At 42.4% G+C, this 72089-nt stretch overlaps 3 protein-coding genes across 3 annotated transcripts; 1 reads left to right on the forward strand and 2 right to left on the reverse strand.

Moving 5' to 3' along the window:
- Positions 1-956: 956 nt before the first annotated feature.
- On the reverse strand, positions 957-1619 carry LOC138872125 (uncharacterized). Its single transcript, XM_070150171.1, has one exon. The coding sequence runs from the start codon at positions 1617-1619 to the stop codon at positions 957-959; it is 663 nt and encodes a 220-aa protein (XP_070006272.1).
- A 9513-nt stretch (positions 1620-11132) lies between these two features.
- LOC138872126 (uncharacterized) lies at positions 11133-26642 on the forward strand. The gene is made up of 13 exons (XM_070150179.1): positions 11133-11507; positions 11589-11717; positions 12187-12288; positions 12422-12931; positions 13480-13537; positions 13670-13733; positions 22514-22602; positions 22723-22963; positions 23161-23260; positions 23388-23579; positions 23664-23961; positions 25841-26073; positions 26352-26642. The coding sequence occupies exons 1-13, from the start codon at positions 11133-11135 to the stop codon at positions 26640-26642; spliced, it is 2682 nt and encodes an 893-aa protein (XP_070006280.1).
- Positions 26643-43138: 16496 nt separating this feature from the next.
- Positions 43139-43480, reverse strand: LOC138872129 (uncharacterized). Its single transcript, XM_070150183.1, has one exon. It carries the CDS (start codon positions 43478-43480, stop codon positions 43139-43141), a length of 342 nt encoding a protein of 113 aa, XP_070006284.1.
- Positions 43481-72089: the final 28609 nt, after the last annotated feature.

Here is a 72089-nt window from a genome sequence, read left to right on the forward strand (position 1 = left end):
TTGCTCCTCGAGCCTCATGAAAGCAGAATTCATTCAACCCATTTTTAGAGCAAAAAAAGTTGTTTCTTTCATCCATTGATTCGTGTGCCCTCCCCCATGTGAACCAGCCTTGCATACTTATGAAGCACACTGTCCCATATTTCAAATAGGTGTGATGACCAGCCTATCTTTTAAGAATTATGTTCCCAAGCTTTATTCTTGAACGTGACAAAAGTGCATATACAGTAGCAAAATCTGTGTCGACATCCATGTGCAGTTGAACATCGAGCAACAGTACCACTTCATAACTTCTTGTGTTTTGCTGCACGTTAAGTTGAGTTAATTCTCCAAATTCTTTGGCTGCCTGTAACTTAATTTTTCTCCTTGATATGCCAATGCCACCCTTTAGTGTCCTTCTAGTGCATTCAATGCATAACATTGAAACTACCATCTGGAGTTCTTCAGTAAGGTAAGACATTAGCATATACATATTTCCTGTAAAACAAAAAACTGTTTTAGTGAAAACCTGTATTTCCATACTCTCCTCAACATTGATCTGAGTTTGGTAATAGCACTGAAGCTCAATTTTTTTTTCTTGATACCCTTTTTTGCATCCTTTAGCTCCTTGAAACCTTCACTATGATATACGGGCATTGTGATTTATCTTCATTTACTATCTTCCTGCTTTGATTGTCCAGATCTCTAAAATGATACGCTTCAATAGGACCAAAATCCAATGCATAGTTTGCTAGGTGATCTGCCAGCTTGTTCCCTTCTCTAAAAACATGTGATATTCTTAGGTTGCATCACTCCTTCAATCTCATTATTTCCTCCACTTGTTTCACAATGTTCCATGGAGGTTTCCATATGCCATCTATTATATTTTTCAGTAACAACGAGTCAGTATGTAGCCATATGTTAGAGTACTTCAATGACCTGCATATTCTCAATGCCTCCACCATTGCTTCAGCTTCAACTTAATTGTTTGAGCCCTCATTAATTTCCCTGCCTACAGCATACTGAACATCACCATATTCATCTCTCAAGCACACCCCAATCGAACTTCTTCCCGGATTGCCTCTAGATGCACCATCAGTATTAGCTTTAATCCAACCTTCCAATGGAAACTCCCAAAGCACTTTCTCAAATTGCAGCTTAGGAGTATAATTCTCAAGCACCAATAACATGTCCTGCCATTTATGAGGAACGTGCAGTCCTGATTTTCTCAGTTTTATCAGTGATTGTAATGTGTTGGAAACCTGATAAATAACCCGACTAACAGATACAACTTCACCATGTTTTAAGCTATTTCTCCTTTTCCATAATTCCCAACAGATACACAAAGGTAAGGCTTGTAGTATTGGTTTAATTCTTGGAAGTACAGGTGTTGTCCAGCACTTTGTTATTGCCTGATGCAAACTCGGTCCCTCTGTTGCTATTCCTGCCTTGTTTAGGAAAAATTTCCACACTGTCCTTGCTGCATTTGCTGTATAGAATAGGTGTGTTAGTGTTTCTTCATTTGGTTCTGCACAACACCAACACCTAGATGCCATTGAATAGCCTAATCTGCGCATGAAGTCATCAAGAGGTAACTTTGCTCTCCATATTTTCCACATAAAGAAAGCAATTTTAAAAGGCATACCTTTTACCCAAATCAAACAATATGCTCTTCTAGGATCCTCCCTCCTCCTTAAATAATCTCATGCTGACTTTACAGTGAAATTACCCTTTGTTTCTAGCATCCAAAAAGGAACATCTGACTCATTAGATATAACTGGAGGCTTAACCCTCTCAATTATATGTGTTGCAAACTCCTCTGGGAAGACCTCCAATAACCTTTCCACATTCCATCGACCATCCTCACCCACATCACTAACATTGTGTATGTTATCATCAATCGCAAAATCTGCAGGAACAAGAAAGTATTAAGATCGCTCATTCAGGAGTTGCTTTAGGAGATTTTGAGTATGTTTTTACTTTTATATGTCGTCTTTTACTTTTTAGTTTTGTACAGTAGTGTCGAGTTTTTTGTTATTGTACATTCTATTTTGTATTTGAAAAGTGTGGTGTAACTCAAAAATCCAAAAAAAAAAGAAATTTTGCGTTTTATATTTACGTTAAAAATTTTCCTTAGAATACTAACTCTAGAAATAAAAAAAATATTTTTGAGGTGGTTTCTCCTTTAGGAAATTAATATCTAGAACTCAAAATAAAAATTGCTTTTCTATTTCCATTAGTACATCAAGACTAAAAATTCAAAAAAAAGGAATTTTCTTTTAGTGCTTCTTTAAACGTTTTCTTTAAGATATTAATTCCGAAAATCCAAAAAGATTTTCTTTTTAGTTTCTCCTTTGGGAAATTAATGAAAAATGAATATATAAAATAAATTTCTTTTTATTTTCACTAGAATTTAGGATATTGTACATAGAAGAAAAAAACATGCTTTATATGTTGTTTATCTTTAGAGTTTCTTCCTTAGGTAATCAAAAACTAAAATCCAAAAAATATTTTTTTTATCTTGTTCATTTCTCGTTTCGAAAATATTTTTCAGGGATATCAAATGAAAATTCAAAATATTTTTCTTTGGTTTATTAGATTTCCTTCCTAAAGCAAAAAAGAATCAAAAAATATTTTTCTCTTGTAGTGTTTGTTTTCCTTAATAATTTGCATAGAGTATTTGTTTCAAAAAGAAAAAAATATATGCTCGTTAAGCTTGAGTTTAGAATAGGTTATAGAACTTTAAGTCTAGAAAATTAAAAAAAAGGATTTGCTTCCTTTATTTTTCTTTTATCATCGGAGTAGTCATTAAGGTAACCTACATAGGGTTCCCGATCTTCCCGAACTACACACAGATCTGATTCATGCGGCGTCATGATACGTAGGCAACCTACATAGGGTTCGATCGAATCATCATTAAATAAAAAAACATAAAAAAGAGAAGAAAAAAAGGTGAAACTACGGGATGTGAGAAATGAAAGGAAAAAACAGAGTGATAATTAGAAAAAAAGAGGAAGGAAAATGAGCAAGCAAGTGCTAGGAAAAGAAAGAAAAGAGAAGATTGAAGGGAACAAAATTGGGATGATGCCAAGTGACCTTGTGACCCTCGAAGTCATTCTAGAACCGTTAAATATTGCTAGGTGCATTGCACGCAATGTGATATTTTTAGTTGTTAACTGCCCTAACGCTAATGTGATGACCCCATGTTGTTCCTTTTTGTTATATCCATTGAGCATAAGGGTGGTTGGTTTGTGGTTCTTAAGGTAACTCATCCATACAACACAAGGTCAAAGAGCAAGGTAGCCATTACTAGCAAAAACCTGGACGCAAGAGTTATTGTTCCTCCTAAGGAGGTTGTTGGGTCAGAATCTGAGTTGAAAGAAGAGATCTTAAGGTTGAAAGCACAGATGGCCGAAATATACCAAGCTTGGATTAGTGGGCATCCTCCACCATCAGTTCCCACTAACTATACTGAAAGCCTTGTTACCATTCCACCATTATCACAAGTCCAGGATATCTCCCCACAACCTTTTCACACTGTACTCCCGAGAACCACCTCATATCCCGCTCTTTTGACCACTCATGTTTTTGTAGCTCATCCACCTACTACCTTTCCTTGATACTCTAGCGAGATTGTGTTCAAAATCCCCAATGCCCAACACTATGCTCTAGAACCAATTTTTAAGGTCTCGGGTCCATACTCTTACGCTCCTTATTTTGAGCCTCCCGGTGAGACTACAAAGCCTTCTAAGACAGTGGAGCAAAATGAGATATCCAGAAAGCTGAAAGGGTTTAAAATGCCAAAGTTTATTTTGTATGATGGGCTTGGAGATCCAGTAGCCCATCTGAGGGGTTATTGCAGCGAAATGAGAAGTGTTGGCGGGAATGATGAGTTGCTGGTGGCGTATTTCAGCGAGAGCCTGACTGGGGCAGCTTTGGAATGACATACTCGTCAAGATGTCGGTTAGTGGCATACATGGGATGACATGGTGCAAGATTTTGTGCGACACTTTCAATACAATATAGACATTGTCCCATACCGCTTCTCCCTATCTCAGATGGAAAAGAAACCCAAGGAAAGTATTAGAGAATTTTGGTTCAGATGGAACAAACAAGTTGCTCGGGATAGTCCTCCAATTAATGGAAAAGATGTTGCTGAGCCCCGCCAACGACAGGATCCAGTGGACATTCCTACTAAACGCTTTCAGCTTCAATACCGACTCCATGAACATCCCCAAACCCCACATAATCCACCCTAGTATTATCCCTCGAACAACATCCGACCATCTGTCCAACCACTAGGTCACTCCTTAGGGCGAGCACCAGCATCCCAAAATTCTTGTGCGCCTTCACAGCATTTTCGAGCATCCAACAACCCTAGAAAACTGGGGCATTTCTAAAATCCTTCAAGAACCAACTTTCACTATTAGGCACCAAAACACACCCGGTCATCCAAAATCCAATCCGGGCATGCGTCCAAGTCCAAAATCATCATACGAACCTATTGGAACCGTCAAATCTCGATTGTGAGGTCGTTTACTCAAAATGTTGACTCAAGTCAAACTTGGCCTTTTAAGGCAACTTTAAGGAATCAAGTGTTCCGATTTCAACCCAAACTCTTCCAAATCCCGAACCAACCATCCCCCAAGTCATAATTAGTAAAAGCAAGTACGGGATGTTTTATTCAAGGGAACGAGGTTCTAGAAAGCAAAATGACCGATCGGGTCGTTACATTCTCTACCTTTTAAACAAATGTTCATCCTCAAACGAGTTTGGATTCATACTTGAAGTGTTGAATAAGTGTGGATATCTGCTCCGCATGTCATCCTCGAACTCCTAGGTCGCCTTCTCGACTGGTTAACCCCTCCACTAAACCTTTACCACAGAAATCCTCTTGGATCTCAACTGGCGATCATGTCTATCAACAATAGCAATTGGCTCCTTCTCATAACCCAAGCTCTCATTTAGCTGAATAGTACTGAAGTCTAACACATAAGACAAGTCGACGTGATACCTCCAAAGCATAGACACGTGAAAAGTTGGATGAACCCCGTAGGGGCTGGGAGGTAAAGCAAGATCATAAGCAACCTCCCCAACTCGCCTCAACACCTCAAATGGGCCTATAAACCTTGGGCTCAACTTGCCCTTCTTCCTGAACCTCATAATACCCTTCATCGACGAGACTTTCAAGAGAACCTTCTCACCGACCATAAATGATACATCACGCGCCTTCTGATATACGTAACTCTTTTGTCTGGACTGTGCTGTACAATATCACTCCTGAATCACCCTTACCTTTTCCAAGGCATCCTTTACCATATCGGTACCATATAACCTAGCCTTGTGGGCTCAAACCACGCGATGGGAGAACGACACCTTCGATCATATAAAGCCTCAAATGGAGCCATATCGAGGTTGGACTGATAACTTTTGTTGTAAGCAAACTCGGCCAAAGGCAAGAACTGATCCCACTGTCCTCCAAAATCAATCACACATGCTCTTAGCATGTCCTATAGTATCTGAACTGCCCGCTCCGATAGCCCATTTGTCTGATGATGAAATGCTATGTTGACCTCTACACGGGTCCCCAACTCAATCTGTAAAGCCCTCCAGAAATGTGAAGTGAACTGAGGGCCTCTATCTGATATGATGGAAACAGGCACACCGTGCAACCGAACTATCTCCCGAATATAAATCCGGGCCAAATTCTCTAAAGTATATGTAGTCACAATCAGCATGAAATGTGCCGACTTGTCAACCTGTCGACAATGACCCAAACTGCATCAAGCTTCTGCAAAGTCCACGGCAACCCAACTACGAAGTCCATAGTAATGCACACCCATTTCCACTCAGGTATAGTCATTTACTGAAGTAGGCCACCTGGCCTCTAGTGCTTATACTTGACCTGCTAGCAATTTAGGCACCTAGATACATACTCCATTATGTCTTTCTTCATCCGCCTTCACCAATAATGCTGTCTCTGGTCACGATACATATGCATAGCACCTGGATGAATAGAATACCATAAACTGTGTGCCTCCTTTAGAATCCTCTCCCTCAAGCCATCGACATTAGCAACACATAAGCGACCCTGGAGTCATAGAACACCATCCTCGCTAATAGAAACCTCTTTGGCACTACCCTATAGTACTGTCTCTCTGAGAACTTCCAAATGCGGATCATCAAACTACCGAGCCTTGATCTGCCTCAATAATAAAGACTGGGCAACAACACATGCAAGAACTCGGCTAGGCTCTGAAATATCTAACATCACAAGTCTGTTAGCCAAGGACTGATTGTCCAAAGCTAGTGGCCTCTCCTCTACTGAAATGAATGCCAAGCTACCCATACTCTCTGCCTTCTTGCTTAAGGCATCCGCGATAGCATTTGCCTTGCCTGGATGATAAAAATGGTGATATCATAATCCTTCAGTAACTCAAGCCATCTACGCTGCCTCAAATTGAGATCTCTTTGCTTGAACAAATGCCGTAAGCTACGATGATCAGTGTAAACCTCACATAACACCCCATACAGATAATGCCTCCATATCTAAAGAGCATGAACAATCGCGGCTAACTCTAGGTCGTGCACAGGATAATTCTTCTCGTGAATCTTCTGCTGAAGGGAAGAATATGTAATAACTCTCCCCTTATACATCAATACACAACCCAAGCCAACGTGTGAAGCATCACAATAAACCATGTACATCCCCGAACCGGAAGACAACACTAAAACTGGTGTTGTGGTCAAAGGCTCAAAGCTGTCTTGAGCTTTTGAAAGCTCGCCTCACAATCATCGGTCAAATGGAATGGAGCACCCTTCTAGGTAAATCTAGTCAAAGGTGCTGAAATGGATGAAAAGCCCTGCACAAACCGGCGATAATAACATGCTAACACCAGGAAACTTCTAATCTTAGTCACCAAAGTGGGACATGGCCAACTCTGAACTGCCACAATATTCTTGGGATCCACATTAATACCCTCTCGCGATATAACCCCAAGAATGCAACACACTCTAGCCAAAAGTCACACTTGGAGAACTTAGCATATAGCTTCTATTCTCGCAACACCTGAAGCACCACTCTTAAATGCTGCTCGTGCTCCCCCATTATATGTGAGTAAATCAAGATGTCATCAATGAAGAAGATAACAAATGAATCAATATAAGGCCTGAACACCCGGTTTATTAAATCTATAAATGCCGCTAGGGCTTTAGTCAAGCCGAAGGACATCACTAGAAACTCATAATGGCTATATCTAGTACGAAAAGCAGTCTTCGAAACATCTAAGTCCTAAATCTTCAACAGATGGTACCTCAATCTCAAGTCGATCTTAATAAACACCCTAGAACCCTACAACTGGTCAAACAAATTATCGATATGCAGAACTGGGTATTTGTTCTTGATGGTAACTTTGTTCAACTGGTGGTATCAATGCACATCCGCATAGTCACATCTTTCTTCTTCACAAATAACACTGGTGCACCCCAAGGTGATACACTTAGTCTGACAAACCCCTTTGCTAATAACTCCTCAAGTTGCTCCTTTAGCTCTTTCATCTCTTAAGGAGCCATACGATACGGTGGGATTAATATAGGCTGGGTACCGGGAGCCAAATCAATACAAAAATTAATATCACGATTTGGCGGCATGCCCGGAAGGTTAGAAGGAAACACATCAGCGAACTCCCAGACTAATAGCACTAAATCAATCGTCATAGACTCTGTGGTGGTGTCCCGAACATAAGCTAGATAAGCCAAACAACCCTTCTTGACCATATGTCGAGCCTTCAGAAAAGAGATAACTCGACTGGGCGTACTAATGGAGGAACCCTTCCACTCCAATCTCGGCAACTCTGGCATCACTAAAGTAATAGTTTTGGTATGACAATTAAGGATGGCGTGATATGGGGATAACTAGTCCATGCCCAGGATGACCTCAAAGTCGATCATATCAAGTAACAGAAGGTCCGCTCTAGTCTCGTAACCATAGAATGTAACCATACAGGACCGGTAGGTCCGACCCAAAACTATAGAATCGGCCATAGGAGTGGACACATAAACAGGAGTACCCAAACTCATAAAAAATGTCCAGTAAATGAGCAAACAGAGATGACACATATGAATAGGTAGACCCTGGAAAAATAATATTGAAGCATCCCTACCGCAGACAGAAATAATACCAGTGATCACAACATCTGGAGCGCCAGCTGGCTGGCCTCCGCATGACTGAACAATAGCTGGCTGACCTTCCCCTGCCTGACCTCCACCTCTAGGATTGCCCTTACCAGCTTGTCCCGCACCGCTAGGTGACCGGGCGGCTGGTGCTGCAATTTTGGGCTGATGGCCCTGCTGTACTGCCTTGCCCCAAAGTCTAGATCAAGTCCTCTTTTTGTGACCCGGATCTCCACACTCGTAACAAACTCTCTTTACCATAGACTGCTATTCTGAAGTCTGACCCCGATCAAATACCCACTGGAAGAACCCTGAATGGCTGTGGGCGGTATGAACTTTTTGGCATGACATTGAAATAGGCACTAGAAGAACCCTAATAAATTAGTGGGCGGTAAGAACTCTCTGGCATAGTGCTAAAATAAGGTTGCGCTGGAGCACCCCGAGGAGGTGGTGGTGGTGCTGGATATGTGGGCCTGCTAGGCTAAACCCTCCCAAGCCGACCTCTGCTCCTAGCTGGGGTACCTCTAAACTCTCCAAAGAATTGGGTACTCTTGTCCTATTGCATCTGCTCTCTACCCCTCTGGCGATAGCCCTCAATCATCCGAGCAATCTCCTCCACTAGCTGATAGTCAGTACCCATCAAAACCTCTTGGGCCATGCTAGCCCAAATACCGGGGTGCAACCCTGCTACAAATCTCCGCACTCTCTCTGCGTCCGTAAGTGCATGGTGAGACAACTCAAAAATCTTTCCTCATAGTCGGTCACAGACATCGAACCCTGCTCGAGCTACTCAAACTGGCATCACAACTTTTCCCTCTAAGAGGGTGGAATATACCTGTCCAATAGAAGCCGTGTAAACTGATCCCAAGTCACGGGAGTAGAGTCACTGGTCTGCCAAGAAGGTAAGACTGCCACCACCTACTGGCCCTGCCCTCTAGTTGAAAAGCGGTGAAATCTACTCCATGGAACTTTAATATCCTCATGTTATGTAGTCTATCCCTGCACCGATCAATAAAGTCGTGGGGATCCTCATGCCGCTCACCCCCGAATATAGGAGGATGTAGCCTAGTCCATATGTCTAGTAGCTTCTGTGGATCGCCGTCCGCAGCTGGTCTAGGCTTAGGTGCTACTGCAGCAATTGGCTGCGCACCGCCAACAGGTAGTGCACCCGGAGTCTGATTTATGACAGCTGCGTGCCCAGGAGCATGAGAAGTAGGGGTCTGTGCTCCCCCTCCTGCCTGAGATGTGGCTGGGTTTGGAAATAAACCAGCCTAAGTCATAGTGTCCATGAACCATAGCATACCGCCCATAACATCCTAAAAGCCTGGTCCCATCATGAAATCCATCGTGGCTGTCTCTGGAACAGGCACCTCACCCTCTCCTCGATGATGGGATCCTCCACCGGATCCGTTGGTGGTGCTACTAGGGAAGCTTTGGGGCACCCTCGTTCCCTACCTCAGGCTGGTGCCCTCCCCCGGCCTCTGCCTCGGCCTGTAGTAACGGGGGGAGCAGCTCCTCCCAGTTCTGGAACATTCGCCGTATGCTTCTTCACCATCTGCAAGAGAATAGAAGAAGGAAATTTAGTATACCATCAACTGTACGATAGGAGATGAATAAAGAGTAGTTTCCTAACACCCTATAGCCTCTCAAAGATAAGTACATACATTTCTGTACCGATCCACAGGACTCTACCGGGTCTGCCCATAACTTGTGAGACCTACGTGAACCTAGTGCTCTGATACCATGTTGTCACCAAAATTCTATTATAGGCCATGATGGCACCCAACATCGTTGTTAGGCAAGCCAACATTGATCAACCAGTGAATTCTCATTTTAAATAAATTAGTAAGTGATAACTTCTCCTTATTTGAAAAAAAGTTTAAGAATTTGAAATTTAACATAAATAAATGAAAGCAATAAATATAAATCATAATCATGTAAGTAAACTATTTGCCGTGAAAATTGTAATAATAATTAAATTTATAAATGGGACTCTAAAAATACGTGATCTATTTTTATGCTAGTTGTTAGAGTAGTGGATGCTAGATATGTGAATTTTAACGATGAAAAACAAGCTAAGATGGGACAGTAATCGAACCGAGTGGCTTGCTACCCGGGCCTCAGACTGATCGACGAAAGGCTTCGAGGTCGATGCCTGGGCTCGAGCTCGAGCCATCAGGGGTAACCAGGAAGGGGATAACAGTTAGGATATAATTAAAGAAGGCTCTTTATTGCCAATATCAAGCAATAAATGAAGAACAAGAATGAAAGCAATGAATGGAAAGAGTAGCCTCGAGCGAGTAAGTTAGAGAGAAAGAGTTATTATTTATCTTGTGTAGAGTGATTGGAGTAACGACAGCCCTTTACAAAGTGGTGAGGATTCCCTTTATATAGGAGGGGAATCCTGTTATAGTACAACGCACATTGATTGCAAAAGCATGGAGATGGGACGGCTAAATGTGATGCCTCGATACAGGCTCTGGGTAGGCTGGCTCTGTCAGACTTAGCCGTGTGCCTTGGGAATTCCTCATTTTGCTCTATCCTCTATCTTTGTCTTCTTTGAGTCGGTCCTCGAGAGCCCCGAGGGAGGGAACATGGTCGCAATAGCATGTCCTCGGGGTCTCGAGACATTCTTCTGAAGTGACTTGATAGCAAGAAATTAGGCCCTTTGATTTTGCCGCATATAGATAGTCTCCGCGTTTCTCAAAACAAAGCGATGGGAAACAACTCTGACACCCGACTCCTCGGACTTCTCATGACGATGCCATATCGATGACGCAACCTATGGCATGATTTTTTGCGATAACTAGGACATCCCATGGACTTGTGTTTTCGACATCATTCAATGCATTGTCGATTCCTGTTCTCCAAGTTGAAAGTACCACCGTCGATTCAGTTCTTCAAGAACGCAGTAATTGCATCTTCCGATCAGTCTTCCAAAGTCCTCGATGACCGCATCGTTATCTCCTATAAATAGGGGCGTTATGGCGTTGTTTTCTATCCAAGTGTCTTCATCTGCTCATTCACCCTTTTATCCTTACCATCATCCTCTATTGTTGATCACTATGTTTGGAGTCTACGGCCTTAGGGTTGTTTGGCAGCGTTGCAATAGGCCGTGTCGTGGCCCTTTGCCTGAGCTCCTCTTTGTTGAGCATGATTATGCTGTCCTGTCATTGTTGTCGCTGTCCCTATTGGCCCGAGATGATGATATACGGGGGTCAGCCGTTCGTCCATGCCCTTTGTTGTTGATGATGAGGAAGATGGAGATAGAGAGTGGGTCAATCAATTTGTCCGGGTCCGAACGACTGACATTATCCTCGTGGAACTCATGCCACTTCTCAAGGAATGGAATTATGCGCGTGAGTGGAATGTCTCATGCTTTCTTAGATTTGCTTGTAGCAAAAACCAGTTTAGTAATTCTGTTTCCTCCTTTTCTGTAGCAACTTCATGGGTGCCGAGCGAAGTTTTCGATTTGCTCGAATGGGTCCGGAGGTTGGCGACCCATTCGACTTGCGACGAGCATAGGTGGCGAGCTGTGTCCCGGGGAAGATGGGAAGCGAAATACCAAGGTATGTGCGTACTCCACTTTTACCTTGGTCTTCGTATATTTGAGATGATATTTTCCTCTTTCTTTTGTACTTGCCTTGCCGTCGTAAGTATCGGAAGGTCCCTAGGGGCAAGGTTGTGCTCCTCCGGAGAGGGGGAGGAGTTGTAGGCTTCTGAGCTAAGGGACGACGGTGATAAATAAGATTTCCACTCACAGTGCGATGGAGCTTTTAGCAGGGCCAAACGGGTCCGTGTATTCGAGGAGAAAACATCGCCTGAGCTTGCTATTTCTGAATTCTTCAGTTCCTGAACGGTGGTTCCTCCGAGTGATCATGCTTCGACTGAGTTTGGTTCTTCTAGGGCCGAGGGTACTGGACCAACAGGAGTGTGCTCGACTTTCGAGAAGTCCACCACCTTCACTTCATGGTGAGTTTCGACATTGTCCTTCCGCATCTCGTGTCTTGCCTTCCTTATCGTGTTTTCCTTCTGCAGGCCTTTGATAGGCTCAGGTCTGAGCTGCTCCATCATGGGGCTAGGCTTCGGAAAGCTCTAGATGAGGGTAGGTCCCTTAGACTACTCTGCGAGGAGAGGGAGGTTGAGTTGATGCACTGGTGATATGAGGCATACCAGAGCTCGAATTACGAGAGCTATTTGATGGAGGAGGTAACATCTCGTAGTACGTGTTTCATTTTTTAACCTTTAAGGTTAATCGTTTTGCCTATCTTAGTTGCAGAAAAAGACGGAGGCTCTGGAGCACCTTAGGGGTGAAGCCGACCGAGTTAGGAATGATTGTGGCGAACTAAGAGCTCAGGTGCAGGCTCAAGCCTTAGAGGAGAAGGGTGCCTTGGATAAAGTTCCCGCCTTTGAGGCCCAACTCCGCTTGGCTCATGACAACGTTTCAGTTCAACCAGATATGATCACGAAGCTCGAGTTCGAACTTGCGAGGGTGAGGGCTGAAATCGTCGATGCTCGGGCTGAAGCAGCATTGAGTCGGACTAAGGCTGATCACGAGATGGCGATTCATTTGAAGGATGCTACTAATGCCCAAGCCGAGTTGAAGAAGGCCCTCAGTCGTAAAAAGATGATTGAGGAATATGTTTGTTGCAGATCCCGAAGAGAGGTATTCAAAGAAATCGGTGCCAGGGGTTTTATTCTCCCGGAAGAGCTGGCTCGAGCGAGGGCGGACGAGCGCGATGCTCGGTCACTTCTTGCCGATGCCATAGAGAGTGAAGATGAGGCTAGTAGGTCGTAACCTTCTGAAGCAGAGCGTAGACTTTGCCATTCCGTATGTGATATTCGCAGAGCGCATTGTAGATGGAGAATGCACCTTTTTGCATATGTAAATAGAAGAAAACCTGAAGTTTTATCTCTTATGTATCCCTTTTTGCTTTGCTTTTGACCAGACAGGCTGGTTTCGGAGTTGGCGAGAATCCTTAGATTCGTAATATGGTTTCAGAGCTCATCAGGTAGGCCCGGAGGCTCTTTTATGCTCGGTTAATGTGGCTTTTAAAGCAAGCTAGCATTAGAGCTCTTATGCTTTGCTCAGCTATTTTGGGCTTTTAGTCTCCGAGTCAGGTTTTGGCTCGAGCCTACTTAACCTTAAAGCTTTTGTTCCTTCATGGGCGGATGACAATAACTCTTACGCCTTGCCCTTGGGCATTCAGATTTTAACTATTTTGGGCTCAGTCTCCGAGTCGGGTTTCAACTTGAGCTTAATTGAGCCTCAAGTTTTTTTTTGTGCTGGCAACTATGGCTCTTACGCCTTGGGTCGAAGTGACCTTTTAGGTATGTGGCCCTGAGGCTCGTGAAGCTGGTGATGATGGTTCTTACACTGTGCCCTTAGGTATGTATAGTTAACTATTTTGGATCCGGTCTCCAAATTGGGTTACGGCTCGAGCTCATTTTAATCCTCAAGTTTTCAAATTTTAAGCTGGCGACAGTGGCTCTTACGCTTTTGGTAATTGCGACCTTTTAGTGTCTGGCCCTAAGGCTCGTTTGGCTGGCGATAATGGCTCTTACGCTTTTGCCCGTGGGCTTATGTAGGATTTGTTTTCCTCTCGTTAAGGACTTTATAAAATGATTTTGCCTGACCTATTGTCGGTTCGGGAAGAACCTCGATTTGAAGTCATTAGCGGTGATATTGTAGCACTTCGAAAGGTTTAGCTCGTAAGCTGAGTAGCTCGAAGACTTATGATTTGGAGCTGACATTGTCGAAGCTCGTTTGTTTGTTGAGGTAGCCTGTTTTAATCGGTTATTTTCGAAGTAGATTCGAAGTAATGGCCTATGATTTTGTTAGCGACGGTCGGGCGTCCCTAAGTCGCGTTAATCAGGTTGGTTAAGCTGTTTTAACCGTAGTCATTTGTGTTTGGCCGGAGCCATTTGTGATCCCAAGTGTGGCAGTTTAGGCGTCTATATCGAGGGTATGCCCTTTCGGGAGTCTTACAAATGCGACATTTAGCCTGAACTTCGGGATCGAGTTTTATGCTTGTAGTAAGGTCTTACAAAATTTTCATGCTTGTTGAGGTCTTATAGTTTTTTCATGCCTGTTGAGGTCTTATAGTTTTTTCATGCTTGTTGAGGTCTTACAACTTTTTCATGCCTGTTGAGGTTTTACAGTTATTTTTTGTTGTTATGTAAAATAGATCTGGCTAGACCGAGTTTGCTCGCTCGGGGTGTTACGGCCTCTGGTTTTTTAGTGAATGGTGATTGACGACAGTCTTTGAGTTATCGAGTTTGCTTAGGCTCGAAAGCTGTTACTCATGAGCTCGAAATTGCCTCATTGATGTCTTGCGAGCACAGAGTTTCGACCCTGGGATCATGTGGGTATCAAATTGTTGACGCTAATTCTCCGAGTATTTCAGGACGTACTTGATGGAGGATCCTTGCCGTGAGTATGTAGAATTTGTTTTTGGAGTACAAGATGCTTTTAGCGAAAAATATTCTTTGATTGCTTGGCGTAAGTACATGTTGTTTCGTTGTCGTGAGCTCGGCCTGCACGGGCACGACTCTTTTGACCATTTGGCCCGGTATATTATTTCCTATTGGAACTTAGTTTGTCATTCCCCGGCCCTTCAAAGCGGATGGCATCTTAAAGGGGGGTGCCTTCCAGCATTCGGGGTTAATTGCAAAAGAAGCCTACAAGCTTGTCAGATCCTCCTTAGGAGTCATGTCACCCCGCTAAGAACCTTCTTGGTGAGACCCTCTTCGGGACGAAAGCTCGGCCGAGAGGGAAGAGTGCGACGTGTGCCATTAAGGCCATAGGATCTTCGGGTAGGGTTAACACTTCTGAACGCCCTGGCTGGGTGTCTACATACAGGTTAGTGTAAAATAACGAAGGAGGGAGAATGGTCTTACCTTATTGCGGGGTGCGCAGGCGATGTTCCGAGGCCCGATATGTCCCTACTATTTTGGAGCGAGGACTTTGTACAGCCGTCCGCTGTGTTTAATCGGGCTTGGCTGAATATATGGTTTGATTACTCCTTGACTCTTTCGAGAGTGGAGATATTGGTGCTGGCAATACGTTTTGTGATGCGAACACTTCCCTTGCCACGTGTTGTTCCCTGCCGACGGTTTTAATTCCGTCCCTTGAGGGGGATTTCATCCTATGGCGAAGAGGGGATGACACTACCTTCACGTAGTGCGTCCGCAACCGTCTGAATAAGGCGTTCATGCCTAGCGCCTCTTTTGATGGTACAGAACTTGGCGTTTCGGTTTATGCCGACCATGCTAACTGAGAGAATGGTCTTTCTTCTCGTTGTCTCAATCGCTGTGTGGAATCCGCTAAAGATTCAAGAGGAGGACGTGATTTGGTCTGGCGGTCCAAGATGCCCTATCATCCTCGGCCCGACAATGTTGATCGAGCCACCTAAATTCATGAGCACATGTTTTATTTGAATTGGATCGAATGAGGAAGAAGGTTACCAGTGCGTTAGTGTGAGGTTGAGATAAGGTCTCAGTGTCCTCTTTGTTCAATGTGAGGGCGTCCTCGGGAATATATCCCCAGATCCACTTTTCTCTGTTGACAGGGATTTTTACCCTCCTCTTTATAAGTTCCTGGAGAGTGTCGTCGCTCATCCACTATCATGGTAATATGTCGCATCCCATTTGCTTCATTCTTCTTGGCCGCCTTCCTTACTCGGAACTGAACTCGGGCCAGATCGCTTGACAGTTCTCGGCGGTGATTTTTATTGAGTAGCTTGTCTATTTTCCTTTGGAGCTGGCAGCCATCTTCGGTACCATAGACGTACGTATTATATAGTTCACACACCAAGCTGTGATTCCTCTTAGAGGGATTTGACTGAATAGGCCTGGGCCATTTGGCGTCCCTCGTTTTGCTGACGGTGAACACGATGTCTGATACAGCGATGTTGAAATTGTATCATGATGGGTAAGGCACCCTCGCTGGCCTCGTGTCCCTATTGAATCTGGATCTGTTGACGATTACTCGAAGATATTCCTCGGGGCATTCCTCGAGGATATTCCTCGGGGCACTCCTCCTATCTGCGGCGTACGAGCGGTAACTTTCTTTGTTTGGCATCGGTTTCTTTGCTAGGAGCCTCCTTGGGTATACTGAACCCGAGGGGGCTCCCGACTAGTCATCCATGACCCTGATTTGTGACTAGTTCCAGATGTGGGCGTCGGAGCAGGTCTTTGCTGGATACTCAATCAAGTTCTGTTTCAACTGCCTTGAAATCACCGGGCTTTGTTCATTTAGGCTTTGAGTAAAGGCCTGCACCGCCCAGTCGTCTGAGATCAGGGGTAGTTTAGTTCATTCCATCTGCGAACTAGATGCGAATTCTTGCAACATTTCATTCTCCCTTTACTTAATCTCGGATGCGTTGGGCTTTCTCGTCGTTGCTTAGATGGCACCAGCGTGTGCCTTTATGAAGGAATCCGCCAGTATGGGAAGTGAGTTTATGGTGTTGGGAGCTAAGCTTATGATGCCACATCATGGCCCCCTTCGAGAGCATCTCTCCGTACCTCTTTAATAAGACGGACTCGATCTCATCATCTTTTGTGTCATTGCTTTCACCGCGCATGTATAGGCAGTAATGTGTTCGTCGGGCTCTGAGGTCCCATTGTACTTAGGGAGTTCTGACATTCTAAACTTCTTTGGAATGGGTTTCAAAGTCGCTTCATCTAGGAATGGCCGTTGTAAGAACTTTCTCGAATCTACACCCTTCAGGACCGGGGGCGCGCCCGGGATTTGGTCGACTCTGAAGTTATAAGTGAGGTCTAGTATTTTCACGATGGCAGGATTGGTTACTGATTCATTGTAGCTTGACCTTTTCGGTACCTGTTCAGCCGGGGGAGTAGTTTCCGGCGCTACTGTGCTGGGAGTCTTCGGGTGGCTTTGCAACTGAGCGATAGCCAACTATTGTGCCTGCAACATTTCAAAAATAACATGAAGACTAACTTCCTGTTCTTCTTGGGCTAGGATTTTTTGGGCTTCTTATTGGTCATCATGTCGTATTCTCCTGTCGGTGTGTGAGGTTTCGTCGACCTGCTGTGCGTCCTGCGAATTCGCGTCCGCTGAAATCGGTCCAGGCGCGTTATCGGAATTCTACGGTGGCACACTGATGACTGCAACAACCACACGGCTTTCCCCGTGGTTTTCAAGGTTGTCATTCTCGACCCTGTTTATTGAGCCAGACATTTTGTCCTGAAATCAAAAGATCTTGGAGAAGAAAAAGTGTGAAAGATAACTTGCGTTTGTGTAATGAAACCAACAAGAAAATGATCACTATAATTTTTAGCCCTACGGTGGGCGCCAAACAGTTTACCGTGAAAATGGTAATAATAATTAAATTTATAAATAGGACTCTAAAAATACGTGATTTATTTTTATGCTAGTTGTTATAGCAGTACATGCTAGATATGTGAAGTTTAGGGACAAAATACAAGCTAAGACAGGACGGTAATTGAACCGAGGTGCTTGTTGCCGGGCCTCAGACTAATCGATGAAAGGCTTCGAGGTCGATGCCTGCACTCGAGATCGAGCCATCGGGGGTAACCAAGAAGGGGATAACAGTTAGGATATAATTAAAGAAGACTCTTTATGGCCAATATCAAGCAATAAATGAAGAACAAGTATGAAAGCAATGAATGGAAAGAGTAGCCTCGAGCGAGCAAGTTAGAGAGAAAAGAGAGAGAGAGAGAGTTATTATTGATCTTGTGTAGAGTGGTTGGAGTAACGACAGCCCTTTACAAAGTAGTGAGAAATCCCTTTATATAGGAGGGGAATCCAGTTATAGTACAACGTACATTGATTGCAAAAGCATGGACATGGGACGGCTAGATGCGATGCCTCGATACAGGCTCTGGGTAGGCTGGCTCTGTTAGACTTAGCTGTATGCTTGGGAATTCCCCATTTTGCTGTAGCCGTGATCTTCGTCTTCTTTGAGTCGGGCCTCGAGAGCCCCGAGGGATGGAACTCGGTCGCAACAACATATCCTTGGGGTCTCGATACATTCTTCTAAAGTGACTTGATAGCAAGAAATTAGGCCCTCTGATTTTGCCGCATACATAAACCAAAATCATAAGTCTACTAGTGTGTGTGTCAAGACCTGGTGTCACAAGTATGTGGGCAGTCTAGTAGAATATACAAAACAATACTATCCTACTGTCCGAAAAGAAATAGACAGGAAAATAAAGACATAAGAGAGACTTTAACTGCTGCAGAACGGCTCAAAAGGGCAACTCACCGGGAAGTCACAAACTGGGGAGTCAAGTCTACGCACCGGACTGATGGGCAGATGCACTTGCTTAAAATCCTGTACAATCAAGTACAGAAGTGTAGAGTGAGTACATAAAAATACGTACCCAGTAAGCATCTCGTCTAACCTCGAAGAAGTAGTGACGAGGGGTCGACTTCGACACTTGCTAAGGCCAACAATATAATAAATGAAGTTCCAATTTTTAAATCATAATGTATGTAGATAACAACAAGCTCAAACAAGAATAATAACTGGAAAATCCTTCCATTATATTTAAGAAATCAAGGAACTTTCTTTATTTGAAACAAGTGACCTTTCAAGCAACAAATCATACAAACTATAAAGAGTTCCAGTTCTATTATCACATACAAATACAATCGAGGATGTTCGGGCCAATCCAACATAAAAGTAAATTGTGCACTGCTGAGGGTCGAGCGGTGCCAACCATAAATGCATTTATTCACCCTACTCGCGAATCATACATGCAACGCGGCCAAAACATAACCCCACTCGCGAATCATACACGCGACGCGGTCAAACATAATTTATTATTTAAATCATAACCCTTTCTTGTTTCTTTTCAAAAATGAAGACAATTCAACTTGAAGCCCTTAAATCCACAGAAATCCTCAATTTAATTCCTTTCATTACAATTAGCACATATAATCAAATAATTGTGTCCATAAAGCATGGTGTAAACCTAGAACTACCCGTACATAACAGAATAGTAACTACGTACGGACTCTCATCATTTCGTGCGTACGTAGCCTTCACAAATAACCACATATTAATTATGTTCACCTATGGGGAAATTTCCCTCTTACAAGGTTAGAAAAGAGACTTACCTTGCTTCAAAGCCTACTTCCAAACTGAAGAATGCGCTCTAACCCTCAAATCGGATACGAACAATCCGAAACTATCCAAATAGTGTAAAAATCAATCATTATAGGTTCAAAAGTTCATATTCTAACTATCAAAGTGGTTACCCAACCCAAAGGCAAGATTCCTAAAATTCACCCCTAGGCCCACATGCCCGGATTCCGAAAATTTTCGATGAAAGTTGTTACCCATAACTTAAGGAACATAAATATATGATTATCACTAAGTTTCATGGTCAATTTCATGGTAAAAATCTCATTCTTTCCAAACCCTATGTTTTTCTATAAATCCATGATTTTCACAATTTATACATGTTAATCTACCCATAATCTAAGTACTTAACTCATATATTGTAGAAATTACTTACCTCCAAAAGCTAGATGAAAATCCCTCTGAAGAAGCTCCAAAAATCTCCCAACAATGGAGTGAAAATGAGTCAAAATGCCTAAGTCCCGTATTAAATGAAGTGCACTGGCTACAACGTTTTTGCACCTACGATCACTGGGCTACATTTGCACCCCCACTTCTGCAGACAAGGGTCCGATTCTGCGGACAAGGGTTTGCTTCTGCGGAAATGGGTTGGGTTGGCTGGCGTCGCACCTGCGGATGGGCTCCCGCTCATGCTGTCACCTGGGTTGCCCTTCCTTGGCCGCTTCTGTGGTTCTTGGCCTGCACCTGCGGCTGACCCACCGCAGGTGCGGTTATGACATTAGTTGGAGCTTCAGCTCTTGCTCTAACTTTCAACTTGGTCTGGGCCTCGTTTGATTGTTGCTCGGGGTCCCCAAGGCCCCACTAGATCATGGAAACACGTTTGGAATCATAAAACGGACATGCTCGAACTCTCGGAATGTTCGAAACAACATTAAATCTAAGAATCATGACCTAAAAAAAATTGAATCAAACTTTTGAACTTCAAGTTCAATTTACTTCTAATGTGCTGAAACATACTTATATTACTCAGAATGACACCAAATTTTGTGTGCAAGTCTTAAATGATAGTACATATCTATTCCTGGTCTCAGAATTCCGTTTGGACCTCGATATCACCAAAACCTGCTCCAAACTAAATTTAAAGGACTTCTAAAAACCTTCAAGAATCAGCTTTCACTATTAGGCGCCAAAATGCTCCCGAGTCATCCAAAATCCAATCCAGGCATACACCCATGTACGAAATCATCATACAAACCTATTGGAACCTTCAAATCCCGATTCTGAGGACGTTTACTCAAAATTTTGACTCAAGTCAAACTTGGCCTTTCAGTCCAACCTTAAGGAACCAAGTGTTCTGATTTCAACCCAAACTCTTCCAAATCACCCCGCAAGTCATAAATGAGTAAAAAAAAGTATGGGAAGTCTTATTAAGGGGAAAAGGGTTCTAGAAAGATGTTTACCTAAAAAATGGTAATTACAATTAGATTTTATTTTGTGGTTCTAAAAATACGTGATTTTTTATGCTAGTTATTAGGCAGTAGATGCTAATTGTGAGACTAGAAAATAAAATGAGATCTCAAAGGTCGAACTCTGTGCAAGCCGAGTAGCCGAGAATCGGGGTCTCGAGCGAGCTTATACTGGGCCTCGAGGTCAAGCTAAGCGTCAGGTTGTGTGTAGCCGATGAAGGACAAAGAGTTCTAAGAGCTTTAATAAGGGCTCTTTATGATTACTGACGAGTAATAAATGAAGAACAATCAATGAAACATAATAAATGTAAGCAATAAAACAAAGGAAAGACAATAGAGAGTGTTTAAGTTAGAGAACAGAGAATGTTCTTGTTCTTGTATTGAATATCATGTATGCCAAAAATAACAAGGGTCCCCTTTATATAGGAGGGGTGAATCCCAACATAGTACATATGCATTTAATACAAAGATAAATGGCTATTTAATGCCACGGTACGGACTTGTACTATTCTTATAGACTTCGTCAGCTCTAACCATTCACATTGGGAATTTCCCACTCGTTCATCATAGCCTCCAATTTGTACTGCCCTGAGGTTGAGCTGTGCCTCGAGCCTTTTAGTTCATCAAACCTCGAGCTATGCCTGGAGCCTTCTGGCAACGAGCTATAGAATGCCATGATGATCCCAAAATTGGATTCTCCTATTTTAGCCGTATACAGATAGTCCCCACGTTTTTTAGAGTGAAATGATAAGAAACGGTCTTGAATTCTTGCCTCTTCGATATTCCCACCATGACATCAGCCCATTAGAGCATTAAATGCAATGACTCAAAGGCTGCATAGAGGTCGATGTCAGCACGATTATCAAGAAGCCCACAAACTGTCATTGGTTCGACTTTTTCGCTCCTCAAACATCGCCCAAATGGCTTCTATAAATACTTCAATTTGTTTTGCCATTCACACTTTTACAACATCAAGTTTTTAGGGCTAAGCTCACCATCTTCTGCATTCATCTCCTTTTTGTGCTTGCCTCTTCATCCTCTTCCTCATAAACCATTTTTATAGTTATGGCTAGAACCTCCAGAACGGTACCCCAAAAACAGGGAGCTGCTTCTTCATCACGCCCGTCTAGGGGAAAACCAAAAGTACCTCCGAGCATTGAACAATATACCCCTAGACACTTCGACACTGTGTCCGATTTTGCCATAGCAAACCCCCCTTTTACACCGGGACGATGCGAGCCCATGTCTCGGGACGACAACGTGGTGACCGACACAAAGAGGGTAAAGGAGGACTGCCAATGGGGGGAGGTAGTGCAAGTAGAGATCCCCAAACCTGAGGAAAGCATAGTATACCACAATCTAGCTTCCTCAGCGTACATAAATACCCATTCACTCTAGGTCCCATAGATCCTTCTTCCCCGAAGATAGATCCGATGATTCTTGATTTTTGCCATGAGTACCGAGTGATACTTGGTAAAATCTATCCCTCTTTTTGGGGGATCGTTTACATGCTCCGATATTTCTCCAATCGGGTCGAGGGAATGACCTTCACCCTCAATCACTTGGTTAGGTTGTACAACCCTCGTCTCTTTTGAGGTTTGATCAAGCTTCATCCTCGATCCACGAAGATGTTCTTTTCGAGCATCATTGAGGATAAAGACCGGGGGTGGATGAGCCAATTTGTTAGAGTAAGGACATAGGACATCATCCTGGCTGATAGGATGACATTCCTGGAGGAATGGAACATAAAGCGTAAGTGTCCCTACCTTGAGTACGTTTTATTGGCCCTTCTTTCACCTTCTGAAATGATCTTTTTTGACTATGCAGCTACCGTTTGGTACCTGACGGAGTTCAGAACCTTTCGGGGTGGATCAGACAGCTAGACTCTGCCTTTCCTTACGGCGAGCGTGCTTGGAGTGATTTGGCCAAGATGCGGTGGTAGGCTAAGAACCATAGTAAGAACTTCTTACCGTCGTTGCCATATTATTTATGAGTACTCTTTGTGGTGGTGAGTTTAATACACCATGCTTGTGTAGGTCTCGAGGAAGGTGTGTCGATGAGGCCACCTCTTCCTAGTAAAGAAGGAATATCAAAACCTGGCGAGGGTAAGAAGAGGAAGAAGGAGGCTTCAACCGAGTCTCCAACTAAGATCGACACCACGATCCTGACTTCAACTGCCGCAGCAAGTCTTTGTAAGGATGATGATGACGATGATGGGCAAGATGGAGTGTTGATGCTCCATAAGTTGTTGTCCAGAAGGCCGTTGGGTCGGGAAAGGTTGATGCGGGTCAAACTCATACTAGAGAGACCCTCGAGGAGGGTTTGGGCATAGTCCTCGAGCCTCAAGTCGGACATGGTATAGTCTGTACCGATGAAACCTTGGCTGGCGATTTCGGAGGGCCTGAAACCAAAGTTTCTTAGGGTCGAGACGAAACCCTTAAAGAAATTGATGCCCTGGGTGGCTTTAAATTCAGCCCTTTGCTTTCACCGAGGGAAATTATGGATGCCCAGGATACGGGTACTGCCGCTGTGGGGGCCTCTCATAGAGAGGAAGATGTGCTCGAGGATTACTTCGTCAGCATCGATGTGGACACAGACTTTGAGGAGGCTGAGAAGCTTCAACAGTAGGTAATATTCTTGACATACCATTTGCACTTCAAGTTTTTAGCTTGTCTTCTCAACTTTTTTGCGTTTGTTGTAGGTCAAGAAGTTGTATGACCATGCCTTTTCTAAGCTCCATGACGAGCTTTCATGCCGTGAGAAGGAACTTGAGAGGCTCACCTTGGAGCTAAATAAGTCAGAGGCTTCCTCCGCCCGAAAGGAAGAGGAGTTGGGTGAGCTTCGGGCAAGCCTGGAGGGGGTGCACCAGGAAAGGACTAGCTTTGCCGAGCAGGTAACACGACATTCATATGCTCATACTTTTTTCTTATAACTTGATGCTCATGATCTTGTTTCCCGTTTACATATTGGGCAAAAGGATGCCCTGGTGGGGCAACTTTGGGAAGAGGTTGCAGCCAAGTATGCAGAGATCCTCGAGCTGAAAAGACAGAATGGGGTCGTGACCTCGGAAAAAGACCTTCTATGGGGAGAGTTGGCCTTGACCCAGGAACTTCTTGGAAATTCTCAAAAGGAGGTTGGTGCACTATCTGTGGCCAAGGCTGAGGCCGTTGAAGATGCATCCTCATACAAGAGGGATGCCGCTACTGCAAACGCTCGAGCCAGGGAGATATCGAAAAAGGTCGAGCAGAAGTTGGCTCGGACCATTGCTTATGCTCGTCTGCAAGCTCGGAGGTAGGCCTTCGAGGAAGAAGATGCCGAAGGTGTCGATCTCTCTGTTGAGATTGAGAAAGCCAGAATTTTGGAGGAAAGATCGGCACCTTCGACTACTTCAAATGAGGACTCTAGAAGTGATTCAGATGGTAGCGAGGGCGAGGAATAATCTCACATCGTCCTTTGTAATTCTTTATTTCTTCCTTTTGTGTGAGGGCTCCTCGAGGGAGTATGTAAAGATACAATCTGTAAACATATTTTTGGAAATGCAAAGAGACACTTTTGTTTCAAATCCTTTATTTTTCAGTGCTTATGTAGAGCTAGTCTTTTGAATTTTGATGTTCGGCTTTTTAGAGGCTTTACTTGGTATAATAGGGGACCTCGAGATCGGAAACCATCCCAGGGCTAGGTTGATCCCCCTTTTAGAGCCCCTTTTGTAGTATCAAAGGTCCTCAAGATCGAGCACCGTCTAGAGGCTAGATTGATATCGACAACTCCTTAGAGCTTATTTTCATTTTGACAGAGATCTTCGAGATTGGGCACCATCTCGAGGTTTAGATTTATATTGATGGCTCCTTAGAGCCTATAGTTATAACAACAGAGCTCCTCGATATCGGGCACAATTTCGAGGCTAGACTGATACGAGAATCTTGACCCCTCGAATGTCGTATGACAACATCATTCGTATGACATGGCCATGAAGTGGCCAAGGTAGCCCCGCCAGTACACTTCCCCAAAAGTGATAATGGCCTAGTCAGAATTAATTGGCCTTTAGGGTAGGCGAGCAGTCGCCGCTTGCTCTATATACGAGCTTACTTTCCTCTTATTTGAGGACTTCGCTATTTTTGTAGAGCTTTTACTTCTTGCATCAGTGCTTGCGTCGCTTTAGTTCAAAGCTTTCGTTTAAGTTTTCATCTCCTTCTTCTTGTTTCACCGTAGTTATGGATGCTATGCCCAAATTTGTCAACTAAGAAGCAGAGAGTTCCGCCTCTACTTCCCGCTCGGTCGGTAGTACACCGCCAGTATCCAGTGACCTAACCTCGAGATGCTTTGTTTCAAGGAGGGACTTTTTGTTAGAGAGACCGCCTAATGTTAAGGGCCATCGGGAACATGCGTCGAGGTTTCTTTCATCAATAGGAGTGGAACACCTTGAGGCGGTTATGATAGACTGCGGATGGGGAGAAAAGGTGGTACCGCAAGCACCTTCCATGGAAGAGAGCATCATGACTCACGTAGAGGGATTTTTGAACGTATACACGTACCCCTTTACATTGGGCCCTCTTGACAGAGTCGTGCTTGAGTTTTGCAAAAGATATCGGGTTGCCCTGGCATAGGTTCACCCTTCATTTTGGAGGATAGTGTTAATGATAAAGTACTTTGCAGATAAAGCTGGGCTCGAGTTTACCCTTGGCAACCTCGTTAGATTGTACTGGCCCTTACATTACCGAGGCCTGATTACTCTACGACGTCGATCCACCCGACACTTTATTGTAGTAATGAAGAAGACAGTGACCGAGGGTGGATGAGTCGATTTGTCTGAGTGTATACTGTCGATATTATCCCTGTAGAGTTCTTGCCATTTCTAGAGAAATGGAATTTCACATGTAAGTGGTACACTTGTGCTTTTATCATTTTGTTCATGGTCGAGGTAGACTCCATAACTATGTCTTTCTTTCCTTCTCTACAACGATCCAGTGGTTGCCATATGAGGTCCCTGATCTGGCAGATTGAACTCAGAAACTGACAGCTTGCTTAACTTATGATAAACATAAGTGGTGATATCTGTCCAAAGGTAGATGGGAGGACAAACACCATGGTACGTGATGTGTGACCTATTTTTTTTTAAAGGTACTTTTTTTATGTGTATTAACTCCATCACCGCAGGTATTGGAGAATATTCTGAGATGAGACCGTGTCCCCTTGGAGAAGAGGAAGGATCGTCGGCTTTGGGGCCGAGAAATGATAACAAACGAAAGGAATTTTTGAATGACGAAGATATTCATAGCGAGTCAAGCCCCGCTCGAAGGCTCAAAGGAGATGTACCGTCTGAGCTTGCAGCACCTAAGGCTTCTAGCCTCGGAAGAATGGCTCCTCCTTTTCCGCCGTTCCCGTTGAAGGTACTTCGAGGGATACAAGTTTTGTACCACCGTCTTCACCTCCAGTCGAAGGTACTTCGAGGTATGTTCGAGGCCAGGGGTCAGCTTAATTAAGCGGGGTCTCGAGCGACCATGTCCCCACTGAGATCGGTTCAACTGGGGCCGGTGAGACCAGGCCAGTAGATGCACGCTCAACCTTTGAGGAGGCTCAATGGCTTTGTATTATGGTGAGCTTTGGTTGACTTTGTTGGTTTTTTGATTTTACATTTTCATTTTCTCATTGAGCTTCTTTTTCATAGGCTTTTGACAAGCTCAAGTCTGAGTTGCTCCGTCGTGAAGCCAGGCTGCGGAAAGCCTTGGATGAGGAGAAATCCCTCAGGCTTCTTTGTGATAAAAAGGGAAAGGAGTTGAGACACCTTTGGTACGAGATGAATCGATGCCTAAACTACGAGGGCCACCTTGAGAAACAGGTAACCTTTGTTTCGAGGGAATGCGTGCTTCTTCCTCTATCTTCCGAGATTAACATTTTGATGTTTCAGTTGCAGAGAAAGACGGAGGACCTCGAACACCTTCGGGGCGAAGTTGGCTAGGCCAAGTATGAGTGTGATGAGCTAAAGGCCCGGATAGATACCTAAGTTGCGGCCAAGAAAAATGCTTTGGCCAAGGCTTCCGCCTTCGAAGTGCAGCTTCAGAACGCTCGCGAAAATAGCTTGATCCAGACGAGCAGGATTGTAAGTGTCGAGTCTGACCTTTTAAAGATGAAGGTTGAGGTCGTGGACGCTCGGTCTGAAGCTGAAGAAATTCGGTCCAAGGCTGATAAGAAAGTATTCGTCTATTTAAAAGATGGTGTAGATGCTCGAGGTGAGTTGAGAGGGGCTTCCGATCGGGAGAGCAGAAGTAATGAGTATGCCTGGTGCAAATCCCGGAGGGTAACCCTCGAGGAAATCCATGCTAGGGGCTTCGATTTCTCGGAAGAGATTGAGCGGGCCAAGGCGGATGAATACGATGCCAAGTTCCTCGTATCTGATGCCGAAGATAATAAGGGAGAGGCCGATGGGGCCGTAGTCCCCGAGGAGAAAGTAGAATAGGCAATTCTTTTCTGATTCTGTGTATAGGGCTCTCAGAGAGCATTGCATTATTTCACATATACATATATAAGGAAGACTTTTAGTTTCATTTTTCATGCATTTCCCTTTGCTTGTGTAGGTATTTTTTTGTCTTGAGTTTTGACGTTTGTGAATGATTAGCCCGATGAATTGTCCTTCGAGTGAAAACCCTTACGTTTATAAATCGGCCCTGAGGCTTGTTAGGCTGGCCTGTAGGCTTTTACGCATTTGGTCGGTATGCCTTCTAATCTAAGCTGGCGACAACGACTCTTACGTATTGGGTCGGTACGACCTTTTGATTTAAGCTGGCGACACTGGCTCTTACGCATTAGGCCGGTAGGACCTTTTGATTTAAGCTTGCGATAGTGGCTCTTATGAATTGGGTCAATACAACCTTTTGATTTAAGTTGTTGATAGTGGATCTTACGCATTGGGTAAGTACGACCTTTAATATAGGCTTTATTTTCCCCTTGTTAAAGACTTTTTGAAATTTTTGTGTTCGTCTAACTCTTTGATGGTTCGATAAGGACCTTGATTGTGAGTCATTATGTGATGAGCACCTCGGGAGGTTTCACTAATGGCTAAATTGTTTCCAAGGCTTTTGGAGCTGATATGATCGAAACTCTTTTGCTTATGCCGAGGTGCTCATTTACAGATTGAGCGGGCCTTGCTTGAGGTCTTACAGATTCTTCGTACAAGTGTGATTCATGGCTTTCTTGAGGTCTTATAGATTCTTGGTACAAGTGTGATTCATGCCTAGCTTAAGGTCTTTCAGTTTTTGTGTTTCCTTTTGGAGGTCTTATGAGCTCGATGTTGCCCGCACGGTGCCTTATGGCCTCAAGTTTTTGACATCTCGATGGGTGACAGTCGGCGATAATCCACGATATATCAAGTGCTTTTTTGGCCATGGAGCCGTTCTTTGTGAAATTTGATGTTGCCCTGTTGAAGGCTTACGAGCTCGAAGTTTTCCGGCCCGGAGGTCTTACAGCTTCGAGCGGCTCTGGGGCCATTTCTTGTAAAAATAGCAAACTTCTTTGAAGCGCAGAGTGTTTTGATGGTAAAAATCAAAAAATATTCGTTGATTACTTGGTACAAGTATACATAGTCTTCCCCGCTGAGGGTTCGATTGTTCTATGCCGACACGGTTCTTTCGACCGTTTGGCCCGATACATCATTTTTCTATTGAGACACTCTTTAGCTCGTCTTGATTTCTCTGGGGAGATGACCTCCCAGGAGAATGCCCCCCAGTATTCGAGGTTGATTGAAGAGAAGCCTTGAATACTTATTGAGTTCTCCATAGGTAGCATATAGATGTTGCCTCATTAAAAACCTTGCCGATAAAACCCTTCTTGGGATAAAATCCAATCGAAGGAAAAGAGTGCAACGCATGCTTTAAAACCTAAGGTCTTCAAGCCGGAAGGTACTTCGATTCTTCTAACTGGACGCTTGCACACAAGTTAGTGTAGTACGTAAATAAAAAAGGGAGGTGGTTATACCTTAGTTGTGATGGCATTTCGAGCATCTATTTGCTTCCACTGCTTGCCCCGAAGACGCGGTACAGTCCCTTGTTCGTTAACTCAAGTGCACCCGAGGATGTAGCTTGTGATTGCTACTTCGTTGTTTATTTATCTTTTGGCTCATTTGATGCTGAAGGTGCTGATGTCGGTGCCACATCGTGCACTGCAAACATCTTTCTTGCAGCGTGCTGCTCCCTTTATACCATTTTATGCCATCATTTGTTGGAAACTTCATCATCTGATGAATGGTCGATGGTACTGCTCTTATGCCGTGTATCCATGTCCTTCCGAACAAGGCATTGTATCTCATATCTCCTTTGATGACAAGAAACTTGAAGTTTTGGGTTGTGCCGGCCACATTGACCGGGAGGGTAATTTCCCCTTTTGTTTTCTCGCTCGCCATATTGAATCCGTTGAGGACTCGAGAAGCAGGAACAATCTGGTAGAGCAGTCCGAGCTACTCTACCACCCTCGATTTGATCGGCCGAGCTACCTTGATCCACAAGTATGCGTTTAATTTTAAATGTATTCACAAGAAAAGAAATTACCATTGTGTCATTATAAGGCTGAGATAGGGTCTCAATGTCCTCGTCGCTGAACGTAAGAGCGTCCTCAGGTATGTAACCTCGAGTTTGCTTTTCCTTAGTAATGGATATTTTTATTCTTTTGATAGTGGGTTCCTTTGGGATGTCGACTCCCCCAACAATCATGTGGATGACATGTTGTGGTTCTTCTGTTTCATTTTCCTATTCGCCTTTCTTTCCTGAAATTGATTTTTGGCTCGGTTGCTGAGGAACTATCGAAGGTTCCCTTTGATAATTAGTCGGGCTACTTCTTCTCAGAGCTGTCTGCAATCTTTGGTCCTATAACCATGTGTGTCATGGAATTCGCACACCAGGTTAGGGTTCCTCTACGATGGATCTGACTGTACGGGCCTTGGCCACCTGGTGTCTTTGATTTTACCTACGACTGATATGATGTCCGAAACATTGATGTCGAAGTTGTACTCAGATAACTGGGGTGCCTCAGTCAGCCCTGTGTATCTATTGAATCTGGCTCTGTTTATGAGTCCCCGAGAATTATGACCTCGATTTGTCCTTTGGTCGTTTCGGGGTATGTTACGCCTTGGGGCGTTTCTTCGATCATCAGTGTATGGTTGGTACCTTTCCTTATTTTACTTTGGCTCCTTTGCCAGGAGCCTGCTAGGATATACTAAACCCCATGGGGCTCCCAGTTGGTCGTCCTCGACCCTAATCTTCAACTGATATCGGTTGTGGACATCCGACCAAGTCACGATAGGATATTCAACCAAGTTCTGCTTTAGTTGCTTTGAAGCTACCGAGCTTCATTCTCTCAAACCCTAGGTGAAGGCCTGCACTGCCCAATTATCAGAGACTGGTGGTAATTCCATTATCTCAATTTGGAAGCGAGACACAAACTCCCGGAACATCTTATTTTTTCTTTGTTTGATTTTGAAGACGTCGGACTTCCTTGTAGCAACCTTGATGGCACCGACATGTGCCTTTATAAAAGAATCTGCCAGCATGGCAAATGAGTCTATCGAATTTGGGGATAGGTTGTGATACCACATTATGGACCCTTTTGAAAGTGTTTCTCCGAATTTCTTTAACAGGACAGATTCAATCTCATCGTCCTTCAGGTCATTTCCCTTTACGGCACAAGTGTAAGCAGCGACGTGCTCGTTGGGATCCAAGGTTCCATTGTACTTTGGGAGATCGGGCATTTTGAATTTCTTCAGGATGGGCTTCGGAGCCACACTTGATGGGAATGGCTTTTGTACGAATTTCTTTGAATCAACACCCTTCAGGATTGGGGGTGCACCTGGGATCTGATCGACCCTTGAATTGTAGGTTTCTACCTTTTTGTCATTGGCTTCTATTTTCTTTTCACCCGATTCAATCCTCTTTGTGAGGTCCTTGAGCATCTTTATAATAGAGGGGTCAGTTGCTGACCCATTGTTGCTTGATCTTTCTGGTACCTACTCGGCCCGAGGAGCCGTTTCCGGTGCTGCTGTGCTTGGAGTTTTTTGCTAGCTTTGCATTTGAGCAATTGCCAGCTGTTGTGCCTCTAACATCTCAAAAATAACGTGAAGGCTAACCTTTTGTCCCTCCCGAGCTAGTGTTTTCTGAGCTTTTTATTGGTTTTCTTGGCGTATACTCCTGTTAGTATGTGAGCTTATATCGATGTGTTGGGCATTGCTTGAGACCACGTCCACAAGAATTGGTTCCAATGTATCCTCAGGGTTTCGTGGTGGTACACCGATACCTGGAACATCTACACCATTCTCTCCATGGTCTTCAAGACCGTTGTTTTCATGTGCATTCACTGAGTTAGACATTTTGACCTGAAATCAAAGATTCTTGGGCAAGAAAAAGTGTAAAGAATAACTTTTGTTTTCACTAAACCAGCATGAAAACAATCACTATTATTTTTAGCCCTACGGTGGGCGCCAAACTGTTTACCTCGAAAATGGTAATTAAAATTAGATTTGATTTTGTGGTTTTAAAAGTATATGATTTATTTTTATGCTAGTTGTTAGGCAGTAGATGCTAAGTGTGACACCAGAAAATAAAATGAGAGATTGAAGGTCGAACTCTGTACAAACCGAGTAGACGAGAATCAGGGACTCGAGCGAGCCTATACTAGGCCACGAGGTCGTGCTAAGCATCAGGTTGTGGGTAGACGATGAAGGACTAAGAGTTCCAAAAGCTTTAATGAGGGCTCTATATGATCAATGACGAGTAATAAATGAAGAACAATCAATGAAACACAATAAATGTAAGAAATAATTCAAAGGAAAGACAATAGAGAGTGTTTAAGTTAGAGAGCAAAGAATGTTCTTGTTCTTGTATTGAATATCATGTGTGAAAAAATAATAAGGGTCCCCTTTATATAGGAGGGGGAATCCCGACATAGTACATATGCATTTATTACAAAGATAAACGGCTGGTACAACCATTAAATGCCACGGTACGGACTTGTACTATTCTTATAGACTTGGTCAGCTCTAACCACTCACCTTGGGAAATTCCCACCCGTTCATCATAGCCTCTGATTTGTACTGCCCCGAGGTCGAGCTGTGCCTCGAGCCTTCTGTTTCATCAAACCTCGAGCTATGCCTCGAGCTTTCTGGCAGCGAGCTATGGAATGCCATGATATTCCCAAAATCATACTCTCCAATTTTAGCCGTATACAGAAGCAAAACGACCGGACGGGTCGTTACATTCTCCACCTCTTAAACAAATGTTCGTCCTCGAATGGGTTTAATTTCATACCTAAAGTGCCTAATAAGTGTGGATATCTGCTCCACATGTCCTCCTTAGACTCTTAGGTCGCCTCCTCGACTGGTTGTCCCCTCCACTGAACCTTTACCATGGAAATCCTCTTGGATATCAACTGGCAATCATGTCTATCAACAATAGCAACTGGCTCCTACTCATAACCCAAGCTCTCATTTAGCTAAATAGTACCAATGTCTAACACATGAGACAAGTCGGCGTGATACCTCTGAAGCATAGACACGTGAAAAACTGGATGAACCCCAGAGAGGCTGGGAGGTAAAGCAATCTCATAAGCAACCTCTCCAACTCGCCTCAACACCTCAAATGGGCCTATAGACCTTGGGCTCAACTTGCCCTTCTTCCTGAATCTCATAATACCCTTCATCGGCGAGACATTCAAGAGAACCTTCTCGCCGACCATAAATGATACATCACGCGCCTTCTAATCCGGGTAACTCTTCTGTCTGGACTGTGCTGTGCAAAGTCGCTCCTGAATCACCCTTACCTTTTCCAAGGCATAATTTACCATATCGTACTATATAACCTAGCCTCGCCGGGCTCAAACCACCCGATAGGAGAACGAAATCGCCGACCATATAAAGCCTCAAATGGAGACATCTCGATGTTGGACTGATAACTGTTGTTGTAAGCAAACTCGACCAAAGGCAAGAACTGATCCCACTGTCCTCCAAAGTCAATCACACATGCTCTTAGCATGTCCTCCAGTATCTAAACTGTCTGCTCTGACTGCCCGTCGGTCTGAGGATGAAATGATGTGCTGAGCTCTACACGGGTCCCCAACTCACTCTATACAACCCTTCAGAGTGTGAAGTGAACTGAGGGCTTCTATCTGATATGATGGAATCTAGCACACCGTGCAACCGAACTATCTCCCGAATATAAATCTGGGCGAACTTCTCTGAAGTATATGTAGTCAAAATCAGAATGAAGTGTGCCTACTTGGTCAACCTGTCGACAATGACCCAAACTACATCAAACTTCTGCAAAGTCTGCGGCAACCCAACTACGAAGTCCATATTAATGTTCTCCCATTTCCACTCAGGTATAGTCATCTACTGAAGTAGGCCACCTGGTCTCTAGTGCTCATACTTGACCTGCTGGCAAATTAGGCACCTAACTACATACCTCACTGTGTCTTTCATCATCCGCCTCCATCAATAATGATGTTTTAGGTAACGATACATATTCGTAGCACTTGGATGAATAAAATACCATGAACTATGTGCCTCATCTAGAATCCTCTCCCTCAAGCCATCGACATTAGGAACACATAAGTGACCCTGGAGTCGTAGAACACCATCCTCGCTAATATAAACCTCTTTGGCACCACCCTGTAGTACTATCTCTCTTAGAACTGCCAAATGCGGATTATCAAACTACCAAGACTTGTTCTACCTCAATAATAAAGACTGGGCAACAACACATGCAAGAACTCGGTTGGGCTCTAAAATATCCAACCTCACAAGTCTGTTAGCCAAGGACTGATTGTCCAAAGCTAGTGGCCTCTCCTCTGCTGAAATGAATGCTAAGCTACCCATACTCTCTGCCTTCCTGCTTATGGCATCCTCTATCACATTTCCCTTGCCTGGATGATAAAAAAAGGTGATGTCATAATCCTTCAGTAACTCAAGCCATCTACGTTGCCTCAGATTAAGATCTCTTTGCTTGAACAAATGGTGTAAGTTGCTTTGATTAGTGTAAACCTCACATGACACCCCATACAGATAATATCTCCATATCTAAGGAGCATGAACAATCGCGGCTAACTCTAGGTCATGCATGGGATAATTCTTCTCATGAATCTTCAGCTGACGGGAAGCATATGCAATAACTCGCCCCTCCTGTATCAATACATAACCCAAGCCAACATGTGAAGCATCACAATAAATTATGTACATCCCCGAAACGGAAGGCAACACTAGAATTGGTGCCGTGGTCAAAGGCAGGGGCGGATTTACATGGACCCAAGCGGTGTCAAGGGACACCGCTTTGTCGAAAGTTTTTACTATTTATATATAAATAAAAATAATAAGTAAAATAGAAAGACAGGATAAAATCATTAAATGTGACACTACTTGTAACAAAATAGCTTAATAGTCTAGTGGTTGACAGCTTCAAGTTTGATATAAGAGGTCTTGGGTTCGAACTCCATTGGCACCACAAAATATGTTTTGACTATTACGGGCCTATTGCTAGAAATACTGACACCGCATATAAAATATTCTGCGGACGCTACTGGTCAAAGCTCTCTTGAGCTTTTGAAAGCTCGCCTCACAATCATCGGACTAACGGAATAAAGCACCCTTTTGGATCAATCTAGTCAAAGGTGCTGCAATGGATGAAAATCCCTGCACAAACCGGCGAAAATAACCTGGTAACACCAGGAAACTCCTAATCTTAGTCACCAAAGTGGGACGTGGCTAACTCTAAACTGCCTCAATATTCTTGGGATCCACCTTAATACTCTCTCCTGATACAACCCCAAGAATGCAACACTCTAGCCAAAACTCACACTTGGAGAACTTAGCATATAGCTTTTGTTCACGCAATGCCTGAAGCACCACTCTCAAATGCTACTTGTACTCCCCCAGGATACGTGAGTAAATCAAGATGTCATCAATGAAGAAGATGACAAAAGAATCAATATAAGGCCTGAACACCCGGTTCATCAAATCTATAAATGTCGCTGGGGCATTAGTTTAGCCGAAGGACATCACTAGAAACTCATAATGGCTATATCTAGTACGAAAAGCAATCTTCGGAACATCTGAGTCCCGAATCTTCAACTGATGGTTCCCCTATCTCAAGTCGATCTTAGAAAACACTTTAGCACCCTTCAACTGGTCAAACAAATCATCGATATGCGGAATCGAGTACTTGTTCTTGATGGTAACTTTATTCAACTGGCGGTAATCAATGCATATTAGCATAGTCCCATCTTTCCTTTTCACAAATAACACTGGTGCACCCCAAGGTGATACACTTGGTCTGACAAACCGCTTTGCTAATAACCCCTGAAGTCGCACTTTCAGCTCTTTAGGAGCCATACGATACAGCGGGATCGATATAGGCTGGGTACCTGGAGCCAAATCTTTATAGAAATCAATATTGCGATCTGGCGGCATGCCCGAAACGTTAGAAGGAAACACATCGGCGAACTCCCTGACTAATAGCACTGAATCAATCATTAGAAACTCTACGGCGGTATCCTGAACCTAATCTAGATAAGCCAAATAACCCTTCTTGACCATATGTCGAGCCTTCAGAAAAGAGATAACCCAACTGTGCGTACTAATGGAGGAACCCTTCCACTTCAATCTCTGCAACTCTAGCATCGCTAAAGTAACAGTCTTGGCATGACAATTAAGGATGGCTTGATATGGGGATAACCAGTCCATACCTAGGATGAACTCAAAGTCAATCATATCAAGTAATAGAAGGTCCGCTCTAGTCACGTAACTATAGAATGTAACCACACAGGACTATTGATCTGATCCACAACCATAGAATCGCCCACATGAGTGGATACATAAACAAGAGTACCCAAAGACTCACGAAGATTATCCAGGAAATGAGCAAACAGAGATGACACATATGAATAGGTAGACCCTGGATCAAATATTATTAAAGCATCCCTACCGCAGATAAAAATAATACCAGTGATCACGGCATCTGAGGCCACTACATCTGGTTTGGCCGGAAAAGGATATAATCTAGCTGGAGCGCCGGCTGGCAGGCCTTCGCCTAGCTGAATAATAGCTGGATGACCTCCCCCTACCTGGCCTCCACCTCTAGGACCACCCCTACTAGCTTATCCCCCACCTTTAGGCGGCCGAGCAACTGGTGCTATAATTATAGGCTGATGACCCTATTGTACTGCCTTGCCCCGAAGTCTGAGGCAGGTCCTCTTTATGTGACCCGGATCTCCTCACACATAGCAACCTCTCGGTACCATAGATTGTTGTCCCGAAGTCTGACCCCGATGGCCTAAATACCCACTAGAAGAACCCCGAATGGCTGGTGGGTAGTATGAACTCTCTAGCATGGCATTGAAATAGCCACTGGAAGAACCTTGATGAACTGGTAGGCGGTAAGAACTCTCTGCCATAGCGCTAAAATAGGGTCGTGCTGGAGAACCTCGAGAAGGTGGTGGTGGTGCTTGATATGTAGGTATGCTAGGCTAACCCTCCCAAGCTGGCCTCTACCCCTAGCTGGGGCACCTCTAAACTCTCCAGAGAATTGGGTCCTCTTGTCCTGCTGCACCTACTGTTTACCCTTCTAGCGATAGCCCTCAATCCTCTGAGCAATCTCCACCACTAGCTGATAATCAGTTCCCATCTCAACCTCTCGGGCCATGCTAGCCCAAATACCGGGGTGCAACCCTACTACAAATCTTCGCTCTCTCTATGCGTCCGTAGGAAATATCATAAGTGCATGGCGAGAAAACTCAGAAAATCTTGCCTTATAGTCGGTCATAGACATCGGACCCTGCTCGAGCTACTCAAACTAGCATCGCAACTCTGCACTCTGAGAGGGTGGAATATACCTGTCCAGTAGAAGCCTTGTAAACTGATCCCAAGTCATAGGAGGAGAACTCATTGGTCTGCCAAGAAGGTAAGACTGCCACCATCTACGGGCCCTGCCCTTCAGTTTGAAAGATATGAAATCTACTCCATAGGACTCCAATATCCTTATGTTGTGTAGTTTGTCCCTGCACCGATCAATAAAGTGTTGGGGTCCTCATGTCGCTCACCCCCGAAGATAGGATGGTGTAGCCTAGTCCATCTGTCCAGTAGCTTCTATGGATCACCGTCCACAGCTGGTCTAGGCTCAGGTGCTACTGTGGCAACTGGTTAGGAACCACAATGGGCAGTGTACCCGGAGTTTGATATACGACAGCTGCGTGCCCAGGAGCCTGAGCAGTAGGGGTCTATGATCCCCCTCCTACCTGAGATATGGCTGGGTCTTGGAATAACCCAACCAGAGTCATAATGTCCATGAACAGCAGTATACGACCCATGACCTCCTGTAAGCCTGGTCCTGTCATGAAATCCACCAGGGCTGGCTCTGGAACAAGCACCTCGCCCTGCTCCTCGATGATGGGATCCTCCACCGGATCCACTGGTGGTGCTACTAGGAAGCTTTGGTGCGCCCTCGTCCCCTACCTCAGGTCGGTGCCCTCTCCCAATCTCTGCCTAGGCCTCTAGCAACGGGGGGAGCAGCTCCTCCCAGGTCTGGAACGTCCAACATATGCGTCTTCACCATCTGTGAGAGAATAGAAGAAGGAAATTTAGTATACCATCAACTGCACGATAGGAGATGAATAAAATGTAGTTTCCTAACACCCTATAGCCTCTCGAAGATAAGTACATACGTTTTTGTACCGATCCGCAAGACTCTATCGGGTCTGCCTATAACTTATGAGACCTATGTGAACCTAGTGCTCTGATACCACATTGTCATGACCCAAATTCCATTATAGGCCGTGATGGCGCCCCAACATCGTTGTTAGGCAAGCCAGCACTGTTCAACTAGTGAATTCCCGTTTTAAATGAATTAGTAAGTGATAACTTCTCCTTATTTGATAAAAAGTTTAAGAGTTTGAAATTTTACTATAAATAAATAGAAGCAATAAATACAAATCGTAATCATGTAAGTAAACCAAAATCATAAGTCTACTAGTGTGTGTGCCAAGACCTGGTGTCACAAGTATGTGGGCAGTCTAGTAGAATATTCAAAACCATACTATCCTACTGTCTGAAAAGAAATAGAAAGGAAAATAAAGACATAAGAGAGACTCCAGCTGCTGCAGGACGGCTCAAAAGGGCAACTTACCGGGAAGTCACAAACTGGGGAGTCAAGTCTACGCGCCGGATTGATGGGCAGATGCACTTGCTTAAAATCTTGTACAATCAAGTACAGAAGTGTAGCATGAGTACATAAAAATATGTACCCAGTAAGCATCTCTTCTAACCTCGAAGAAGTAGTGACGAGGGGTCGACTCCGACACTTACTAGGGCCAACAATATAATAATATTAAGTTCCAATTTTTAAATCATAATGTATGCAGATAACAACAAGCTGAAACAAGAATAATAACTGGAAAATCCTTCCATCATATTTAAGAAGTTAAGGCACTTTCTTTATTTGAAACAAGTGACCTTTCAAGCAACAAATCATACAAACTATAAAGAGTTCCAGTTCTATTATCACACACAAATGCAATCATGGACATTCGGGCCGATCCAACATAAAAGTAAATTGTGCACTGCCGAGGGTCGAATGGTGCAAACCATAAATGCATCTATTCGCCCTACTCGCGAATCATACATGCGATGCGGCCAAAACATAACCCCACTCGCGAATCATACACGCGACACGGTCAAACATAATTTTATCATTTAAATCATAACTCTTTCTTGATTCTTTTAAAAAATGAAGACAATTCAACTTGAAGCCCTTAAATCCATAAAAAATTTCAATTTAATTCCTTTCGTTCACATATAATCAAATAATGGTGTCCATAAAGCATGGAGTAAACCTAAAACTACCCGGACATAACAGAAATAGTACTTACGTACGGACTCTCGTCATTTCGTGCGTACGTAGCACCCACGAGTAACACATATAAATTAAGTTCACATATGGGGAAATTTCCCTCTTAAAAAGTTAGAAAAGGGACTTACCTTTCTTCAAAGCCTATTTCCAAACTCAAGAATGCGCTCAAACCCTCAAATCGGAGCCGAACAATCCGAAATTATCCAAATAGTGTAAAAACCAATCATTATAGGTTCAAAAGTTCATATTCTAACTATCAAAGTTGTTACCCAACCCCAAAGTCAAGATTCCTAAAATTTACCCCCAGGCCCACGTGCCCGGATTTCGAAAATTTTCAAAGGAAGTTGTTACCCATAACTTAAGGAACATAAATGTATGATTGTCACTAAGTTTTGTGGTCAATTTCGTGGTAAAAATCTCATTCTTGTCAAACCCTAGGTTTTTCCTCTAAACCCATGATTTTCACAATTTATACATGTTATGCTACCCATAATCTAAGTACTTAACTCACATATGGTAGAAATTACTTACCTCCAAAAGCTAGATGAATATCCCTCTCAAGAAGCTCCAAAAATCGCCAACGTTGGAGTGAAAATGAGTCAAAATGCCTAAGTCCGGTATTAAATGAAGTGCACTGGCTCAAACTTTTCTGCACATGTGATCACTGGGCCACATCTGCGCCCCCGCTTCTGCAGACAAGGGTCCACTTCTACGGACAAGGGTTCGCTTCTGCGGAAATGGGCTGGGTTGGCTGGCATCGCACCTACGTACGGGCTCCCACTCCTGCGACCCCGCTTCTGTGCCACTTGGGGTGCCCTTTCTTGGCCGCTTTTGTCGTGCTTGGCCTACACCTGCGAGCTCACACCTGCGGCTGACCAACCGCAGGTGCGTTTATGATAGCAATTGGAGCTTCAGCTTTTGCTCTAACTTTCAACTTGGTCCGGGCCTCATCCGATTGATGCTCGGGCCCCCCAGAGCCCCGCCCGAACATACCAACACGTTTGGAATTATAAAACAAACTTGCTCAAACTCTCGGAACGTTCGAAACAACATTAAAACTAAGAATCACGCCCTAAAACATATTGAATCAAACTTATGAACTTCAAGTTCTTCAATTTACTTCGTATGTGCTCAAACGTACTTATAATACTCGGAATGACACCAAATTTTGTGTGCAAGTCTTAAATAATAGAACGAAACTATTCCCGATCTCAGATCTTTGTTTAGACCTCGATATCACCAAAGCCTGCTCCAAACCAAATTTAAAGGACTTCTAAAAATCTTCAAGAACCAACTTTCACTATTAGGTGCCAAAATGCTCCCAAGTCATCAAAAATTCAATCTAGGAATACGCCCAAGTTCGAAATCATCATACGAACCTATTGGAATCGTCAAATCCCGATTCTGAGTTTGTTTATTCAAAATGTTGACTCAAGTCAAACTTGGCCTTTCAGGCTAACCTTAAGGAACCTAGTATTCCGATTTCAACCCAAACTCTTCAAAATCCAGACCAACCAACCCCGAAAGTCATAAATTAGTAAAAGCAAGTACAGTAAGTCTTATTCAGGGGAACGAGGTTCTAGAAAGCAAAATAAATGGTCGGGTCGTTACATTCTCCACCTCTTAAACAAATAGTCATCCTCGAACGAGTTTAGATTCATACCTGAAGTGCTAAATTAGTGTGGGTATCCACTCCGCATGTCCTCCTCCGACTCCTAGGTCACCTCATCGATTAGTTGGCCCCTCCACTGAACCTTTACCGCAGAAATCCTCTTGGATCTCAACTGGCGATCATGTCGATCAACAATTGCAACTGGCTCCTCTTCATAATCCAAGCTCTCATTTAGCGGAATAGTACTGAAGTCTAACACATAAGATAAGTCGGCGTGATACCTCCGAAGCATAGATACGTGAAAAACTGGATGAACCCCGAAGAGGCTGGGAGGTAAAGCAAGCTCATAAGCAACCCCCCAACTCGCCTCAACACCACAAATGGGCCTATAAACCTTGGGCTCAACTTGCCGTTCTTCCCGAATCTCATAATACCCTTTATCGGTGAGACTTTCCAGAGAACCTTCTGGTTGTCCATAAATGATACATAAATCGCCTTCTGATATGCGTAACTCTTCTGTCTAGACTGTGCTATGCGAAGTCGCTCCTGAATCACCCGTACCTTTTCCAAGGCATCCTTTACCAGATCAGTACCACATAACCTAGCCTTACCGGGCTCAAACCACCCGATGGTAGAACAACATCGTCAACCATGTAAAGCCTCAAATGGATCCATCTCGATGTAGGACTAATAACTGTTATTGTAAGCAAACTCGTCCAAAGGCAAGAACTGATCCCACTATCCTCCAAAGTCAATCACACATGCTTTTAGCATGTCCTCTAGTATCTGAATTGTCCACTCCGACTACCTATCAGTGTGAGGATGAAATGTTGTGCTGAGCTCTACACGGGTCCCCAACTCACTTTGTACAACCCTCCAAAAATATGAAGTGAACTGAGGGCCTCTATCTGATATGATGGAAACATGCACACCGTGCCATCGAAATATCTCCCGAATATAAATCTAGGCCAACTTCTCTGAAGTATATGTAGTCACAATCGGAATGAAGTGTGCCGACTTGGTCAACCTGTTGACAATGACCCAATCTGCATCAAACTTCCACAAAGTCCGCGACAACCTAACTACGAAGTCCATATTAATGCGCTTCCATTTTCACTCAAGTATAGTCATCTACTAAAGTAGGCCACCTGGCCTCTAGTGCTCATACTTGACATGTTGGCAATTTAGGCACCTAGCTACATACTCCACTATGTACTTCTTTATCTGCCTCCACTAATAATGTTATCTCATATCACGATACATCTTCGTAGAACCTGGATGAATAGAATACTGTGAACTGTGTGCCTCCTCTAGAATCCTCTCCCTCAGGCCATCGACATTAGGAACACATAGGCGACCCTGGAGTCGTAGAACAACATCCTCGCTAATAGAAACCTCTTTGGCACAATCCTGTAGTACTGTCTCTTTGAGAACTGCCAAATGAGGATCATCAAACTACTGAGCCTTGATTTGCCTCAATAATGAAGACTGGCAACAACACATGCAAGAACTCGGCTGGGCTCTGAAATATCCAAACTCACAAGTCTGTTAGCCAAGGACTGATTGTCCAAATCTAGTGGCCTCTCCTCTACTGAAATGAATGCCAAGCTACCCATAATCTCTGCCTTCCTGCTTAAGGTATCCACGACCGCATTTGCCTTGCCTGGATGATAAAAAAGGTGATATCATAATCCTTCAGTAACTCAAGCCATATACGCTGCCTCAAATTGAGATCTCATTGTTTAAACAAATGCTGTAAGTTGCGTTGATCAGTGTAAACCTCACATGACACCCCATACAGATAATGCCTCCATATCTAAAGAGCATAAACAATCGCATTTAACTCTAGGTCGTGCACGGGATAATTCTTCTCGTGACTCTTCAACTGACAGGAAGCATATGCAATAACTCCCCCTCCTGCATCAATTCACAACCCAAGCCAATATGTGAAGCATTGCAATAAACCGTGTACATCCCCGAACAGGAAGGCAACACTAGAACTGGTGTTGTGGTCAAATCCAGGAGCGGATTTACATGGACCCAAGCGGTGTCACAGGACACCTCTTCGTCGAAATTTGTTACTATATATATAAGTAAAACGGATATACATGATACCATCATTAGAAGTTATACCATTGCAACAAAATAGCTTAATAGCCTAGTGGTTGACAGCTTCAAGTTTGATACAAGAGGTCTTGGGTTCGAACTCCCTTGGCACCACAAAATATTTTTTGACTGTTACAGGCCTATTGCTAGAAATAGTGACACCGCTTATAAAAAATCATGCAGACGCCACTGGTCAAAGCTTTCTTGAGCTTCTAAAAGCTCGCCTCACAATCATCGGACCAACGGAATGGAGCACCTTTCTGGGTCAATCTAGTCAAAGGTGCTACAATGGATGAAAAGCCCTGCACAAACCGGCAATAATAACCTACTAACAGCAGGAAACTCCTAATCTCAGTCACCGAAGTGGGACGTGGCCAACTCTGAACTGCCTCAATCTTCTTGGGATCCACTTTAATACCCTCTCCTGATACAATCCGAAGAATGCAATGGACTCTAACTAAAACTCACACTTGGAGAACTTAGCATATAGCTTCTGTTCTTGCAACTCTAGAAACACCACTCTCAAATGCTGCTCGTGCTCCCCCAAGATACATGAGTAAATCAAGATGTCATCAATGAAGACGATAACAAAAGAATCAATATAAGTCCTGAACATCTGGTTCATCAAATCCATAAATGTCGCTGGGGCATTAGTCAAGCCGAAGGACATCACTAGAAACTCATAATGGCTATATCTAGTACAAAAAGCAGTATTTGGAATATCTGAGTCCTGAATCATCAACTAATGGTACCCCAATCTTAAGTCGATCTTAGAAAACACCCTAGCACCCCGCAACAGGTCAAACAAATCATCGATATGCAAAATCGGTACTTGTTCTTGATGGTAACTTTGTTCAACTGTCGTTAATCAATGCGTATCAGCATAGTCTCATCTTTCTTCTTCAAAAATAACACTGGTTCACCTCCAGGTGATACACTTGGTCTGACAAAACCCTTTGCTAATAACTCCTCAAGTTGCTCCTTCAGCTCTTTAGAAGCCATACGATACGGTGGGATCGATATAGGTTGGATACCTAGAGCCAAATCAATACAGACATCAATATCACGATCTGGCGGCATGCCCGAAAGATTAGAAGGAAACACATCAGCAAACTCCCGAACTAATAACACTGGATCAATCAATGGAGACTCTTCGGTGGTGTCCCGAACATAAGCTAGATAATCCAAACAACCATTCTCGACCATATGTCAAGCCTTCAAAAAAAAGATAACCTGACTAGGCGTACTAATAGAGAAACCCTTCCACTCCAATCTCGGCAACTCTAGCATCGCTAAAGTAACAGTCTTGGCATGGCAATTAAGGATGGTGTGATATGGGGATAACTAGTCCATGCCCAGGATGACCTCAAAGTCGATAATATCAAGTAACAGAAGGTCTTCTCTAGTCTCTTAACCACAGAATGTAACCACATAGGACCCGTAGATCCGATCCTCAACTATAGAATCACCCACATGAATGGACACATAAACAAGAGTACCCAAAGACTCATGAAGAATATCCAAGAAATAAGCAAACAGAGATGACACATATGAATAGGTAGACCCTGGATCATATAGTACTGAAGCATCCCTACTATAGAGAGAAATAAAATATGTGATCACGGCATCTGAGGCCACTACATCTGGTCTGGCCAAAAAAGCATAGAATCTAGTTGGAGCGCCGGTTGGATGAACAATAGCTGGCTGACCTCCCCTTGCCTGGCCTCCAACTCTAGGACCGCCCCTACCAGCTTGTCCCCTACCTCTGGGTAGCCGGGTGGCTAGTGCTTCAATTTTGGGCTAATGATCCTACTGTACTGTCTTGCCCCAAAGTCTGGGGTAGGTCCTCTTTATATGACTCGGATCTCCACACTCGTAACAACCTCTCGGTACCATAGACTGCCATCCCAAAGTTTGACCCAGATGGCTCGAATACCCACTTGAAGAACCCTGAATGGCTGGCGGACGGTATGAACTCTCTAGCGTGGCATTGAAAAAGGCACTGGAAGAACCCTGTTGAACTGTTGGGTGGTAAGAACTCTCTATCATAGTGCTGAAATAGGGTCACGCTAGAGCACCCCGAGGAGGTGGTGGTAGTGCTGGATATGTGGGCCTGCTAGGCTGACCCCTCCAAAGCTAAAATGAGCCCCTAGCGGGGGCACCTCTAAACTCTCTAGAGAATTGTGTCCTCTTGTCCGGCTTCATATGCTCTCTACCCCTCTGGCGATAGCCCTCAATCCTCCGAGCAATCTCTACCTCTAGGTGATAGTCAGTACCCATCTCAACGTCTCGGGCCATGCTAGCCCGAATATCGGGGTGCAACCCTACTACAAATCTTCACACTCTCTCTGTGTTCGTAGGAAGTATCATAAGTGCATGGTGAGACAACTCAGAAAATCTCACCACATAGTCGATCACAGACATCGAACCCTACTCGAGCTACTCAAACTGCCACCACAACTCTTCCTTCTGAGAGGGTGGAATATACCTATACAATAGAAGCCGTGTAAACTGATCCCAAGTCATGGGAGGAGAACTTGCTGGTCTACCAAGAAGGTAAGACTGCCACCATCTACGGGCCCTTCCCTCCAGTTGGAAAGCAGTGAAATCTACTCCATAGGATACCAATATACTCATGTTGTGCAGTTTGTCCCTGCACCGATCAATAAAGTCCTAGGGGTCCTCATGTCGCTAACCCCTGAACATAGGAGGGTGTAGCGTAGTCCATCTATCCAGTAGCTTTTGCAGATCTCCATCCGCAGCTGGTCTAGGCTTAGGTGTTGCTGTGGCAACTAGCTGGGCACCGCCAATAGGTAGTGTAACCGAAGTCTGATATATGGCAGCTACGTGCCCAGGAGCCTGAGTAATAGGGGTCTGTGCTCCCCCTACTACCTGAGATATGGCTGGGTATGTTGGAAATAAACCAGCCTGAGTCATAGTGTCCATGAACCGCAGCATATTACCCATGACCTCCTGAAAACTTGGTCCCGTCATGAAATCTACCAGGGCTGGCTCTGGAACAGGCACCTTGCCCTGCTCCTCGATGATGGGATCCTCTACTAGATCCGCTGGTGGTGCTACTAGGGAAGCTTTGAGGTGCCCTCGTCTCCTACCTCTGGTCGGTGCCCTCCTATGTCCTCTAGCAACAGGGGGAGCAGCTACTCCCAAGTTTGGAATGTCTGCCGTACGTGTCCTCACCATCTATAAGAGAATAGAAGAAGGAAATTTAGTATACCATCAACTGCACGATAGGAGATGAATAAATAGTAGTTTCCTAACACCATATAGCCTTTCGAAGATAAGTACATACGTCTACATACCGATTTGTAAGACTCTACCGGGTCTGCCCATAACTTGTGAGACCTACGTGAAACTAGAGCTCTGGTATCATGTTGTCACGACCCAAATTCCATTATAGGACGTGATGGAGCCCAACATCGTTGTTAGGCAAGCCAACACTGAACAACTAGTGAATTCCCATTTTAAATAAATTAATGAGTGATAACTTCTCCTTATTTGATAAAAAGTTTAGGAGTTTGAAATTTTGACATAAATAAACTGAAGCAATAAAATACAAATCATAATCATGTAAGTAAATCAAAATCATAAGTCTACTAGTGTGTGTGCCAAGACCTGGTGTCACAAGTATGTGGGCAGTCTAGTAGAATATAAAAAACCATACTATCCTACAGTCCGAAAAGAAATAGATAGGAAAATAAGACATACGAGAGACTCCAGCTGCTGTAGAACGACTCAAAAGGACAACTCTCCGGGAAGTCTCAAACTGGGGAGTCAAATCTACGCACCGGAATGATGGCCAAATGCACCTGCCTCAAATTCTGCACAATCAAGTACAGAAGTGTAGCGTGAGTACATAAAAGTGTGTTCCTAGTATGTATCTCGTCTAACCTCGAAAAAGTAGTGATGAGGGTCGACTTCGACACTTAAATCATAATAATATAATAATATGATGTTCCAATTTTTAAATCATAATGTATGTAAATAACAACAAGCTCAAACAAGAATTATAACTGGAAAATCTTTGCATCATATTTAAGAAGCCAAGGCACTATATTTATTTGAAACAAGTGACCTTTCAAGCAACAAATCATACAAACTATAAAGCGTTCCAGTTCTATTTTCACACAAAAATACAATCGAGGACGTTCGGACCAATCCAACATAAATTTAAACTGTGCACTGCCGAGGGACGAATGGTGCAAACCATAAATGCATCTATTCACCCCGCTAGCGAATCATACATGCGACGCGGTCAAAATATAACCCTGCTCGCGAATCATACGCGCGACGTGGTCAAACATAATTTTATCATTTAAATCATAACCCTTTCTTGATTCTTTTCAAAAATGAAGACAATTCAACTTGAAGCCCTTAAATCCTTAGAAATCCTCAACTTAATTCCTTTTGTTAAAATTAGCACATATAATCAAATAATGGTGTCCACAAAGCATGGTCTAAACCTAAAACTACCCGGACATAACAGAAATAGTAGCTACGAACGAACTCTCATCATTTCGTGCGTACGTAGCCCCCACAAACTTACCTTGCTTCAAAGCCTACTTCCAAACTCAAGAATGCGCTCAAACCCTCAAAGCAGAGCCGAACAATCCGAAACTATCCAAATAGTGTAAAAACCAATCATTATATGTTCAAACGTTCATATTCTAACTATCAAAGTGGTTACCCAACCTCAAAGGCAAGATTCCTAAAATTCACCCCCAGGCCCACGTGCCCGGATTCCAGAAATTTTCGCAGTAAGTTGTTACCCATAACCTAAGGAACATAAATATAAGATTATCACTAAGTTTTATGGTCAATTTCGTAAAAATCTCATTCTTATCAAACCCTAGGTTCTTCCTCTAAACCCATGATTTTCACAATTTATACATGCTAATCCACCCATAATCTAAGTACTTAACTTACATATGGTAGAAATTACTTACCTCCAATAGCTGGATGAAAATCCCTCTCAAGAAGCTCCAAAAATCGCCCAACAATGGAGTGAAAATGAGTCAAAAATGCCTAAGTCCCGTATTAAATGAAGTGCACTAGCTCCAACTTTTCCGCATCTGTGGTCACTAGGCCGCATCTGCGCCCCCACTTCTGCGGACAAGGGTTCGCTTCTGCGGAAATGGGCTGGGTTGGCTGGCATCGCACCTGCAGTCCCGCGTCTACGAAAAAGGAATCGCTTTTGCGGCACCTGGGCTGCCCTTCCTTGGCCGCTTCTGCGGTGCTTGGCCCACACCTCCGAGTTTGCACCTGCAGCTGACCAACTGCAGGTGCAGTTATGATAGCAGCTGGAGCTTCATCTCTTGCTCCAACTTTACACTTGGTCCGGGCCTCGTGTGATTGACTCTCGGGGACTCCGGGGCCCCGCTCGAACATACCAACACATTTGGAATCATCAAACGGACTTGCTTGAACTCTCAGAATGTTCGAAACAACAATAAAGCTAAGAATCACACCATAAAACCAATTGAATCAAACTTATGAACTTAAAGTTCTTCAATTTACTTCCAGTTGCCGAAACGTACTTATACTACTCGTAATGACATCAAATTTTGCGTGCATGTCTTAAATGATAGTACAAAACTATTCTCAGTCTCGAAATTCCATTTGGACCTTGATATTACCAAAACCTGCTCCAAACCAAATTTAAAGGACTTCTAAAAACCATTAAGAACCAACTTTCACTATTAGGCTCCAAAATGTTCCCGAGTCGTATAAAACCCAATCCGGTTATACGCCCAAGTCCGAAATCATCATACGAACCTATTGGAACCATCTAATCCTAATTCTGAGGTCATTTACTCAAAATGTTGATTGAAGTCAAACTTGACCTTTCACGCCAACCTTAAGGAACCAAGTGTTTCGATTTCAACCCAAACTCTTCCAAATCCCAAACCAACCATCCGTGCAATCCATAAATTAGTAAAAGAAAGTACAGGAAGTTTTATTCAGGGGAATGAGGTTCTAGAAAGCAAAACGACCTGTTGGGTCGTTACATGACTTTTGTTGACTTTTTCAATAATGACCTAAATTAAAGCTCTTTCATCGTGGGTAGTTCATAAGGCTTATTTTGAATTGTTTGGTTAATAATTTGCTAGATTTGGTTGGTTCAGAGTTCGACTTTGAGTCGACTGTGGAGCGAGGTAAGTATCGTGGTTAACCTTGACTTGGGGAATTAGGAATCGTTTGCCAATACGCTATGTGTTTAAATGTGTGGGTACAACGTATATGTAAGGTGACGAGTACCTATGAATTGTTGTTGGTTAAAGCATGCAGGTGGGACTTGTTTCCTTGTAATTTATTATATTCTTTAATTATGATATCCATGCTTAGACTAGTTTATTACTTAATTGATCGTTCTTTCCGCATTTATGAACTATTTGTGATAATTGAGTATTTTTAGAAGCCGAGGTTAGGTATTTTGGAACAGTTGTTGGTGTAAGGTTTATTCTTGCTCGTTTTATCTCCCAAATATTTATATTCATTGCTACATTGTAAGGGAGAGTGTTAAAGCACGAAGGGTGATGTCGTACCGTTTATTGCTTCATTTACTTATTAATGTGAGGAAGAGGGTTAAAGAATAGAGGGTGATGTCGTACCGTATTTATTGTTTCATGGAGAGATTGAAAGTAAAGGCACGAAGGGTGATGTCGTGCCGTATTTATCGTTTCATGGAGAGATTGAAATTAAAAGCACGAAGGGTGATGTCGTGCCATCTTTATTCATTATGTTTTCTATTTTCATTGGTTGATGGTTTATTTGACTGTCTCTGTTGTCATTCCTGTTGTAGTTACCGTATCTTATACCCCCTTTCGCATGTCCCCTCCCAAACCGTACATGTTAATCTCTATTTGTTGTTTTGTTGCACGTGTATCTTTGTTGTACAGGTTAAATTACATGAGTGTCCTATCATAGCCTCGTCACTGCCTCGCCGAGGTTAGGCTCGACACTTACGGAGTACATTGGGTCGGTTGTACTCATACTACACTCTACACATATTGTGCATATTTTGGTACTAGTCCCAGCTGTACATGAGGTGAATCAGCTCAGATTGTCCTATTTGGAGACCAGAAGTAGATCTGCTGGCATCCGCAGATGTTGAAGTCCCCTTCCTCTTTCCTTATTTATTGTTCATTTCATTCGAAACTATTCTATTTATTTCAGACCCTATTTGTAGAACCTTTAGAAGCTCGTGTACTTATGACTCCATATCCGGGTTGTATTTAGATATGCCGGTTATTATGCTGCTTCTTACTTCATTTTAGTTTCATCTCACTTTAATTGGTTTATTTATTTGAACTCTTTAAAAATTGGTTTAGGAATTTCTCTAACATTGTCTTGCCTAGCTAGTGAAATGTTATGTGCCATCACAGACCCGAAGGTCGGAATTCTGGGTCATGGCAGCTCTCTTCATGAGTAATTTTTTTTAAAAGCAATCACATAAGCATTGCGCTTGTATCCTGTAATGACCCGGCCAGTCATTTCATGAGTTACAACCTGATTTTCCTCATTTCTTCTTCTTTATGTGTTGTTCAGCTACATTTCATCATGTCATGTTAGTTGGTTTGGGCTTGGAGTAGTTTGGAGGGATATGAGACACTTAGTCTCTTAAGTTGGTCATTTAGTTGGAAAAGTCAACCGGAAGTTGACTTGTGGGTAATTGATCTTGGAATTGGGTTTTTATGGTTTGAATAGCTTCATTAGGAGATTTGGGACTTAGGAGCGTGATTAGAATGTCTTTTGGAGGTTTGTGGTAGATTTAGGCTTGAATTGGCGAAATTAAAATTTTGGCATTTTTCGGTTGGTAGTGGAAATCTTGATATCGAGGTCGGATTGGAATTCCAGAAATTGGAGTAGGTCCATTGTGTCATTTGTGACATGTGTGAAAGATTTGAGCTCATTCGGACGAGGTTTGATAGGTTTCGGCATCGATTGTAAAAGTTTGAGGTTTCAAGTCCATTAAGCTTGAATTAGTGTGTTATTCATGTTTTTGTTATTGTTTGAGGTGATTCGAGAGCTCGATTGAGTTGGTATGGTATTTTAGGACTTGATGGCACATTTGGTTGAGAATCCGGACGCCTCGGGTGTGTTTCGGGTAAGTTTTGAGCGAGTCCGGACATTACGGGAACTCAGGCATGCTTCTGGTGCTTAAATTTGCACTGAGGGCGAATGAACTTCCGTTCAGGGCGGAATTGGGGCACTGAGGGCGGAATTTCGGGCGCTGAGGCACTCTAGGATGTTGATACCCAATTTTTCCCTGTATATTTTTTATATGTAAAATACTTTCAAAATAGCACATGTATGCATATATAAGTATTTACAAATATTTTTATTATTTTTCCTTAATTTTAAAGGCTTTTAAAATCAATTTTATTGCCTTATTTTATCAAGAAAAACCCAATAAATGTTCCCAAAATTGGCATTTTGGTAATTCATTTGTTGAATACTCATATTTATACTAATATATAGTTAAGGTAATTTTGCACATTTTAAAAATTTATTTAATATTTTAAAGCTAAATTGCATTTAATTGCAATATTAGCCTATTTTAGATTTAATTGAGTTTATAATTACAAAATGGATTCTAGTATTTTTAATTTAATATTTATATATTATTAATTAATTTACCTTTAATTTGTTTCCAAAAATTAATTTGCTATTTTTTATAAAATAAATGGGGAAAAGTGGCTATTTAAAACCTAGCCAGATTTCATTTTCAATTTCAGCCTAATTTGCACCCCTAATCCAACCCAATTTCAATTCCCAAATCACCCAGCCTAATTTCTAAAACTACTCGGCCCAACCCGGATCAGATCGTGGCCGTTGATCAATTTTGATCAAAGGTCTAGATCGGCCCTTACCTTTTTTAATCAAACGACCCCCCCCAATACCCCTCATTTCCCTTCACTCCTCTCTATCTCTCTAACCCCTGGTTCTCTCTAAAACCTTCCCTCATCCCCGCCTCTCCGATGAATCCTTTTCACCTTCTCCGACCACCCTCTAACCTAAATCCATGGTGGTTTCACAACCCACCAAGCCACGTATGGCTCCTTACGCCTGGTTAACTGAAGCTCCATGACTCGACCATGAAGGGTTGTGTCCAGACCTCTGTCAATTCGAGTTCCACGGTCATCTCTGGCCTTGCTCCGGCGTACCATGGTTGTGTGAGCCTGATTCTGACCTCTCCGACTCAGATCAGTGACTTTTCAAAGCCTTTCTCATTTCTTAGGTTCTTCTGAAACCCTAACCCTTTGAGGTTTCTCCGATTTCTTTAGATCCATTGTGTATCTATGCTTTCCTTGAGTTTTCAAACGATTTTCCTAACTCTTCTTTAAAAAAAACTATTTTTAAAATCTTTCTTTTCCGATCTAGGGTTTTTCTGAAAGTATTTAAGTGTTTTTCTGACTTTCTTTGTCTTTCATGTGTATTTGCCTCTACTGTATTCTTGAATTTTCTTCTACCATGTTCTTGTATGCATCTCTTACTGTGTTTTCCTATATTATGTTTTCGTATGCTTTTTTACTGTGTTTTGGTATTTTATTCTACCATGTTCTGGTATGTTCTCCTACTATATTTTTCTACTGTGTTCTTAAGTGTTCTTACTATTTTCCTTCTACTGAGCTCTGTTTAAGTTTCTTCTAAAAGATCTTCTTAAGCATGCTTCTTCTACTGTTCTTATCAGTCTTTTCTCATTATTCTTCGAATTAGTTTCTTCACTCTGTTTGCTTTGAACCCTTCTACTGTGTGTGCATGTTACTCATGAGTTCTGTTGCTGAAAGAAGCATGTTGGAAGTTTCAGTTCTTTTCTGAAACCTCTAAACATGTTTCGATTCAATTGGTTGCCCTCTCATCTTTGATTTGTGGTTTGCTTGACTAGGGTCTTATTTCAAAAAACCCCTAATTCTTTCAGTCTAACTTCGAGTCTCTGAACTGAGTTTGGACATCTTGGTTTTTCATACAATTCTGGCTTTTTACTAAACTCTTCTACACTATATTTTCCTACTGATTTCACAATGACACGACAATTTCTTTTTTTTTTCTTTCTTTCATGATTAACATGCTCACATGCTCCTTATATATCAGTTCCTCAACTATTTTCTTAACTTATTTTTGCCTGAATTTTCACTATAAGAGGCACGACCCTCTTCACAGACACGACACTTTTAGAATCCTTCTGAACTCATACTCTCTCATAATAATATTCTCTTCTTGTCTGCATTGTGGCCTGTTTTACAAGATCTATTGCTTTTCCTTACTTGTTTCCCTGAAAACTTGTATGTTCGGGTTTAATTCTTAGCATCATCACAATGTGTTCATTTACAGCTTTTATATCCATGTCTATTGTACTATTTCTGTAAAGTTCAATATTTAAGTTAGTATGCTCATATCTTTCTGCTTGTTTCTGCTGTGAATCCTTGCTCCCTACCCCTATTACCCCTATGCGTTTGATAGTTGTGACTTAAGGCATGGCAATATGAGTTGTTGCCCATGAATTATGTTTGAACCAATGGGGTCTTAACCTCTAAGTAAATAGGCTGGAGGGTGTGCCAGTATCTCCCATTGATGGGTGTGCCCATCAGCCTGCTTTTCTTTTGCTTTTGCAAATTCCCCCATTCCTCTACACCCTTATGTGTACTGATTTTAAGTTATTCCCCTTTTCCCTTTCCCTTTTCAGAATTTTACTTTTGCACTTGCACTCTCTCTTAGTTCATAAGTTATGCCCCCCTCTGGTGAGCTTTGCCTTGGGACCTTGAGTTCCCTGTGAACTTGGACATTTGAGGGCGGGCCCTTCCACACGGCACTATGTCCTAATCTGATGATACATTTAGGTGTAAGCACTGCCCGGAGTTCTTATTAAATTCTTAGGGAACTCTGACACATCCAATTGGGATAAAGGCTTTAAAATATGATCTCTTGGAGTTGGTTTACTTCATATTTCAGACAGGAAGTCTGAATCACGCTCTCCTTGGTTCTACCTTTTAATTTCTGATGTATTTTTCTTTTTTCTGGGCTATAATAATTTTGTAATAAACTCTTGGGGATGGCTAGTGAAAAGGGAGGGATAACTATGTGAATGGTAGATATCCTGTCTATAGGTGTATTTCTGAATTTCTATACTCTCATATTGATATCCTGCCTATAAGTTATTTCTGAATTTCTGCACTCTCATATAGATATCCTGCCTATAGGTTACTTTTGAATTCTGCATTTCTCATATAGATACCATGTCTGTAGGAATTCTGCATTCTCTCATATCGATACCATGTCTATAATTACCTAGAAATCTGAATCCTGCATATGGATATAAAAAATAATACTTATAGGTCTTTCTAAATCTTGCATATACATTCTTCATTAGGCAATCATGTTTATGGGTCTTAATCAATCAACCGCAATTAGATATCATGTTTATAGGCCTTAAATGAAATTCAACACCTAGATATCATGTTTATAGGGTTTCCGCATTTTACCATGTCTGTTAAAAGGGGTTTAATATCAACAATGCGAAGAAAGCATGCCTATAGGAGCTATTAATCAAGTCTGAATCGTTTCAGTCACTTTTAAGTCTAAAACCAGTAACAGTGACTCATGCTCTTTTGCTAAAACTCGTCTCTCTTTAATAACAAACGATTTTTCTTAAACTAGTATGTATTCATATTTACTTCATTGTTTCTAGAATCAGTAGATATCATGCCTATAAGTCTTCGTCCAGCACTTAGGCAAGCCATAGGGTAAACTTATAAACTGAATCAGACTTTTTATTAGCTACAACCAGCATGCATGCCTGATTCGAGCTTCTACCTGAACTATGTAATAAATCAGTTTGCCTCAACCTTTTAAGTTTTAATCAGACCTTAAACAGTACATGCAAGTTATGCTACATTATGTGCTTTCTTTGGTTTAAAGGAGGTATGTTTGAGCCCTTTTATTTGTTTGTATGCTTCCCCCAAACTTGCTATATGTGTTTTGTTTGTCGCCTTAGTATTTTACTTTTTGAAACCACAAATAAGTCCAATACCTCCTCCCTATAAGATTAGTAGTCCCAAGTACCTCCGGTGCTGATAGGATTGAGGCGGGTAATAGCATGCAATAAGTAAACGAGACCATTCCGCGCTTTAATACCTTAACGGGGTGGGAAAGAGTAGATATGGACATGATGACCACGCAATAACATCACGTGTAGACCCTCACTGAGGAGTGATTACCGGATGTTGTTGGGGTGATCCATATTATTAATAAACCTAGTACCCCCCTTTCCTTTGTTTTCTTTGTTTCTTTTAAATCTTTTTAAACCGTTTCTTTCAAGAAAATCAACTATTTTTAGTTCCTTTTTCTTAATTTTGTTTATTTGTAACCATTACGTGAAAATCCCCTCTTATCTGAAGCCTTTATTTGCCTATGTGCATTTAAGTCACAATAATAGTTTGGCCGAAAGCCACACTAGTGGATCCTGAGGGGTGCCTAACACCTCCCTCTTGGAATAATTTCAAGTTCTTACCCAATCTCTGGTTACTCAAAACAAACCCCTCCTAGTGTCCTAATACACTTTAATCATTAGGTGGCGACTCTTCAATTCAAACCCAATTCCCGAAAGGGAACGAGTTGTCCTCCCAAATGTCATAAACCCAATTTCACGAGAAAAAGAGGGCGCGACAGTGTGGCGACTCTGCTGGGGATTTCTTTTAGGCTTTTACCATTTCAAGCTATTATTGTGACTTTACGCTTCTCTATATGTCTTTATTTGCTTAATGCCTTTAAGTATGTAATTCCCTCTCCTATTACAAAACTGACTTGTCTTTTGTTTCTTTCCTTTATTTCTTTTACTGCTTTCCTTTATTACTACTTTAAATTATGAAGAATTGTTGTAATTACTTCATAACGTGCAAATACGTGACAACTTATTTTAATTATTGCATAAGCATGTTTCAACATCATATTCCACTCGTGCCAAACAAATACCATAGCAACGCTTATAATGAGTGGTTGCGCTCTTCCGATATTATCACCCTTTAAATCCGGCAAAGGCATATTTGCAGTAAAACCAGTCGATCAACAATGTAGTCGACAGTTTTGTGCCTTTCTACCTCGAGTTGTCTGCTCAAGGGTACACGTCTTAAACCCCATAGAAACCTTACTCTATTTAACTGTGCATGGATCATGGTCAAACCTAGCCGAGTCAATTGTGTTGTCCGCTTAATGACTCTTTAAGATAGCCTTGTCCAAAGTCCATCGGGTTTCCCCGAACCCAAATGGACATCACCACGTTCTGTGCATTTATTTAGAGAACTAAATGCTTTATGCTAATTATTGGTATTACATAGTCGAGTCTGGTGGGGGTAAGGGCCTAACCCTTTTGTCTTGCAGAAATATGAGGCACGAGGTCCCCAGTTTCGGTATGATTAGCACACCCCCACTCTTGCTAGACTGTGGAGGAGTCTTCCATCAAATGACCAAATCAACGAGTGGAAAGAGAGGGCCGCCAAAGCTAGCAAAAAGTTGGAATATCTGGAGTACAGTCTGCTGGAATTGGAAGGGAAAGTGAGGAAGAGAGTCACTGATTGCTAGAACGCTGAAGGAAACGAAGGAGAACACATGGCAAAGGCATTTCTACTGGTGAAACTACGCGAGCTGGAGGATTTGATTAACGAGATCATTCAACCTGAGGAAGGTCCTGCTGGGATCAAATAGATAGGAGCTTGTTATTTTGCTTTAAGAAATGTAATAAGGCCCATGACCACTAGTGACATTTTATTTCCTGTTATTTAGCGTCATTTTGGGATTCGTTTACTTTTTATAAATAAAATGAGGCATTTAGCATTCTAAGTTCTCCAAATCAACTTGTCGCTAGGCCTACCTCGGGCACAAAGAGGTTCCCCAAATTAGGACATGATTTACACTCTTGCACTATGTGTTTAAATATCGCAACAATTTTTCTTATAATTCTCACTAACTTGTTACCTTTTGTTTTATTTTTCATTGTTATTACCCTCCCCAAAGGTTAGTTCGTTCATTCTAGCATCGTCATCATATTCCACAAGATCAAAGGGCCCTCCACCCACTCCTCCTCCTAGTCCTACCAGAAGCAGGAACAAAGGAAAGATGGAAGATTTGAACAACACCAGAAAGGAAAACTCAGCTGAACGGGTAGAGGTCACTTATGGTACTCAGGTCTCCAAAGAAAGTGCGTCCCAATTCGAGCAAAAGTTGTTGAAATTTCAAAAGGAACTTGATCAGGTTCGGTATCTGGAAAACTTGTCATTTTCCCTCACCACTCCAGATATCAATTTTCCAAACACTCAGAGCCCCACACCTCCACAAAATACCCCAAAACCACAAAACCATCCCACTCCTTACCACCACTGCAATACTTGCCACACATCCAACAATACTCTACTGCTCATCTCTGAACCTTTGAACTCCACAAATGACCATTTCCACGCCCACCATAGCACCTCCATCTATGTGGAGAACATGCCACACTCTACCCAACCCATCTCAAGCACACCCGAGTATGATGATAAAAACTCACTCATCAGGAACCTGGCTGAAGAACTCAAAAAATTAACTAGCTGAATTCAGGGCGTCGAAGAAAGTAAGGGGATTGAAGGGTTGAACTACGAAGATATTTGCATACAACCGGATGTCGAACTGCTCGAGGGGTACAAACCTCCTAAGTTCCAGATTTTTGATGGTACATGGTATCCGAGAGTCCACTTGAGAACATATTGCGACAAACTGGTCGGAGTAGGGAAGGATTCACATAAAGCTTTTTATGAGGAGTCTGAGAGGAGATGCTCTGTCTTGGTACATCAGCCAAGACCTGAAGAAATGGTTGAATTGGGTGAGTATGGTGTCTGACTTTATGGACAGGTTTAGGCTCAACACAAAAAATGCACCAGATGTGTTATACATCCAAAATTTAAAGAAGAAGCCCACAGAAACATTCTGCGAGTACGCTACTCATTGGAGATCAAAAGCCGCTAAGGTCAGACCAATTATTATGTTCAAAAATCTTACCTCCATGTGTTATCTCTTGAATCCCTCTTCAAATACTCTTAAAAAGCTCCAAAATTGCCCAGAATGAAGCCAATCTTACAATCCCGAGGGCAGTTCTAGTTGCTTCCATCATGGCGGTGTACCCAATCAATGTGGGTGCCATCATGTCGGCCAATATGTCTCTGGTTGGAAGGCAAGGTGATAGCTCCTACCCGTATCCAAACACTATCATGAAGTATCTTACGGATGCGGGGGTGGAGTCGAAGAGTTTTGACACGAAGGTTCGGGTAAAAAAGCCCTTCACTTGGTACTCTTTCAAGGATCCGAGGAACCTAAAGAACAAGGGTCAGCTGACTACGACTGTAGGCTAGTCTGATAAGCCTTCGGTGGTAGTTGTAGATTTAGCTGACATGCCTCCTTCTTATAACTTCCATGCCTCCACCTCCATCTTCAGGACCGTCGGCATCAGTTCCCTCCACTTCTACTTTAAGGCCGGTGCCTATGTCTGTTCGTCTACTTTCTGGGTTGCGAGTCTCCTAGACACTGGCAAACCTCAACAACTGAATGCAGATAGCTACTACAAAGCTGTTTGACCTATCCAATTTTTTTGCAGCACAGACTTCTACCCTGGCACCCCAGAATTATCCGACAGTGGATGACATTTTGAAGAGGATTTTGGAGAACTAGAAGACCATCATAGACACTTTGGTGGCATATGGAGGAGTGATTGAGGAACTTGGGAAGCAGGTAAAGAAGATGAGTAAATCACAGGCGTCCAAGAAATTAGTGGACAGATTGAGGAGAGAGGTCACCAAGATAGCAGCCGCTAGAGACCTTCCATTTGATTTGTTGATGGAGACAGCTCCAGCAGCACCAGTAGACCCAGCAACACCATCAGCACCATTAGCACCAGTGGCACCAGCTGGCTAGTCTGAGGAGCCAGACCTGGCTGCCGATACTGCTGAGGTGGTGCGACAGATGTTTGCCAACCCAGCTACTCCCCGAGCAGAGGATGATGAGATCCAGTTGTAGGAGCTTGAGAGAGGTGATGATGCTATGGACACAGAGATGTCCAAGGCCACATAGGGAGTCTTCTTTACTCTTTCCCTTTCTTATTCTTATTTTTTTAAGCATTGGGGACAATGCTTATTCTTATTCGAGGGGGTTGAGTTTATTTGATTTGATATTTGACATTGGTTTGTAATAACTGATAACATCTTCTTTTTCTTTTCATTATGTACATATTCTTCTCCCTATCTATTGATGCATATATTTTCTTTCTTCCTCTCTCATTTTGTATATTCATTTATGCTTTAAGTAGCTTACTTTTTAGCTTCTTTATTTTGTTTTCTCAATAGTCAATGTTTAATCTAATAGCTTCTTGTTTACTTTAATAGCTTCTTGTTTACTTTAATAGCTTCTTTTTAATCTAGTAATTTCTTTTCATGTTTAAGTGATCAATAAGCCTTTGGTTTTCTTAATGTCACGGTTCTTTCCAAAGGTAATTTTTGTATGAACCGGGTGACTCTTCCCAACGATGGATGGCGTGACAACCTTCTTAAGGGATTGAGTCCGTTTTTGATGTTTAGGTAAGAATAGTAGTATTAATGAAACAAAAGACCTAATTGAGTTAGACTAGAAGAGTGAAACATGCTTTACTTGGTACCAACATACTTAACTGCGTGGTTATGATTAAAAACAAGTTCTTGGAAAGAAATAGCTCTAGTTAGTGACCATTTGACTCTTGTGTTGACTTAAGCAATCATCGAGTGGTTTAGTCGAGCTATTAGTGATTTTCAGTAGCCACCAATGTTGTTATCCTTAGTCAACCCATTTGAGCCTAAACCTTTCTCACTTGATAATCATATTACAAGCCTTTACCCATTTTGTATTGACTCTCTCTTGGCACTCGAGCTTTCCTTCACACTCTTGAGAAATAATTGGCTAAAACATAAGTTTGGGGGAGAGACGAGGATCTTGAAAAAGGTATCAAGACACAAAAAGAGAAAATAAATGATGAAAAGGAAAGGTAAAGAAAAAAGAAGGAAAAAACAAAAAAAATGCAAAAAGAAAGTGAATAAATGGAAGACTTGGAGAGATTCAAAGAAAAGTAATGATTCAAAGCATGGAGAAAACAAAAAGGAGAAAATGAATATCATGACCAAGAAAGAGTGATGTTAAGTCTCTCTATTTCCCGTAAGGAAAAAGAAAATGCCTCAAAGAGTCAGCAAAACATGAGCGAAAAAGAGAAGATGGGGTGCTTAAGGAAAGATGAACCCGTTCTATTCCAACATATCTAGCCTTACATTTCGAAAAAGCTCTACGTGATTTCAAGCCGAGTGAACTTACATTAGTGGTCATTTACATGAGGGTCAAGCATATGGTACTTAGTGTCGTACTTGTGATATTCTTTTGAGAGAGATGAGCAGGACTTTTTACAAATCTTTGAATTGAGTGCTACATTCTTAAGTGAGATATGCTAACGGGGAGTAGAGGAGGAGGGGTTTAGGATCCACAATGACCTACATGAAAGAGCGAGCTTCCTTGATGAATAAAGTCAATTCTTGATGCTCAAGTGTCACATTAGAACTATTTGTGCTTAAAAATTCAAATCATTACCTTGTTGATAATTCATAAGTGTTGCGGGTAATTTTGGTTGCAATTGATATGTGATTGATGAACCTTAGATTACCTGGAATAGCTCTTAACTTGTGGAGGTGAGAATTATCTTATTTGCTTGAGGACAAACAAAAGCTTAAGTTTGGGGGAGTTGATAAGTGGGGATTTTGACCACTTATTAGCACCTTTTAGCTTTCGTTTTAGTACAAAAACATTTAATTGTATTCCCAAAAACTGATAAAATATGCTTAATTGCAGGAGTATTGGAAAATGAGCCACAAAGATGAAATCCAACTCAAGAAGGAGTGATCTGAACTCAATAACAAAATCATGCACAGAAGCTCAAAGTGGGACCGCAGATTATGAAGGAAAGTTTATTAGAGTCTAAGTGCAAAGTGCGGTTTGCACATGAAATGTGCGGCCGCAGAATCTATGCAAGAGCAGAAGTTCAATGAGTGTTCATGTCAAGAATCAAAGGAAGTGCAAACCGCACAATTATTGTGCGGCCGCAGAAGTAAGCTACGCGGCCGCACTTAGAAATGTGCGGTCCGGAGAAGAGCCCTGCGCAGCCGCACCAAAAAATGTACGGACCGCGGAATATGAGAGATGCGGCCACAGATCAGAATTGTGCGGCCGCAGATTCAACTCCTATCAAGACTGAAGCAAAGTGCGGACTGCACATGGAATTATGTGGCCGCAGAACCTCTGAAAGGGCATTTTTGTCTGAAAATTTCAGCTTTGCATAGAGAGAATAGTTTCACAAAATTAGGTCAAGTTTTGAATATTCAAAGTTCTGGCCATTTTTCCTTGCTTCTTTAGGCAACTTTAGCTTATTTTGGTGATTTAACATTGGGTTTTTATATTTTAATCTTTCAATATGAGTTTTCTTATCTTTTCTTCTTTGTTTTCTTCTATACCGATTATGAGTAGTCAGATTTTGTTTACTAGGTTTGTGACTCAATCCTAGTGTGTAAACCTTATAGGTGATTAATTTTATGCTTATTTATGAATGGGTGTTTGTTATTTAGCTAGGTTTATGCTTCAATTGTGAAATTAATGGTTGCAAACATTGATTTATGCCTATTTGACTTAGTCTCTTCTTGAGAAAGAGAGACCGAGTCTAGGTTAACTTAGCTAACAAGGAACTGGTCAATTGAGAGATTGATTAACTCAATTAAAGGGTTCAACCTGCAGATAGTAATAACCCGACTTGAGCTTTTATCAACCGTTTTAGTAGATACCCATTTGGTCTTGAGAAAGCCAAATTGGGCAAAACCACTATCTGACCGAGAGGTATTGAGTGGGCAACATAGTGTTGTGAGCTATAATACACCCCAGTTAATAAAATAACATAAAAGCCTTTATCCCATTAGGCAAACACCTAGGTCATGGTCACAGCCCTAGGCCTTTTTATATCTTTGAAAAACAATCAAAAACAGTCATCTCTAGTTTTATATCATTAGAATTGTAATCCTTAGCGTAATTTTAGAAGTAAAAACAAAATCCTGTTTGTGAAAGTGCAATCTAGATACTTCACATACTCACTCCAAATATATACTACTAATTCCCATCTTTGCTCCATGTGGATTTGATCCCGACTCTTTGTTGGGTTCTATTATTGCAAACGACCGTGTCATACCTCGTTAAAGGCGTGCATTTGGATGTGATCAATTTTTGGCACCGTTGCCGGGGAGCATAAAAATAGATTTAGCTATATATTTGATTTTATGTGTGAATTGTCTTCTTTTCCTTCCATGTTACTAATCTTTTTTGTGAAACAATTATAGGTGCAACAATGTCTCTCAACAACAATGACCCACTCGGAAACATGCTGTAAGGGATGTGGATGTGGAAGATGACCAAGTTGAAGAGGTTCCTCTTGAACCTCAAGCAAATAGACGAGGTAGACGGCCTCAAGACAACTTCCTATTTCCACCCCCACCTCCACTAAGAGTGGCTCCACACAGGGTGTTGCCAAATGAAGGGTATGCAAGTGACATAGTCCCGCCCCGCATTAGGGCAGGCAACTTTCAAATCATGAATTTAATTCTCACATTGCTAGAGCAATGGGGATTCTTCACCGGGGCTCCGAGTCAAAATGCATACAAACACTTGAAGGGCTTTGTGGACACTTGTTGGGAGAGTAAATAGAGAAACGTCTCTAAGGATTCTTTAAAGTTGAGGCTATTTCGTTTCTCTCTACGGGGGAAAGCCTTGGATTTGTTATAAAGATTGCCAAACCATTCCATCTATACATAGGATGAATTGGCGGAGAAATTTATTTCCAAGTTCTTTTCTCCCAGGCATATGGCTACTTTTAGAGACGAGATTCTATCATTCAAACAAGAGCCCAATGAGTTGTTGCATGAAATATGGGAGAGGTCTGAACTATGTGAAAAAGTACACAAATAATGACATGACGGAGGCTATGATTCAACAAACTTTCTATCAGAGTATGAATACTACCAATGAATGTGTGGTCAACCAACTTGTCGGTGGAAATTTCATAACAATGTCGTATGCGGAAGCTTGTGAGATATTATATGAAATGGTGGATACTTCATCGGCATGGCAAAGTAGAGCAAATGATCCTCAAGGTGATCCGAACGTGATTAATCTACATAAAGAATTGCATGATAATGGGAAAGACATTGCCGAGTTGACCACCACGATGAATCAATTATCCAATGCTCAACTTCAACAAGTGCAAGGTCCTAAGCAAGTCAATGCATGGAGGAAGTTAGTATGATGGTAGACAAGAGAAGGCAAAAGGGTCCACAAATGCAAAACCGTGTGGAGAATTATGTGCAAGAAGATAATGTGTTTGATCAAGATAAATCTTACAATGAACAAGAGGAAAAAGTGCAATACGTGAACAACTTTCAAGGGCAAAGAAACAACTCTTAAGGCCCAAATCAACAACAATAGCAACCTCAAGGTAATTAGAACTCGAACAACCAAGGTAATTGGAATGGTAACAACAATCAAGGCAATTGGAATAGTGGAAATAACCAAGGAAATTGGAGTGGCAACAGCCAAGGATATTGGGGAGGTAACAACTAAGGGCGTTGGAACAATAACCAAGGCAATCAGGGGACAGGCTTTCAATGGCCCCCGATGTATCAACAACCGGGCAACCCGCCTCCTTATCCTTCCCATGTTCTAAGCTCTTCCAACAATGAAATGGGACGAATTGAGAATATGTTCAAACAAATGATGGAGAAGAATGCCAACTCTGATGCTCAACTAGCCTCACACAACACATCAATTCGCAATTTGGAAATTCAATTGGGGAAAATATCTCAAGCTTTAAACACTCGTCCTAAGGGGGAACTACCAAGTGACATGGTGGTGAACCCAAAGGGTGGGAATAACATGGGACATGCCATGGGCATTACTACAAGAAGTGGAAAAGGTGGGGATGCACCCATCTCAAGTCAAAGGAAACTTGTGGGTGATGAGCAACTGGTACAAGAAGATGAGATCCCAAACAATGTGGTGCAAGCAAATGATGAAGTGCAGATTGATATTGATGACAATATGGAGGATACTCAAGAGGAAGTGAACCCGTCTATGGAGAACATTAATTACATACCGGAACCGTGGCTAGCATGAAATCTACAGGGGCTAGCTATGCTGCAGGCACCTCGCCCTGCTCCTCAATAATGGGATCCTCTACAGGATCTACTGGTAGTATAGCTGGGGAAACTCTGGGACATCCTTGTCCCCTACGTCGAGCCGGTGCCCTCCCTCATCCTCACCCTCAGCGTCTAGCAACAGGGGGAGCAGCTCCTCCCGGGTCCGGAACATCCACCATGCGCGTTCTCACGATCTATGAGAGAATAAGATAAACACACTTAGTATAACATCAACTGCATGATATAAGATGATGAAAGAGTAGTTTCCTAACACCATATTGCCTCTCAAAGATAAGTACAGACGTCTCTACATCATTTTGCAAGACTCAATTAGGCTTGCTCATAACTTGTGAGACCTACGTGAACCTAGTGCTTTGATACCATGTTGTCACGACACAATTTCTCCTATAGGTCGTGATGGCACCCAATGTTGCTGCTAGGCAAGCCTATAGTTATCTTTGTGATTCTTTATTTTAAAGATTTGAAATAGTTGATTTTTGGTTTGTGCATAAATAAGAAGTAAGAATTTAATAAAAATGAAAGATCAAGATTTTTAAAGCAATGAGATAAATAAGATAACCCAAAAACCAACAAGTGTCTACTAGCTTAAACCTCCTAAACATGGTGCCACGAGTGTATGAGCAACTAGTAGAATATACAAAAGAATACTACACTACTATTTGAAGTGAAATAGACAGAAAATACAAGCAAAAGTAAGACTTTGGTTGCTGTAGAATGGTCTCAGAAGGTAGCTCACCGCGAAGTTTCATAGTAGTAGTCAAGGATGCGCGCCAGACTGATATCCAGATGCACCTAACTCAGATCCTGCACATTGATTGCAAAAGTGTAGCGTGTGTACATAAACAACATATACCTAGTAAGTATTTAGTCTAACCTCGAAGAAGTAGTTACGAGGGGTCGACTTTGACACCTACTATGGGATAACAATAAAATGTCAACATTATAACTAAGCATGGAATATAATAATATAGCTTAAAACTCAACAATAGGAAATAATATGCAATCGTGTCACTAATAGTAAATCCCAAATTTATTTCCATCATTTAACAATTTATATCTCAAGCCAATGAAGCAATATCAATTATAATTGGTTCCAAAGATCTATTACGCGCAATTCATGCTGAGTTCATACGGCCCAATCCAACATAAAATATTTTTGAATTGTGCACTATCGAGGGTCAAACGGCAAAAACCATAGATGCATCTATCTGCTACCGAGGTGTTTGGACCGCTCCACGAAAAGAGAAAATACTCTGTGACAATCGATTTAAGATTTATTAACAGGCTAATATTTAAAGAAACACCAATTCTCAATAACATTCAAGTGACCCATCCACAACTTCAAGTAAGTGAAATTTAACCTTTTAATATTCCTTTATCAAATTCCAATATGACTTAAGCAATTAAGTTAACAAGTAGGGTGCAAACATCATAAGTATAGCATGGTATGGGTCCTAGACTGAGCTCTCTTCAACCTGCTCATGGCTAGATCGATCAAATTTGGGTCAAGTAGGAAGAACTAGAAGATTTCACCTCTGGAAAGCGCCTCCACTTAATGGCTTAAGCCGTTGTACTTTCACCAGTTTCTTGAGTGAGAAGCGGATGTAGGTGAAAAAAGGAAGTTGAGTTCAAGTTTGAAGCACATGGCATAATTTTTCTTGTCTTCGACAATAAAAGTTAGTAGCTACGTACGGACAATAAAAGTTAGTAGCTACGTTCAAGTTTGGTGCACAGGAAGTTGAGTTAAGTAGCGGCGGTTGCAAGTCTATCACTATTCGGGTACGACAATAGAATAATTAGTAGCTATGTACAGACTCTCGTCACCTCGTGCGTACGTAGCCCCCCACAAATATGAGCACATATTAATCAATTCACCTATGGGGTTAATTCTCTCTTACAAAGTTAGAAAAGAGACTTACCTCATCTCAAAGCTTACTTTCCAGGCCTAAATTCACTCTAAAGCCTCAACTTGGTGTCGAACAATCCAAAACTAGTCAAATGGTATATAAATTAATCAATACATATTCAAAAGTTCATATTCCAACTATTAAAGTAATTACCCAACCCCAAATGTAGGATTCCTAAAATTCAGCCCAGGGCCTACGTACCCGGGTTCCGAAATTTTTTGAAGAAAGTTGTTACCCATAAGCTCATGAACACAAATATATGATTTTTACTATGTTCCATAACAAATTTCATGGATAAATCTTATTTTTATCAAAATCCTAGGTTTTTACCTAAACACATGAATTTTCACTTATTTACATGTTTATCTACCCATAAACTATCTATTAAACTCACATTCTGTAGAAATTACTTACCTCAAAGTGTTAGATGAAATCACCTCTAAGAGCTCCAAGAATCGCCCAAACAATTAAATAAATCAGCTCAAAATGACTAAGACCCAAATTAAATTGGAGTCTACCTCCAGCGATTTTCGCACATATGGTTGCAAGGCCGCACCTGCGGACCGAAGTCCGCTTCTGCGCAAGTGCCCAAGGCTGGCTGGCTCTGCTTCTGCTAATGGGGCCCCGCTTCTCGGGAACATGGGGCGCACCTACGGTTCCTGGGTTGCCCTTCCTGGGCCGCTTCTACGGCTCCTTGCTCGCTTTTGCGAGCCCGCACCTGCAACTGGCCCTCTGCAGGTGCGATTACACTAAAAGCTGAAGGCTTCTGCTGATGCTCCCAAGTACAAACTTGGTCCGAGCCTCGTCCGATTAACACCTGAGGTCACCGGGGCCCTCGAGTCCCCCGCCCGAATATATCAACAAGTTTGAAATCATAAAATGATCTTTCTCAAACTCCTGGAACGCACAAAACAACATTAAAACTAAGAATCATACCCCAAACCAATTGAATTAAAAAATTTAACTTCAAGTTCTTCAATTTACTCCTAATGCGCCGAAACGTACTTAAACTACTCGGAATAACACCAAATTTTGCATGCAAGTCTTAAATTACCACATAGAACTATTCCTGGTATTAGAATCCCAATTGGACCTCGATATCATCAAAACCTACTCCAAACCAAATTTAAAGAACTTCTAAACCTTCAACGAACCAACTTTCACTATTAAGCACCGAAACACTACCGGGTCATCCAAAATCTTATCCGAACATACACCCAACTCAAAAATCATCATACAAACCTATTGGAACCGTCAAATCCCTATCTGAGGTCGTTTACTCAAAACATTGACAGGAATCAAACTTAGCCTTTTTAGCCTACCTAAGGAACCAAGTGTTCCGATTTCAACCCAAACCCTTCGAAATCCCAAAATAACCATCCCCGCAAGCCATAAAATAGTAAAATAATATACAAGGAGTCTTATTTAGGGGAAAAGGGTTCTAAAAGCAAAACAACTGGTCGGGCCATTACAGTATTATATTCTTATAACGAATTGGCCAGTCATTTTGAGTCTATTAGCCTCAATACCCTATTTATTGCCTTCTATGTGTTATACTATAATTATATGATTTGCTGGGATGGTTGTTTTGGTTTCGGGTGAGTTACAAAGTGAAATGGGACACATAGTTCCTAAGTTAGAATTTTAGGTTGTAGGAGTTGACCGTAGGTTGACTTGTGTGAAGACAACTCTGGAATAGAGTTTTGATAGATCCAATAGCTCTGTATGGTAATTTTGGTATAAGGAGCATGTCTAGATGTTGATTTGGAGGTCCATAAGTCATTTCGGTGTAAATTGGTTAAAGTTGGAAAGTTGGAAGATTTTCTAAAGTTTGACCGGGAGTGAACTACTTGATATCGGGGTTGCATTTCATTTTTAAAAGTCGAAATAGTTCTGTAATGTTATTTGGGACCCGTGTGCAAAATTTAGGGTTAATTGAAGTTGTTTTGGTATGAATCGGCGTTTGTTTCGGAACTTGGAAATTCATAAGCTCTTAGGCTTGAATCGATGCGCGATCAGTGATTCTAGTATTGTTTGATGTAATTTAACACTTCGAGCGCATTTGTATGATATTTTAGGACTTGTTGGTATGTTTGGTCGAGGTCCTGGGGGTCTCGGGTGTAATTCGGACCATGTTCGATGCATTCAGATCATTAAAGAATAGCTAAAGTTGTTGGTTTTCTCAGGTCTGGTTTCCTTCAATGCGATCACGTGGTTTGGTCCGCGATCGCGAAGGAGTTTTTGTGTGGATTGGTGTTTACTATATGCGTTCGCAGATAAAGGGATATGATCGTAGAAGGTTAGTTCCCAGTAAGTCGTGAATGCATGGTGAAGGTCGTGTTCGCATAGAGGAATTGGGTGCAACAGGTTCACGTGCAGTTGTGCTTCGCGATCGTGTGGGTTAGTTCGCAATCGCGTAAGTATAGGTATTCATTTTTCCGTGTTCGTGAGTAGATCCTTGCATTCGTGTAAGAGGAAATATGGGTAGTAGCATCTTTGTGCTTCGCGAAAGCAAGGAATTGTCCGCGTTCGCGAAGAAGGAATTAACTGGGCAGCAGACTTAAATTCCAAATCGAGGGTTTTCTTCATATTTCACAATTTGGACTTGAGAGCTCAGTTTAAGGCAAATTTTCGAGGGATATTAAGAGGGATTGTTCAAGTAATAGTTCTTAACTCGTATTTTATTAAATTCCCTTAATCTATCATTGATTTTATCATTTAATTATGGATTTGGATTGAAAATTTGGGGAAAATTGGAGGAAACTTCTTAGGCCGAATTTTGGGGATTTGAGTGAGATTTTGGTATCGGATTTGTGTAATTTTTATATGGTTGGACTCGATATTGAATGGGTATTCGGTTTTAGAAATTGTTGTCGGGTTCCGAGACGCGGGTCCGAATTGACGTTTTGGGGAGGTTTTCCAATTATTGGCTAAAATCATTATTTATTTATTTAAATTAGTTCCCCTAGTTATATTTATAGTATAAAATTAATTTTGGCTAGATTCGAGTCGTTCGAAGTTGGAAAATCGAGGGAAAGGCCTTCTAATTGATTGATTGAGCGTGATTTGAAGTAAGTGGCTTGTTTAACATTGTTGGGGGGGGGAGGTAGGGGGATTCCCCTTAGGAATTGGTGTTGTTGTGATAATTTGTGATACGTGAAGGCCGTGTACGCAAGGTGACGAGTGCGTACATGAGCTAAATGCCGAAATTTTGATTTTAGCTACCTGGTTTCCTTTTCATGTCTTAATTGAGTTACTTTAGCATGTTATAGTAATCATGTTTAGCCTAATTTCACATAACTACTTGTCTTTCCTCATATTTGAAACTTGTATTACATACTTAGTTGAATTAATTGCTTTATTGATTTCGTATTAATTACTACACTGTGGAGTTCTTTACTTAAAATGGCTATAATTGACATATCTTTCTGTTGAGTTTGGTGTTGAGTTGCAAGGCCGTGGTTTCTGTTGAGGCAAGGTGTAAGTTGTGAAACTTCATGTTATTTAGCTGTTATATTTGGCTTTCGTGTTATTGTTGAGGTGATTGTTTTGGTTGTTTGCACAAGGTTTCTGTCACGTTGTTGTTATTGTTGCACGAGGTTTTTGCCATGCGATTGTTATTGCTTGCACGAGGTTTATGACATGCCGTTGTGATTATTGAAACGCATGCGGTGGTATAAAGTATGGATGTTATAATGCATGCGGTGATATAAGGTGGACTTGATACGCCTGGCTTGTAGGGGAACTACTAGAAATCATGCAGTGTGATAAAGTGGGCTAAAATGCGGGAGGCTATTTTGGGAAAATTATTTTCAAAACAAAATATAAAGGCTCCCGCTGTGATATAAGTAAGAAAGTGAGCTATTTATGATTTGAGACTACGAGGTGGTGCCTCGGGAGTGCCCCTGTTGATCTTCTTTATTTTGTTGTACTGTTTGGTTGTTGTTTCCTTAACATGCAAGATTCTTGTTTCCTTTTTGTGTTGTATATGCTTCTTTTGATCCGTGTTGTTACCTTCCGTAAATTCTTAATTGTTTCACTTCCTTGTCATTTTATTATATCATTATATCTTCTGCCTTGTTTCTTATTATTTCCAGTAGGGCCTTGACCTGACCTCGTCACTACTCTACCAAGGTTAGGCTTGGCGTTTACTAGGTATCATTATGGTTTACTCATACTACACTTCTGCACATGTTTTGTGAAGATCCAGGTACATCCTATCAGCCTCGGTATTAGCGTGTTGCGTTGCTGCTTAGAGACTTCAAGGTACACCTGCCCGCATTCGCATGCCTCGGAGTCCTCTTCTATCCCGTCCTTTTCTTGTTTCTTTATATCTTTGTAGACAGTGATGCATAGGAGTGTTAGTACTGTATTTAGCGTTTCTGACTTATATTTCACTCGGTTTTAGGAGTTGTTCATGTTGAGATGCAGATTTCATATATAGTTGTTGCGGTTTGAATTTTTTAAGTTATTATTTCAGTTATTCCACATGTTTGTTCGGCTTACCTTGTCTTAGAGACTAGGTACAATCACGACATCCTACGGAGGGAAATTTGGGTCATGACAAGTTGGTATCAGAGCTCTAGGTTCATAGACATTATGAGTCACAAGCAAGTTTAGTAGAGTCTTGCAGATCGGTACGAACATATCTGTACTTATCTTCGGGAGGCTATGAAACTTTTAGAAAAGCTTCACTTCTTTGATTCCTTATCATGCGAAATTATTGACTTCAGGATTCTAAATTTTTGTCTTTTTATTCTCTCACATATAGTAAGGACACGTATATGTGGATGAGATGACCAGACACCCACGCCCCTTGATAGAGCCGTGAGAGGTCGGGGCCGGGGTAGAGGTCGAGGATGTCCACATGGTGCAGGCAGAGCACCTGCACATGCTGCTGCAGAGGAGCCACCAGTAGCTCCAGTTGGAGCGCAGGCAACTGAGACGCCTGTTACTGCACCAGCTCTCCAGGAGACTCTCGCCCAGTTTATGAGCATGTTTCGCACTTTAGCTTAGGCAGGGTTGATACCACTTGCTCCTGCCACATCTTAGGCCGAGTGAGGAGCACAGACTCTCGTCGCCTATACCCTAGATTAGTGGGTTTAGGTCGAACAGGTTCTAGAGGTAATACTAGTACAACCGATAGCCCTAGTTCATCCCAAGGTTAAGGCTGCAGATTTGAGGGGGAGCAACTCAGGCTCGAGAGGTACAAGAAGTACCACCCTCTTACTTTTAGTGGCTTGGTGTCACAGGCTGCCCAGGGTTTCCTTGAGGAGTGTCACCTTATCCTCCATAGTATGGGTATTGCGGAGTCTAGTGGGGTTACTTTCTCTACATTTCAGCTTAAGGGATCAGCTTATCAGCGGTGGCGAGCACATGAGTTGGGTAGTCCGGATGAGGAAGCTTCACTAACTTGGACTCAGTTCTCAGATATGTTCTTGAGGGAGTATGTTCCCAAGAGCCTTAGAGATGCATGGCGCGCAGAGTTTGAGCAGTTGCGCTAGCGTTCTATGACCGTGTTGGAGTATGCAGTCCGGTTAGTGATTTGGCTAGGCATGCACCAACCTTGGTTGCTTCTGTTAGAGAGCGGGTCCATCGATTTATTAGGGGCTCAACCCCAGTATCAGATTTAGCATGTCCCGAGAGTTGGATATGGACATCGCATATCAATAAGTAGTGGGGATCACTAAGAGATTGGAGGGTATCTTGACTCGGGAGAGAGAGGAGAGGGAGGCCAAGAGGTCTCGGGATTATGGCATGTATAGTGACACCCGTGCCCCAGTTGCAGCTTGTCATAGTAGGGGCTATGTGAGTCGCCCTGTTCATTCAGCACTTCCAGCTTCCAGTGGTATTCCGGCCACTTTTAGGCCTTAGGCTCCCTATTATGCACTGCAATTGTCTAGTGCACCTCCTGCACGGGGTGCTTTTAGTGGCCAATTCAGCCGATCAAGACCAAGCCAGCCACATCCTTCAAGAGCTTGTTTTGAGTGTGGTAACACTCGTCCTATGGTGAGGGATTGCCCCAGACTCAGGAGGGGTGCACCTCCATAGACTACTCAGGCTCCTGCGTGTTCTACTGGGTCCTCAGGCTTCTTAATCCATGGCCGTCACGCTAGTTGCCACTCCACCTACACAACTAGCTAGAGGTGAAGGTAGGGCAGGTAGGGGTCTCCCTAGAGGGGGAGGCCAGTCCAGATATTATGTTCTTCCTGCTAGGAAAGAAGTAATTGCATCCAACTATGTAATAGCATGTATTGTTCCGGTCTGTCATAGAGATGCATCAGTCTGATTTGAACCAGGCTCCACTTATTCATATGTGTCATCTTATTTGCTCCATATTTGGGTGTATCCCGCGATTCCTTGAGTTCTCCCATTATATGTCTACACATGTGGAAGATTCTATTGTTGTTGACTGTGTATATCGGTTATGTTTGGTTGTTTTTAGTGGTTTTAAGAAATAGAGTCGATCTATTGTTGCACATTATGTTAGACTTTGATATTATTTTGGGCATGGACTGGTTGTCCCCCTGTAATTCCATTCTTGATTGTCACGCCAAGACCATAATGTTGGCTATGCTAGAATTACCATGGATAGAGTGGAGA

This window comes from Nicotiana sylvestris, chromosome 1 (assembly GCF_000393655.2).
Source record: "Nicotiana sylvestris chromosome 1, ASM39365v2, whole genome shotgun sequence".
NCBI classification, from domain to species: Eukaryota; Viridiplantae; Streptophyta; class Magnoliopsida; order Solanales; family Solanaceae; genus Nicotiana; species Nicotiana sylvestris.

Coding starts and splice junctions, on each gene's coding strand:
- LOC138872125 (XM_070150171.1), bottom strand. CDS start 1,619: ATGCCTTTTAAAATTGCTTTCTTTATGTGGAAAATATGGAGAGCAAAG.
- LOC138872126 (XM_070150179.1), top strand. CDS start 11,133: ATGGCGTTGTTTTCTATCCAAGTGTCTTCATCTGCTCATTCACCCTTT. Junction 22,964..23,160: donor AGGCCGTTGGGTCGGGAAAG/GTTGATGCGGGT, acceptor CTTTAAATTCAG/CCCTTTGCTTTCACCGAGGG. Junction 23,261..23,387: donor ATGTGCTCGAGGATTACTTC/GTCAGCATCGAT, acceptor CGTTTGTTGTAG/GTCAAGAAGTTGTATGACCA.
- LOC138872129 (XM_070150183.1), bottom strand. CDS start 43,480: ATGGTCGAGAATGGTTGTTTGGATTATCTAGCTTATGTTCGGGACACC.